Consider the following 72,089-nt stretch of genomic DNA (forward strand, 5'->3'; position numbering starts at 1 on the left):
ATGTGATTACTTCAGAGCTAAAATCTCTTTAAATAGCACAGACAAACAAAACTCAAAGCAACAAGGTAAAGGACAATACAAGATCATGTAAATGAAGTGAAATAATCAGTGGAAATTGCTTACAAATATAAAAAATGAAATGATAGCTTTCCTAGTGGTAATTTTATTAGGTACATCTGTCTTCCCTGTTAATTAATCAGAAGTCATTTCATATGTATTGAAAGTGTTATTTAAAACAGATGGTGAATATTGGGTCGTGTATGTGCTACATGGAGCAAAAGATTTAGGAGGCTTTGGAAACAGCACAGAATGGTAGTCTTAAGATACTTGCTTTATGACCACTGATGCCTGTTACAAAGATAGCCACTATGTGCTGTCTCAATGACTACACCCTGCCGCCATGACCTCTGTTAAAATGTAAGCATTATAGCCAAGACCCAGAGGCGAGTTCCTGTCTAACCTGTACACGTTTGCCCACAGGGAAAACAGATCAGTGGAATTCATAAAGACCCTGAGAGCTTTGTTATACTGTTTAAATTCCAGAATCACCTGGCACATATGTCCAGCTCCTCTTTATTGACTGAAGTTTTCCTTTTAACACAGTTCTCCTTTTCATGCTTTTTGACAAAACTTACCTCTAATAGTTGGAAAATATGACTGTAATGACTCTCACCCTGATTATGAGTACCTCACCAATGAAGTGATCGCCTGTGGAAAATCAGAGTCTCAGAAACGTTCCTCTTATTTATTTTAAACAATAGGAAAAGTAAGGAAAGGAGTTTAAGAAATCTTACAGTCATAGTCTTTCAGCAAGTCAAAACCAAAAAAATCAGTTGTCAAAACCAAAACATGAATTGAAAATCATGATCAAAAGAAGTTTAGCAAAAATCTTAACACTAACTTGAATAACTGACCCCTTACTCGCAATATTTAGTGCTTGTTCCTTTGTCTTTGATGCAATACTTAGATAACAAACGTCTAGATGCTACCATCTTAAATAGGTAGAGAGCGAGGACATAACATATCACATGACTTTCGTATCACATGACCGGCAATAGCAACCTTAAACAGCATGGACATTGCTATGCAGTGAACGACACAAAATGAAGGTGACCATACCAAAGAAAATGGATTCACCTGAATAATGCTAAAATGAATAAACATAAATAATTTGCAGAAATTACAATAATGGCACAAATCAAACCAGGGAAGTCCAAAATGGGGATTCATAGCAATCAATATTTTATTCAATGTAAACAAATGAAGGCATTTCACCTGTGAATTCTATAAAACATATCACTTGAATGCGACTTGTATCAGATTAAGATGAGTCTGCATAGAGTAAGGTAACCAAACTAAACAGAAACGAGCAGCCTGAATAGTCTGACTCCATGCAAAGAAAAAGAAATTAAATTAAGATAAGAATAATAATGAATCAATAGTATACAAAAGATAAATGCACTTAAATAAGAAATATATATAATTAAGAGAATTAGAGTCCATAAATACAGAATTGTTATTTTTTTTATAAGTTGCTAAATGGCAGTTCGATGAAAAGGTCAGATAGCCAAGGTGGACAGAAAAAAAACTCTGATAGAAATGAAGAAAAAAAAAACAGAATGCTGCAGGAGTTCCAGGCCAAGAGACCATCAAACCCACACTGGACATTCTGCACAACATAAAAGTTCTTACAGAGTTCTTTATTAGTTCTTGTAAGCCTCATCTTTAAGGATTGGATGCAGCAGGTCTTCCAGAAGCACCTATATCCAGCTCCTCTTTACTGAGAAAAGTTTTCCTTTCATGAGAAGTTGGAGTATTCGCTTTCATTCAAACATCACAGGAGGCTGCCCAGAACATTGATCAGACATACTACATACATACATACTGTGGTAAATAAACGAGCCTTGATATGACAAACAAAGTTTGGGACAGCCTCTTGTATACTTGGAAGTTGGCTGCAGATGCAAAAGTTGAGGAAATAAGTCTTTACAAACAAGAGTCCAATACAAAACCCAATATAGAACAGGCAAGGTGGTTTTAAAGTCAGAGGGAGGAAATGATGTCAATCGGGGGAACCGGAAGTGACATCATGGGAACCAGGAGGAATTTTCCGCATTTGGTCTGCGGGGAGATAAGAGAGAGGATTAGTGCACTCTGCCATCCCCGTCTAACCAGAAATTACCTTCATTTGAGCCCTTTAGCTGCCTCCCATCCACACATTTGTGACAATACATACATACATAGTGCATACTACAGAAGAACTGAAAAAGAAAACACTCAGACACATCCATTATGGTCAAGAATGTTCACCAGGGGCAGTTATTTCTGAGACAGTTCAAAATGCTTCAAGTATCCCTGGAAGCAGTGACCCCTGTGCTATTTAAAGTGTTTTGCCCTTCTCCATCACCGTGTGGTATGCCAGGAATTAGAATTCTCTAGAAAGACTGATGTGCACTGCTTCTAAAATCATTAGAAGCCATATCCATCTGTGGATCTGTTCTGGTCTTATATACTAAAACATAAGGTCATCAAAATAAAATCTGGTCTGTCACAGCCTGCCTTGTTATGTCTTGGGTTTCATAAAATTTTAAAAAGAGCAATAGTATTCCAGACACAAGGAGGTTTCTTTTTATTCTATAAAGATTCAGTGCTTGCCTTTGTTATTAGCTGGGGTTTGACAATGATATGCCCCTCTAGTGGGCATTTGAAAGTTCTTTTGAAACTTATTGTGGCTTTGTACTTTGAAACTTCAAGTTTATGACAGTGGGTGGAGTCCCAAGAGGCAGGGCCATCTGTACCTTCCCTTTGACTAGATAAATAGACCAGAGGAAAGGATTCAGCAGCGGTTTATTGAATTTCCTTGAAGTCAGTGTTGTTTTTTCTTGTGGATTTTCTTTTTTTCTGATTATTTGCGGTTCTAGTTTCTGGTTTCTGATTATGGATTTTGTTTTGGGACTTGTTCTTTGTGGCTCACTTTTCATCTTCTTCTTTTTGATCGCCAGTTCCTCCACTTTACTCCATTGAATTGCTTTAAGGCATGTTCCTTTTATCACCTATTTGAGCATTTTTTTGTTATTTTTTATTTTATGAATAAAACCCTTCATTTAAAAAGACTCATTCTTTTGCTTTGCCTTTACAAGCCAGAGTTTTTGTGGTTTCTCCCTCTTGTGAGATACTTTTAATATTTTGAACATTTTAAATTATAAAAGACAGGCTGAAACCTACAGATAGTGGTTAGGGAGGAACCTGGCCAGGAATAAGCCTCTTCTTGGCTAGCTAGTGAATGTGCTGGCCTGTTATTGGTGCTATTTTAGGAGGCTTCAACCTTCTTTTCACCCATGTCTGAGATTCGAGATTACAATGAACAGCTCACCATCCTAAAAATATCGAGTCAGCAGTGAACATTTTGGCTTTAGTTAGACCGTTACTGAAGGGGATCTAGGGGATCTCGTAATGCTATATGTGGATCTAGTAAATGAGGAAAGCAGGCTATTCAGCCCATCATAGCTAGTAAATCTCTATTCAACCAATGCGTTTTACATAACTCCTGTAAAACAACATGAAGTGTAGGTATAAAGGTTCCCAGTGTACTCTCATTATAACATGAAGCCTCATCCTAGTATAAAAGCCAATTCACATAACAGTGCGCTACTTGGAAAAAGCCACTCACCTGATCAGCTTCAATCAGCTTCAAACTGGCTGATGTTTGCCCTACCCACCTGGATGTAGTGTTTAAATTCCCAGCCTACTACAAGCTCACATTCTTTTAGGTAGGAGGAACGGCAATTGGTCAGGGCATCACTTGCAATACTCCACTTAGCATTTGACACAACTAGTTATGTGTCCTGATATACCCATATAAAATAAAACTTCTGTGAACAAGGCTTGGCTGGCATCTGATAATAACAATAGTATAGTAATTTGACAATGCTGCCTCACAGCTCCACAGTTTTGGTTTTGAAACCTACCGTAGGTACAGTTTTTGTGGAGTGTGTACTTGCTCTCCATGCCCTCCTTTTATATAATTTTTTTGTTGTCTTGTACATATTATATTGTAAATTGTGCTTGTGCTTTCGTTCATTTAACTGTGTTTACTTTTCTATGAGTATTGTGTCATTGATTTAATATGTTTTATAGTTCTATTTCAAGTTTTGTGTCTTATGTTGCTTGTGTTTAATGAACTGAACCTCAGGGGACGGATTGCAGCCTATATTTTGGACTAAGAGGATAGTCACTCTTGCTTTGGCATTGTGGTGAAAAAAACTTGTCATTTGGCTCTGTTTTGGATTTTGCTAATCTATGTTTGTTTTTCTTATTATTGTTAAAAACTTTGATTTAATTGATGACTAAGATTTTTGGATTCTAGATTGGCTTTGTTTTCCTAGGGTTTACCTTTTAGTTACCTTTTTGATTCCTTTTTGCTTTTCTTTTTTTTAAATGTTGAGATAAATTCTTTCATAATACTAAAGAATTTTGTTTTTATCAATTCAGCCTTGCCCTCTAAGATTTTTTTTTTCCTTTTTGTAACTCTGACTCTCATTTTTTGGTCCTGTTTAGTCTGAAAACCTGTTTCTTGATTTTTGGGCCAGGCCAATTTTCATGGCAAGAATCATAACAAATTGGTCCTTCCTTTGGGATTCCTACCATATCCTCAAAACAGCAGTTGATCGGCAATTTTAAGTTTGCTTTATTTAAGGCAATATGGTTCTGAACACGAGTGTGCTCTTCCCTTAAATGGCACCCCACTCCAGGATAAGTAGAAAGCTTGCGTGCTGAGTTTTGTTATCTTTCGGTATGGCTTTGGATTTCCTTCTTCTCAAAAAAAGTAGATGATATCAGTTGAAGGTCAGTTTGGTTTCGTTTACACTTGTATTTTTGCCTTTAGTAGTTCTTGACCTTTTCATATTTTTGGCCTTATTTATAGTTTGGCCTTTTCCTCATTATTGTATTTTTGGCCTTTTTATTGCTTTGATTTTTTTCCGTATTTTTGTATTTTTCAATGTTTTGGCCTTTATATAGCCCCGGCTTTTCCTAATTATTATATGTTGATACTTTGAAGTTTATATTGCTTGGCCTTTGCTTCATTATTATATTTTTTGGTATTGTTAGCGTTTGTATTATTTGGCCTTTTCTTCATTGTATTTTGAATTTTGCCTTTTTGTATTTTTTGACATTAGCCAGAAGTATATTATTGCTTTAGAATTTTTTGATTGACGTTTAATGAAATTATTTACTCAATTTGAACTGAAATTAAAGTGTTATCATTTCATTTTCAATCATCAAAAAGTGTTTGGAAATTTTTTATATTTTTACTTTTTCATATATTACCCTGTTTCAAATTTATCAACACACCGACAGCAATAACCTTCTTGTTCTGAGAATGCAAAAATGAATGACACTCACATAAGAAATTCTCAGCTTATTCCAGCAAGGAGGTTTCTATCATTTGGCTAAAGTTAAAAAATAATGTACATTGAATTAAGGAGCTCCTACGGCTATTTGGATCACATGCATTATGTTCTAGCAATTGATTACAACTACTGATGTTGATGAAGTAGCAAAAACAGCTCCCACATTAGGCAGCAATAAAACAAGCTCAAACCCTAGCTGTTGCACATTATTTGTGTAGACCTCAACCTGTATATTGGTTGCTTTAATCTGCATTGTTGCTGTGTTCAGGGGGATACAATCAGAAACCTAGTTATCAAAGGTTTAGCAAGTAGCAGAAATGCAAATCTTCCTTACGGAAATAGCAAAAGAGTTGTCAGAGTCACTAGCAGGTTCATTACACTGAGAATATTCCTTAATGTTTCAACACATTAAAGAGCATAACTAAATTCTTTAGACAACTGAAACAATACACAATCTCATCTTGCCTTTACTATTAATGTGTGTATTTTAGTTTTGATTTGAGTTTTTTGCTTCTTGACCATGTTGTCTGTAGTGAAGAGAATCCTTTCGTTTGTTCATCACTGTAGATGGTACTGTCATCTATAACGAACAACAACAACATTTATTTATATAGCACATTTTCATACAAACAGTAGCTCAAAGTGCTTTACATAATAAAGAATAGAAAAATAAAAGACACAATAAGAAAAAAAAATAAATCAACAATAATTAACATCGAATAAGAGTAAGGTTCAATGGCCAGGGGGGACAGAAAAAACAAAAAAACTCCAGACGGCTGGAGAAAAAATAAAAATAAAATCTGTAGGGATTCCAGACCATTAGACCGCCCAGTCCCCTCTGCGCATTCTACCTAACATAAATGAAACAGTTCTCTTTGGATTTAGGATTCTCACGGAAGGGCTTGATGATGATGATGGTCACGTAGACTTCTGCCTTTTAATCCATCCATCATTGTTGGAGCATCATGAAGCTTTGAGTAGGTGGGGTGGCGCAGGCCACCACCACAAAGAAACCGGAAAAAAAGAGTAGGGGTCAGTACGGATTTTAGAGCCACCATGGGTAATTATTATGAGGAAATTGAACATACAGAGTATCAGGATTAAGTTAAAGTGAAGTTATAAAAAGGCCATATTAAAGGTAAAGTATTTATAGGATAGTGGTGTTGGTGTTCCATGTCACACTTGTGTGCACCATGTTACCAAATAACAAACCATGCTCAAGACCACAAAATGGTGTTGCAGAGAATGGCGACAATTAAAACGGAAACCCAGACACAAAGCAATAACAGAAAACAAAACAAACAAGAGATACAAATTAAAGCAAAACATTTTTGAACAGTTTTGAATTGAACCGGTTGATCTTTGGATCATTCATTTTAAAAAATGAATTCCTGACAGATATGTGGCAACATCCATCCATTTTCCAACCCACTGAATCCAAACACAGGGGTCTGCTGGAGCCAATCCCAGCCAACACAGGGCACAAGGCAGGAACCAATCCCAGGCAGGGTGCCAACCCACCGCAGGACACACACAAACACAAATTTAGGATCGCCAAAGCACCTAACCTGCATGTCTTTGGATTGTGGGAGGAAACCCACGCAGACACGGGGAGAACATGCAAACTCCACACAGGGAGGACCCAGGAAGCAAACCCAGGTATCCTAACTGCGAGGCAGCAGCTCTACCACTGCGCCACCATGGCAATATGCATTCATTCAATGAAAATTCTTTTTTTATGTATTAATGTAATCTGTCACTTATTTACATTTACATTTACTTATAATATTTTAACATGTCAATAGATTTCATCCTCTAATGTAGCCATCCGTCCATCCATTTTCTAAACTTGCTTTATCCTGAGCAGGTGTCACGCAGTGACATGCACCCAATGCTTGACCCCCCCCCCAAGGTAATCACATTTCTTTTAAACCACAAGAAGCATTATAAAATAACATATGCTTTATATAATATATTTAAGGTCTAGGAAGATCTTTTTGAGCTTCTGTCAAGCATTCTTCACAGTAAAAATGTTCTTTATAAAGCAATCAAAAGTACAGTACAAAGCAACCCAAGAGAAACAGCAACACTCATCACACACATGTTCTCACATCAAGTCACAAAATAGTGAAATGATCTGTTTGTCCCAATTACATGATAGAAATAAATAACGAAACATGAGCAAAATGAATACACTGTAGAAGGAAACAGATGATGAGCTTGAACTTTCCAAGAAATTAAAACCACACCTTCATTACTTTTCATCTTCCTTCTTCTTCTTCTTCTAATTATTATTATTTTTATGAAGTACAAGTAAGTGAAGATTTCAGCAGTCACGACTGCCAAAGAATTTGTAGATGATAGGAAAACATTACTAATCATTCATTATAAATATGGCTGATGAAAAACAGAACTGAAATTACTCATCTGAAAATGGTCATATTTACAAACACCTTGCAATGTAGGACAGTACCAGTCTCTCTGCCCCATAGGAGAGTTAGATCTAACATGCACAAAGTACCTGCCTGTCATACACTATGTGAATATTTCAGATCCGTCCACACACAATCAAGGCACATCAGTGTAGGGAGCAATGCATTCTGGTTATTAATATAAGGGGAATTCACAGCCTTATCCCCACATCCTGCACATTCAGACACTGACTTGTCTGCTCATAGGACATCAAGTTTTAAAAAATGATGCAACAGTTTTTTCCTTTCCCAGAATCTGAAACCACAGCATTGGGTCAGTCTTCAAAGCAGACTTCTTAAAGGCCCTGGTTGCAACAACTGCAACTTCAGCTATTTATTCTCTAACCACGTACATTTAAAATGATGCAGAAAACATGTTTCTTTCTTTTTTTTTCTTCAATTCACTGCCTATTGCATGTTCATATAGTTGTATCACATGATTTTTCTAATAGTTTGTAAAGGGGGAATATTAAAGGAATTATAAAAAGTATGTTTGGTGTCATGATTTTGAAGAGGAGGCGATACATCAGTACAGTGAGCCATGCGGCCATCTGTAAGTGAGTCTGAAAGATTCCTGAAAGATTCCCTTTGTGTTGTTTTTGCTTTCCCTCCACCTGCTTATACCAGTTTCCTTGGTGGACTACAATTTACTCTCTTAATACAAGGATATACTGTCACAATGCATAGTTTATAGGTCATAAGGCAGCCCAGTGCAGAACCATGTCAATTTTATCACCTTAGAATATAAAGGAGTTAGTGTAGGATGGTGTTGGCATACATCTGCAGAGGAAAAAAAACATGCACATCTTATGAAGAGTATACAGCCAAAATGTTCAGCATTAGATCATAAAGGCTTGATAAGCTCAGCTTCTTGTAAGCTCACCAATCCACAACTTCTTTAAATGTATTTTATAAGCACGCCCTACTTACAAAAGATATATAAGAGCATGGAGCAGATAAGAGATTATGAAAGCAGTGGAGTTCAAAAGGCTCAAACAAACCGGCGCGATACACATGCAGAGAAAGGTACAGAATATGAAAGCAGTAAAATTCAAAAGTATTGTAGCATCCCAGCCAGGTTGAGGCCTTTTTGGTTTTAAGTGGCTGTTCGGTCTGATTGAGGGAAGGCGGAGTACAGCACGGAAGACTCATAGAGGGGTATTGATTGATGTGGTAAAGGGGGGGGCGAGATGCGGGGGAGGAGGGGTTGGAGAGGGTGCTAGAAAGTTGTGTTTGGGGTTACGAACTCAGCGATTGTTCAAGTAAAACTTTTGTGACACTTTATCATGTCAGTCGGTGCAGTATCAAAGAAAAATAATGTAGAAAAGATCGCATTACCGAAAAACAAAAGGTGATTAATCATCAGAACCAGGTGTAATTGAAAAAAGAGCAGGACAAATTGAGGTCAGAAATAAAAGGCAAAGAGTAGACAACAAAGTCATTTCGCATTCGCATCATTCAATGAACAAAACGTGGATTTACACAATAATAAACCATACGCTAGGGAATCTGTGGTCCCGGAACAGTTAAAGCAACGATAAGTTGAATTTCAAAGAATACACAATTCGGTGAGGTGTATATTTATGATCATGGAGAAGTGATGCAAATTTTAACAGGCAAAAAGAAAGGTAATGTATATATTCCGAGGATATCATTGCACATCAAAGGAGATTGTGATATGCCATTCGTATTAAAATGTTTACAGTTTACTGTGAGAATAGCTTTTGCTATGACAATAAATCACAGGGACAAACATTAGAAAAAGTCAGATTATTTATTAGAGAAACAGAAACAATATTCACTGACTGGCAGTTATACGTTGCATTGTCACAATGTGTCTCCAAAAAATATTGCTATTAATGAAGCTTTTAAGTAAAAGTGCAAATAATGAAATTGAAACAATTCCAAAGAAAAAAAAATGTAAAATTATATATCCGATTAACCAAACACAGGGTTTGGCGAGCGAAGCAAACAGGGGGTGAAGCCCTCTAGTAGACAAAAAAACAAACAAACAAGTACATAACATAACAATCAAAACCACCTTTCCCGTTTTAGGAGCAAGATGTTCATGATTAGGAGAAACCAGTTTGTCATAATAGGTTTACTGTCCTTACTGTTTATGGCAAAGAGAAAGCCTACCGGAATACGCCGGCTGTCAAGCCGAAAGCAAAAAGTTCAATCCTATCGGTCCAAAGAATCTTCAGTAAAACCAAAGAAAAAAGAGTCCGTCTTCAGAGACGTGTCTCCCTTGTGTCGCTGAGTGAACAAAAAAAAACTTTTTCCACCACAAGATGTCTGTCCCTCTCCCCTTCTTTTCCGGTTTTAAAGTCGTGACCGTGTTATGACCTCCACCTTAAAGGTGTATTTACAGTGTCCACTTTCCCTGCAATGCACCCTAAGGAGCAGCAAACTGCCAACGGAACAATAGCACATGTGGCACCCGCTACAAGGTGACAGTTTTATGGTGCAGAAGGAAAATCTGAGATAAAAAACAACAAAGTAAAATAGATTATGAAACAATCAATGTTGTATAATCTTGTTTTTTTACACATGCTAAAATCATATTGCTTCATTTATGAAATTATTGCACATGCATTTATCTTTTTTTTTGTTTATTCTGGCGATGACATTTTGTTTTTGCTGTAATATGCTTGCTGCCTTGTTAATATTTGTCTTTTATATATTGCTCACAGTTTCTTACATACCTCGCAGATTATGTCATGAAGAACTTATATGATAAACAAATGGGTTTGGTGGCCTGAATGGTCTTCTCTATTTTGTCAAATTTCTTATGTTCTTCTGTTTTTATGTTCTTATGATAGATCACCCCATTCTGACTATAAAAGATGGCGGCACATATGTTAAGGTTATCTGAATATTGGTTCAATTACTAAAACGAAAACACAAACTACAATTTCTCTAGATTTCAATGGGGGAGAATTCCGTGTTAGAATTTGCAACGCTTATTTTTGACAACAATTTCTAGTTATCATTTTGATATTGGTGCACACTTAAAAACAATATATTTGGTCCTGACCTCAGCGAGTATTCAAAATGTAATTCTGTCTCTTCCTCTATAGTTTTTAGTACAAATATTATTTATGGAGCTCAAGATCAAGTGCTTCCTGGAACATCTATGTATGTCCATTACACTTGGGGTGGGCATGCCTAAAGTCTTGCATGTAGTTTTTATCTAATATATCTCCCTGATATGATGGCCACATATTCTGGTGCTGCCTGGCCCTTTGCTACTTGAAGAGCAAGACTCCAGAAACATGGGTACACTTGGTGGTTCTGTCAGGATGACCAGATGAGTTCCCTAGCTTTTTCTGACCTCCAGTAGTGGTCCCCTGAAAGCAGTTCCAGAAAGGGTTAGTTGAGATCTAGCAGTAGCAAGAATACAACTGGCAGGTGGAAAAGAGGCCTGTGAAGAAAAGGACAAAGGTAGGAGGAATGAGCAGAAAGAGAGAAATAAAGGTACAGCATACAAGGTACCCTATCTCATAGACAGGGAATGACCATGGTAAGCTCAGAGAGCCATACAGCTTATTATTATGTTCATATTTTGATATCCTTATCCGCTTACCTCTCTACCCTTTTATTTACTACATTTTCCCCTATAATAAATCAATTTAATTTACATATATTTACATATATTTATATTTACCTATATATCCTTAGCTTTAGCTTATCGTCTCAACCTGCTTTGAGAAATACAAGCTCATTGAGAATTGGTCCCCATTCTAGCCATAGTTAAGGCTACAAGACACACACACTTACGCATGTCCAAATTCAAACAGTTTAGACTCACTGACCAACCTGACAACCAGAATCCCCAGAACATGTGGAGAACATTCAAATGGAGTCCTGGTCTAAGCACCACATTGTCCATTAATCTTCATTTACTCAACCTGTTTGTCAGATCTTAGGGTTAGGAGGAGCCAAGCTCATTTTTTATGCAAAATTCCGAAATAGCATAGAGGGGTAAATTATAGCAAATTTCAGTGCTGAGCTTGACTCATGGCATCAGAGGGAGGGCAAGCTGTTGTGTTTCTCTTCACAGACAGCTCTGTTTTTTGTATTTAATTTTGTTATTTATGTTGTTTCTGTAGTCAGTTACAATGATCATTATGTATGATTGATAAACTCTTTTAAACCTCATAGCAAGCATTAAGAACTCAACTTTCAGCCTAATAAATACATACTGTAGCTGCTACCAGGAGCCATTCTCATGGAAGACAACTGGCATGGCTTATGTGAGAGAATCATTTTGGAGATAGCAATAGTTAATTAATTTGATTTGCAGTGCACATTAAAATATATAAGCATTTGTTTTAGAAAAGTCATGAAGAGAACTACTGAAATGGTAGTGAATAAAGACAAGAATGCACTAGGAGAATGGCTGATGTAATACACAAAATGTACAAGGAGATGATTAAGAGATCAGTAATGTCCAGTAAAAAACAAGACTGGATAGTTGTCACATACACAAAGATTTCAATATTAATAGCAGAACCTAAAAGATATATATGAAGAACAAGAGTGAAACAGAATAGACTTTTATTTAGATAAGTAATTTGTGGTGTAAATCAACAAACTAATCAGACTGAATGTATGCATTAATCAGCACTGTTGTGTAAATTCAGTTGTTTATAAAATAGACCTCTGCCCTTATTTTTCTGATCATTCTGTAACTGACTGCTGTGATGAATACTTCCTCTTCAGCATTTGCTGAGGAGATAATTAAAGATGCTTTGAACCCATTTCGTCCTGTATGGTTTCTGACTCAAAGACATTTTATCAAACTTGCCCTAGTAGAGGAAAAGTTTCTTTCCTTAATTAACTAGGGGGCTTTGCCCACCCCTCCTCTTAAATAGTGATACAATGGGAGACAAATTTTTTTTTACCTCCTCTTTGCTCGATCAGCTGCTGGCTTGCCGTGCCACGTGATCTGCATCTCGCAATGCGCACTTCTGTCATATCACCTATGTCCATATATTCGATCTCTTTTCGCTTTTACCTTTTCATCAGTATCACATTGAATTTTGATTCCGTCTTTGGAATTACATCATGACAATGCAACATATAACTGCCCATGAGTGATTATCATTTCTTTCTCTCTACAAGAAATGTGTCTGACAATAGCATTCACACAAATGAGAAATGATTGAACCGTGTGCGCGTTTGAAATTTTCTCTTGCAGGATTTCACTTTCACCAAACAACAAATCTTTTCATTCTCGCGGATAAGCCTCCTCATTGGGAAGAAACAGTACTTTTTTTTTCCCTCATGGCAACATGAATTAGACAACCTTAAAGTTTAAATCCGAACAATATGTTCAACCTCTTTTTGCTGTTCCATTATTTCACCGAGTAATAATTTCCATTTGTTTGTGCTAATGTGATCTTTACTATCCTTTTTTTAGAGACTTTCGAATTTTCGTTATCTCTAACCTGCACTGCATGTGGATTGCACCAGCGGTTTTGAATTCTTTACAGCGTTCTACTTTGTCATCTACTCTTTTTTTTATTTCCAGCCCTGGGTATGGTTAAATCTCTTGGCACAAAGACTCATCTCGTTAGACGTGAAAGTGTCTCTCTGAGAAAATCACATCTCGTCTCCTTCCAACCTTCCAAGATTTTTTTTTTATAATAGAGAGATATATTGATTTCTTCCACAATCAACTAAATAAAGCTAAGAAAAGGGAAAGCATCCATATGAAAGCAAAACACTGTGTCCAACAATTTACTCTGCTGAGTGGTTGCAGGACAACATGTTGGTGAATGTGCAGTCGCTGTATAATTAGCAAGATGACATGCAGACTATACAGAGAGGCTTAAGAAAAGGTTGTATTTTGTGTTTCTTGGAAACATGACTAACTGCCAAGAAACCAGTTATTGCAGTACATCTAAATAGCTTTGATGTCTTTCATGGGGAATTAACTTAACTGTCAGGGAAAAGAACATAATAATTTGACAAATGAAACGAGACCATTCAGTCCCTCAAGACCATTTGTTTAGCTAATAGCTAACTGTCCCAAAATGTCCTCCAGATTTTTCTTAAAGGTTTTCAAAGTTTCTACTTCAACTACATATTTTCATAAAGAACTGCTTCCTGGCTCCAGTTTTAAATGTACTTCCCTTTAATTTCCTTTGACGTCCTTGAGTACGTGATTCACTCATAAGCGGAAAGAATGTTGCTGGATCTGCTTTATCAATGCCTTTGAGGATTTTAAATACTTGGATTAAGTCCCCACACAGTTTTCTCTGCTCAAGACTAAACAGATCTCGAGTAGGACATGTCCTTAAGTCCTGGAATGTACCTGGTTGCTCTCCTCTGCACAGCTTCAAGTGTTGCTTGATAGAAGCAATGGAGCATGTGTGTGTGTTATTATAATGAACAATGTGTATTGTGTGAATATTAAAGTTGTCTACGTAAATTGCTCACCTAATGTGGAATAATATCTAGTGTTGTTTTTTTAAACTTTTGAGGTAATTATCCAGTGTTTTTCTGGTTGATGTCTATATTCCTCTGCAAACCAACATGAACAATGCACTGAATGATCTGCACAACATTAATAAAGAATATGATTGTTTAAATTCCAATGGGATTATTTATTGTTGGGGACTTTAACAGCAAATCTAAGGAATGTTTACGCTAAATATCACTATTATATTATCTGTCCCACGAGTGGTGATTACACTCCTCAAAAAAATATGCTCACTGCCTGCTACTGTGCCCCGCACCTTGTATAGTCTGATTTATTGTCAGTACTCCTTCTGCCAGTTTATAAACAGAGACTAAAATGTTAGAAGCCAACAACAAATGTGTTACAGTGGTAGACTAGAGAAACACAGGATAAACTCTAGGACGGCTTTGATTGGATAAACTGAGACATGTTTAGCCACCGACCATCAGATTGGAATGAGTGTGCAAGCAACAGAATGGGATTCACCAACAAATGTACAAATGACTGTGTGCGTTCAAAAACAATCCACATGTGGGTCACCATTGGCATCAGAAATTTACTGAAGGAATGCAGCAATTCATTTCGAAACAGTGGCATGGAAATATACAGGAAATACGGTTACAAACGCATAAAAACAATCAAATTAGGTAAACATCAGTACAGGAGTAAACTAGAGATGGAATTTAGAATCAAAACAATTTGTGCAAAATTTGCCAGGGATTTGTATGGACTACAAAGTGAAACCTAATCCAATATAATCTCATTTTCCCTTACTTTAATGTTTTTTATCCACATTTTGATTGTAACAACAGGCAGCCTGCCGTTTGATCGCCTGGACCACCACACAATTCAATTATCCTTGTTTCTGTATTTAATGTAAGGAAGATTTTTAAACGAGTTAATGTCCACAAGGCATCAGGTCCATATGGATTTTCAGTGTATGTTTTAAAATCCTGTAGCAACCAATTAGCTGAAGCATTCTATTACATTTTTAATATTTCACTGAGAGAATTTGTTGTCCCTGGCTGATTTAAAGGGGCAACAATTATTCTTGTGCCTAAGAAAACAAAGGTGTACCATCTTACCATCTGAATGTCTACAGACTGGTGGCACCTACTCCAGTCATGTTCAAGTTTTTGAAAAATGAATGCTGAGATGCATTAAACAGAAAATTCCAGATATTCATGATCAATTCCAGTTGACATATCACAAGTATCAGGTCACAGAGTATGCCATATCCTTTTCACTTAAAATCATCCTGGCACATCTGGATAATACAGACTGCTATGTCAGGGTCCTGTTGATAGACTACAGTTTAGCATTTATTATAGTTGAACCATCAAAGCTGATGACCAAATTTCTCATTTCAGGACTTAGCATCGTCCATCCCTTGCAACTGGATTTTGGATTTCTCAACCAAAAGACCTCATGTATGGATTGGCAGTATCAAATCTTCCATGCTGACCCTCAACACAGGTACTACACAGAGTATTGTGCTGAGTCCACCTCTGTGGTCCTTGTTCACAGTGTGACTCATTAAACTCATTAAATTATTATTATTAAATCACCTATGAGTGTGACTCATTAAACCCATTAAATTATTATTATCATTATTAAATTAATTCACCTATGAGTGTGACTCATTATATTAAAGTATTATTATTATTATTATTATTAAATTAATTCACCTATGAGTGTGACTCATTAAACTCCATCATTAAATGTAATGATAACTTCATCATCAAAAGGCCTCACCACCTACAATAATCAGATAGCTTACTGAAAACCTTGCTGACTCAGGTGTCATCCTTAACATGAGCAAAACTAAGGAGTTGGTCATAGGCTTTAAGAAGCAGAATGCAGACTTCATTTCTGTTTACATTGGAGGGAATGATATTGTAAGAGTGAGCAGCTTTAAAACTGATAAACTGAAATGGGCACCACATATATGTCAAAGAGGATTACCAACGCCTCTATTTCCGCAGATGACTGAGAACAGCTCAGATTTCCTCTCACTGACTGCATCATATCCTGTTACAGCACCTGCTTGGCTCAAGATTGTAAAGCACTGTAGAAAGTGGTGAAGGTGGCACAGAGTATTACCAGCAATCAGCTGCTTTCAGAACATATACAACATTCACTGCCCTAGAAAGGCAAACAGATTAATTAAAGTCCTCAGCCACCCTGCATAGCCACGTTTCTCACTCCTTCTTTCTAGAGAATGATACAGGACCATTGGCACCCACACCAGTAAATTCAGGAGCAGGGTCTATCCCCCAGTTGAAAAGTTCCTGACCAGCCAAATGCTATAAAATAACAAATAGTATGTATAGATATTTAATATGTAAAAATACAAAAAAACATATTATATGTTGTGACCCCCACCATCCTCCCATACCCCACAACAGTCGACGACAAAACCCTAACTATACTATGCACTGAAACTCTGTTAAAACAGGCAGCAGTGGTTGTCCACTGCCGGTTCAACTGCAAGTTCGCAGGCTCACCACATGAATGTGTCTGTCACCCAATGGTTGATGCGAAGAACATTTTAGACCAGCCACTGGCCTGGCCTTGCTCTCTTTCAGTCTTCTCCCCTCCAAAATGAGCTTGCTCCAGGCACTGAACCTACCTGACAAGGAAGGCTATCTGTTCTTTTAATGGTCAAAGCTTGCTTTTTGTGTTTTTGTGTGCTGAAATGACAGCTCCCATTTGAATAAATGCTGAGACTATTACTGTTTTCTCTAGAATAAAGAAACCTCGACTCACTTCCTTCTCTCTTGTGCGAGTCAGTGACTCACATGTCACAATGTATTGCATATAATCATATATGCCTCTACAGTACATATTGCATGACGAGTATAATTTTTATTTATTTTTTTTTTTATTTTTTTTGTACAAATTTCATTAATAAACTTGACTCAATTTTACAATAACATTATGACACACAGTTCCAATAAAATACACAACAACATGAAACATTCTGATGCAATCCACAGTTAAACATATTACAACTGACAGGTTATAAATGGTTTAACTATAGTGCCTTAAGTGAAGTTTTTGCTGTTGAAACTGGACTTGTAGAAGTACCCTTAGATTACATTACTTAGTGTCATTGAAAATTAAATGTTTCTATTTTCATTGGAAAAGCTACAAACCGGATTCCAAAAAAGTTGGGACACTAAACAAATTGTGAATAAAAACTGAATGCAATGATGTGGAGATGGCAAATGTCAATATTTTATTTGTAATAGAACGTAGATGACAGATCAAACGTTTAATCCGAGTAAATGTATTATTTTAAAGGAAAAATATGTTGATTCAAAATTTCACGGTGTCAACAAATCCCAAAAAAGTTGGGACAAGTAGCAATAAGAGCAATAAGAGCTGGAAGACCAATTAACACTAATTAGGTCAATTGGCAACATGATTGGGTATAAAAAGAGCTTCTCAGAGTGGCAGTGTCTCTCAAAAGCCAAGATGGGTAGAGGATCACCAATTCCCACAATGTTGCAGAAAGATAGTGGAGCAATATCAGAAAGGTGTTACCCAGCGAAAAATTGCAAAGACTTTGCATCTATCATCATCAACTGTGCATAACATCATCCGAAGATTCAGAGAATCTGGAACAATCTCTGTGCGTAAGGGTCAAGGCCGTAAAACCATACTGGATGCCGGTGATTCGGGCCCTTAAACGACATTGCACCACAAACAGGAATGCTACTGTAAAGGAAATCACAGAATGGGCTCAGGAATACTTCCAGAAACCATTGTCAGTGAACACAATCCACCGTGCCATCCGCCGTTGCCAGCTGAAACTCTACAGTGCAAAGAAGAAGCCATTTCTAAGCAAGATCCACAAGCTCAGGCGTTGTCACTGGGCCAGGGATCATTTAAAATGGAGTGTGGCAAAATGGAAGACTGTTCTGTGGTCAGGCGAGTCACGATTCAAGTTCTTTTTGGAAATCTGGGACGCCATGTCATCCGGACCAAAGAGGACAAGGACAACCCAAGTTGTTATCAACGCTCAGTTCAGAAGCCTGCATCTCTGATGGTATGGGGTTGCATGAGTGCGTGTGGCATGGGCAGCTTGCATGTCTGGAAAGGCACCATCAATGCAGAAAAATATATTCAGGTTCTAGAACAACATATGCTCCCATCCAGACGTCATCTCTTTCAGGAAGACCCTGCATTTTTCAACAAGATAATGCCAGACCACATTCTGCATCAATCACAACATCATGGCTGCGTAGGAGAAGGATCCGGGTACTGAAATGGCCAGTCTGCAGTCCAGATCTTTCACCTATAGAGAACATTTGGCGCATCATAAAGAGGAAGGTGCGACAAAGAAGGCCCAAGACGATTGAACAGTTAGAGGCCTGTATTAGACAAGAATGGGAGAGCATTCCTATTTCTAAACTTGAGAAACTGGTCTCCTCGGTCCCCAGACGTCTGTTGAGTGTTGTAAGAAGAAGGGGAGATGCCACACAGTGGTGAAAATGGCCTTGTCCCAACTTTTTTGGGATTTGTTGACACCATGAAATTCTGAATCAACATATTTTTCCCTTAAAATGATACATTTTCTCATTTTAAACTTTTGTTCCGTGATTTATGTTCTATTCTGAATAAAATATTAGAAGTTGGCACCTCCACATCATTGCATTCAGTTTTTATTCACGATTTGTATAGTGTCCCAACTTTTTTGGAATCCGGTTTGTATAATGAAATTTCATAATTATGAACATGCTATTCAATTCAACTAGAAAGACATGCCTTTTAAATTGTATTATTTGTACATTCATCTGGAACTAAAATATATAAATAACTGCTGTTTCACACTTTGGGTCAACCCAAGAAGTAATTGTGTATAAGAACATCATACATTTCTTACATCTGGCCCCACTGTATTTAACATTTGGCCTTCATATTTATTAGAGTCATTGCAAAGCATAACAGTGTGACTAAGGCACTGGACTACACTATAAAATAGAACTGCCAATAGCCAGGCTAACTAGCAATTGTATCTGCCTTATCAGATACGGGGTGCTTGAGTTTCCTGAGTTCACATAAAATTGGAACAGTATAAGAGATTTTTGGGATTACAGATTTTCTCTAGACAACCTCATTTTAATTTTGTTCCTGATAATTGTTATTGCAGCAACAAGCTAACCTTGTGTGACCACACTTTCCTACCCCCAGAAAGTAATTCCAGTTTTGCCTCAGGAATACTAAGACACTCCCAAGATAGAGAGAAGATCCAATATCTTCAGTGTGCCTTGCGTCTGCCCTTGGTCATCTTCTTCTCAAGCAGGGGTGGGCAATGTCGGTCCTGGAGAGCCACAGTGGCTGCAGATTTTCATTCCAACCCAACTGCTTAATTAGAAACCAATCCTTGCTTATTTAATTTTATGGCTTGTTAGTCTGCAATGTAAAATTCTTATATCGTAGATTTTTTTACTGTCCAAGGATATCATCCAAATGATTTGAATCCTAAAACAGATAATTTTCAGTCTGTCACATTTTCTATTACATGTTTTCTTAAATCAAACAGTGCATGATGAACACACACAGATGTAAATGAAAACAAACTGGATGGAAAACTGCTGGCTGCTTTGTCATTTACATTGTATTGCTAATAAGGAGCCATTAAAATAGTGAATGCTGCTCTTTAAGACTGAAATAAGCAATCGAGGGTAGGGAACCTTAACAAGCGAGAACACTAAAATGAAGCATCAAAATGTCTCTTAAGCAGTAAGTGTTTCATCAGCAATAATTGTTTTCTCATTTAGAAACTGGGCTGGAACAAAAACCTGCACCAACTGCAGCTCTCCAGGACTATACAATTAAATATAATACAATTTATTTTTTGTATAGCCCAAAATCACACAAGAAGTGCCGCAATGGGCTTTAACAGGCCCTGCCTCTTGACAGCCCCCCAGCCTTGACTCTCTAAGAGGACAAGAAAAAACTCCCAAAAAACACTTGTAGGGAAAAAATAGAAGAAACCTTGGGAAAGTTCAAAAAGAGACCCCTTTCCGGGTAGGTTGGGCATGCAGCGGGTGTCAAAAAGAAGGGGGTCAATACAATACATAGAACAAAACAAATCCTCAATACTGTATAACAATAAAAATTAGAAGTACGGAGTAGAATTTAACAGTAGATGATATCACATAATATGATTTGGATTTGTTTAGAGTCCTGGAGACCTCATTCATCAAGCTGCCTCCCCCATTTGGCCATTCTACCCAGGAAATAGCGCTAATCCGATGAAAGGACCCCTCTTTCCCACGATTCCTGTGATCCTCCATCAGGGATGATTTTACCTTAGGCCGGCAAAACAACTTGGCAGGTGGGCCGTGGCACTGAGTGCCACATTTGAGTAGTGAGAAGAGAAACAGAATAGGTGAGGGTTAGTGTCAAATTATAACTATCATGTTACTTATGTTTTAGTGCTAATGACTACCGCTGTTCTAGAGTAATGTGTCGTTGTCTCTTATGGGGATGGGGAGGGTTCTAAATACAACTGGATTGCTTCAAAATTCCTCCAGATTTTCCTGTACTGCCATTCTCTTTGGTCAGAAATCATAATGTCTCCCAATTTCAGTGTCCTTATTGTTTCACCTGCAGATGTTGATCAGTACTTTGCAAAAACACCCAAATAGTAACACTGTCTTTCTTGATTAGAACAGTAGAACAATATGGATGAGAAAAGGCAATTTGGTCCAACTCGACCAGACCTATCCACTTAATTTTTACAAAATAACATCAAGTCTAGCTTTGATGGACCCTAAAGTCCTACTGTCTACCACACTACTTGGTAGCTTATTCCATGTGTCTATGGTTCTCTGTATGAAGAAAAACACAGTACTCCAGATGAAGCCTCACCAGTGCGTTATAAAGCTTGAGCATAACCTCTTTGGACTAGTACTCCACACATTGTGCTTTATAACCTGACATTCTGTTTGCCTTTTTAATGACTTCTGAACACTATTGGGAACTCGATAGCTTAGAGTCGACTATGACTCTTAAATCTCTTTTCTAAGGTTTGTTTTCAATTTTCAGACCCCTCATTGTGCATTCAAGTCTAACATTTTTACTTCATATGTGTAATACTTTACTTTTACTGACATTAAATTTCATCTTCCACAAATCTGCCCAAACCTGTATGCTGTCAAAGTCCCTCTGTAATGATTCTACAGATTCTAGATTATCTTCCAATCCATAGATTTCCTGATTGTGCAATTCCATTCAAATAAACAGCTCATTAAACATTGCTTACCCCCATTAGAGTTGCTGTTTCAGCAATGTATAGTGTCCACACACTTTTTAGCCTGATAACACTGCAGGTGCATGTGATGTTTATACATAGGGGCAATGCTCCAAATAATTTATGTCTGCTTGAATTAGAAACTAGCTACAATACTGAAGAGCAATGACAATAATACTATCTACTGAGGAATAGTGCACAGAATGACTGTCACATATATATAGCATTACTTCTGTGACATCATTGGCATAATAATCACATTATTGTGATACCTCCAAACAGTCTAGCGGAAAATACAAAATAAACATTGTTAAATCAAGTTAAAAGTACAAAATAAATCACAGAAACAGAAGTCGAGTCAAGTCAAGTCAAGTAGGGGAGCATGCACTAGTACAGCACGTTGCTGCAGCCACTACACGACGAAACAACTCGGGATCCCGGTTTGCAACCACCCAGGCAGATACACGGTCCAGCCCCACCCTCTGGAAATGACCCTCTATCTGCCGCAGCCAGGCGTTACGTGGGTGACCTCTTGGCCTGCTCCAGCCACTCGGGTCCCCAACAATGAGGATCTTATGAGCTGGATCACCGTTGAGGAAACGCGCCACATGGCCGTAGTGCCGTAACTGATGCTCCCTCACAATGCAAGTAATGTGCCTCATTCGGGACTCCATGAGCAACCGCTCATTCGACACAAAGTCAAACCAATGGTACCCAAGGATTTTCCAGAGACACACAGTACCAAAGGAGTCCAGTCTTCATCTCAGATCACTGGATAGCGTCCATGTCTCGCAACCATACAGCAAGACAGGAAGCACCAGGACTCTAAAGACTTGGACCTTCGTCCTTTTGCATAGATATTGGGAGTGCCACACACCCTTTCCAGTGACCTCATGACCCCCCATGCTCTCCCAATCCATCTACTGACTTCATAGGAAGAGTCACCAGAGACATGAATGTCACTGCCAAGGTAAATAAACCTCTCGACAAGGTCGACACTCTCTCCGCAAACAGACACACTGATGCCCAAGAGATCATTAATGACAGAAACAGAATCCTTTTTAAAACATTAATTGCATAAAAATACACATAATAACTTTTATACTTATATATAAATATAATATTTTGGACAGTAAGCAAGACTGCTAAACAAAAAGAGTCCTAATGTATGATGTTATTGTTTAGAAAAGCCTCCTTCTGACATACCCAATAACACCTTATGTAACTGCATGGAACATTTAGTTGCAGAGCAAATACACAATATTTGTGGATTTGATTTACTACACTGGTAGATATTTTTAGAAAAGGAAATATCTAAAAGGCAGTATAAGGAAGAAGCCAAGTTGCTTGAGCCAGATGAGTAATAATCAGAGTAGGATGATGGACCTTAGTGTATAAAATGACACCACTGTGCTTGGTAAGTAGTCTTGTGTGTCATGTATTCATATTTGAGAATACAGTAGCTTTGAATGTGATGCTCAAGTGATATTGTAATACAGTAAATAGGGAATACAACTCAGTTTTTCTCAGATGACACAACTATTCCTTCCACATGAGTTCTATGTGATCTAGCAGCCTGACCAATAAGCCTTTATGTGTTTGTTTGTACATAACTGAATTTAGAGATTCTGTATTTGCATTAAGAAATTCTAAAATAAAGCGAGTTATATGTTGTGTGGTTCTCACACTTTTTTAAAAGACTGTTTAATTTGAATCTACACTATAATGAATTGTGGAAAATCAGGGATCACAATGCTTTCCTAATAGTCACTGAGGACAAACATGTACACAATTTAAATATTATTGGATTATAAAATTCTATCTAGTCTATGGTTTAATACATGTGGCAAAAAGTAAAAAAAAATGAAAAATTGCAAGTATACATAGAATCAAATTAGATACATGAAAATTTGAGTCTTCAGCTTAAAGACTCCTTTTAATGATGAGTTATTTTGAGAAGAAAAGTTTTACGTAAAGTGTGGTGAATATACTACAGTGTTTCACTGTAACATGTTTGTGAGCCATCTGCAACGCCAGAAGACTTGAGACCCAATGACGAAGTTTTCTGTTGTGGTGCCGCTTTCATTTCACATACTGCTAAGAGGATGGACTGGAGGTGGAGCTGAAATGCATGCTGGTGAAGAATATGGAAACCATGTTAGTGATTGTTCCACTTTCCCACTATTACCCCAGGGCACCCATGAAACAGTCCCTGTAAAAGATTCACAATGCTCCTTTATCTTACACAAGATACTGTATGCCTAAAATAAAATGTTTGTTAAAGTTACATTGACTTGAAGTGCAGAATCATCTGAGAATTTCTGCAAGTGACTTGACCTGATGTTCTGTTTGTAGTTGGAAGTGTACAGAGTAAGGAGAAAAGGAGACAGGACTAAGGCTGATCTAAGGCTGTTAGTCTGAAAGAAGACTGAATTTAGAATATAACACATTTTACAAAGGAGAGGAAACCGTGCAGTCTATTAAGCTCAATTGGTGGTGAAAATTTAGCAATATGGGAATTCTCTGGGCTGCCGCGGAAAGATGGAAATTGGCAGACTGGAAGGTGAAGATTACCTGGAGATGAAGAGAAAAAAATACATAAACCTTAAGCTCATGTCACATTAGAGGACTTTAGCAGTGAGTTTCTGTCCTAGCTTTCATTTATACAATCTTAGTGAGTCTGAGACAGTCAGTACCATACTCCTGTCAAGCCATTCATGTAATGTGACATGCCAGCAAGATTATGAGATCTCACAACCAATGAATGTCTTTCTAAAAGTACATTACATTTAATGCAGCCACAAGGAATATGCAATGCAGATATTTTGAACCTCACTAACAGAAGAAAAGCTTGTCTGTCTGATGTCTCATGTTGTATATACCATGACAGAATGGAAAAAGGAAAAAAAAGGCCAAGATTGCAGCTGAATTAATCTATACCTGCTAACCCTTTGCACAGGACCAGCTCCTTCAGGCATCATGCTATTGGTTGCCAGAAAAAGGGACAACAGACTGGAAAGTCTTTAGTCATTTGGTAAATGTGACTTGACCAGTGATTTTTAGTCATGTAAATTGACATGCTTGAATGATGAGCTCAGCAAATGCAGCCAGCAAGCCTGACATACCCTGTGACTAGAAGTCACGTAATATGACATTGACTTTTGCCAGAAAAATGTTCAAGGCCAGAAAGTTCAAAAGAAAACAGTAATGTTTTTGTCCAATACCTAAAAACAATCTAAAGTCTAAAAAGCATGTGAGGCATCTTGATTACCAAGAAGACTTTCAGAAACTAACTACTGCCAGCAATTAGAGCTCGTATCCACAAACTTAGACAAAGCAGCTTTAGCACCACTATCTTGAAATAGGGAGGTAGAGAAATTTTAGCTATGAGAAGTTATTATCACCAACAACATACATGCATATACATTAGATGAGACTTCACAACTAAGGTAATTTCTGTAAATGAGAATTAGCTTTATTTTGAATCTTTATAGTCAAAGCTTACTCCATTGGTCTACTCTTCCTTTCATAATACATATTTATTTAACAATATAAGAACCCTGAATTAAAATTACTTTAGTTGAAATGGTAAGAAATCAAGCATGAAGACTACACAGTAGAGCCAATTATCTTTAATTGTTGGTGTGCATTGTGGCTTTCTTAATATTTAGTCTTTGATACTGTCATATATCTAAACACTGAAGAATAATGTAATCTGTAGAAGATTGCTCATGCTTGAAAAATTTCAAGAAAGGTTGCATTGACATTTTTAACAGTTTTAATAAATGGTAATGAACAAAATGAGTTTCAGCTCATGCTGTATTTACATAAGTCTATGAAGCATATGAATTGGCTTCTAGACTTGATTCTATTGAGCCTGTTGAGAAGGGAAATTACTACACCACATTCATTAAAAGATATTAGCTAGATAAATAGTACATCATTTACCCCAAGGGACAAAGTTAGTTTTTTTTCTTTTTGAAAGAAATTTCCTCCAGACCAAAAAAGTAAATGACCATCCAGATTGCAACCAGCTACTACTCCAGAAACCTGCATTTGTAATGCCATGGGGTTGTGTCAGTGCCCTGGGCAAGGATAACTTGCACTTTTATGAATGTACCATCTATGCTGAAAAATACATAAAGATTTTGGAGGAACACATGCTGCCTTGAAAATGCAATCTCTTCAATGGATGCCCATGCATATTTCAGCAAGACAATATAAAACCACATTCAGGGGGCATTACAAAAGCATGGCTGCATAGGAAGAGGGTTTGTGTGCTCCGCTAACCTGCCTGCAGTCCTGAGCTGTCCTGAGAATGTATGGTGCATTTAGAAGTACAAAATGCGACAAATGACGTCCTCATACTGTTACACATCATAAGATTTGTTTGAAGAAAGAATGTACTAAAATTACACCTGGAACACTCAACAAACTGATGTCTTCAGTACCAAGTGTTGTGAGAAGACAAGGCAATGTTACAAAGTAGTAAATTCTTTACTATTCAGATTTTTAGAATATGTTGCAAGCATCACAATCCATGTATTTATTTTTAAAAACAAAACAATACAATTCATTAGTTGTAACATCAAATAATGGTATGTTATTCTGTTTTCAGGTCAAAGATCATTTACTATCATTTGTTAATCTCTGCTTTCTGTTTTTATTTGCATTTTCTGTGCCATCCCAACTTTTTCTGACCTACAGTTGTAACCAGCAACAACAACAAAAACAGTCCCCTTCAAATGGACATCAGAACTGCAAAAAAGAAAACTTTCTTAGGTATTAATGAGCGCCAGTACTGCTACCTGGCAAGCTTCTTCTGAATGATTCCTTAGCTAAAAGTCAGTGTTAGTGTGTCAGAGAGAGGATGTGCAGCATTATTCTTAATGGCACTCAAGTTTGTTTTACAGTTTTTCTCGATTGGTTTGGCTCATTTCCTGAAACCGAGATGACATTCTCAAAATAACATGGACAAATCTCCAAACCACCTTGCAATTGTTCACAACAGAATGTCATTTTTCATTGGTTTAATCAAATTGCAAATGCTTTAGTACATGTCTCAATTGACTCTGTGCTTCTTTTCAAATGATTATGTACAAGTAGCTACAGTTAGCACAATGAGCCCACATTTAGCACATTTTCCAAATAAATAGATCTTGCCGATCTAAACTGATTAGTTGATTTTTCAGTGAAATGGTCACTCACTCCAAAACATATCAGCATGGTTTCATTGTGTAAGTCATCATATGCACAATTGTCTGTTCAACTGTCAAAATTAGTCAAAGATATAATACCATGAAAGAATATCTTGGAACATTTGATAAAGTTATGACAGTACTTGACAATCAATCAGGTGAAATTAGAACTAACGAAGGAGCAGTTTCCCACATCTCAGATGACCAATCAAACAGGTTGTTCAGATACCTGACAGGTGTTGTCTATGATTATGACTGCTGCCAAAAGTATATAGACAGAGCTTGGCGGGGCCAGTTTCATTTGCAGTGTGAACATGGAAGCACCTCGCCAAGTACAACAGCAACTTCCTGCTCGAGGAAGAGGAGGAAGAAGAAGAGGAAGAGGAGGAGTGAGAATGCGTGGAGGAATAGGGGGAAGAGGCCGAGGAGCACGGAGGCACCATGATGTCCCAGATGAAATCCGGGCCACCCTTATTGACCACGTCATAAACCATCGCCTCACAATGGCAGAGGCAGGTCGCCGAGTGCAGCCTAATGTGCCTCGGTCTACAGTCTCCTCCATCATCCAAACCTTTCGCAGTCAAAACAGGTACAGAACTATGCTATTGAACTATTCAGTGTTGGTGTGTGTGTAGGCCTAGAGTACTGTAATATCGTCATGTGATGTTATATGATACTATAAAAATGACAAAGACAAAAATGGAGAAAATACTGTGAATAGTATTCCAGTCACTGTGCAGTGCATCACACTTCTAGTACCATAAGACAGCAGTACAATTACATTGGTAACTCATTTTGTAACAAATTTACAGTGTTGACCTTTGACTTGTATGTCTAGGATTGGACGACAGCCTCAAGTGGGTGGCAGAAGAAAACTTCTAAATGAACAACAAGAACAAGAAATATGCAACATGGTCATTGCAAATAATGCCATCACACTGAGACAGATTCGTAATGCAATCCTGCTAGACAATGTAATGTTCCAAAATATAAACTCTATCAGCATCTCCACAATAGACCAGGTATTGAAGAAACATCAGATGACCATGAAACAGATTTACAGGGTACCATTTGAGAGAAACTCTGACAGAGTGAAAGGGCTGCGGTACCAGTATGTGCATGTAAGTCAACTACTGGTTGTCTATCATTGTAACACTATTACAGTAAGACATGGTTACCACTGTTTTTGTTTTGCGTTATCCTTTTCACCTTCAGAATCCAGCTTTGTGTGACTAGAGCATTTTTCCTAGAAATTGTCTTCAGTTTCCCACTCCCTGTTTGTACAGTACTTTAGATCCTCCCTGCAGTATCTGTCTCTACTTGACTGATTAGATTTATTTCTATTCTATTGTAGAGAATTATGGCATTAGAAGGCAACAAACCCCTCACATCCTAGTGTTCGTTGATGAAGCTGGCTTCAACCTGGCCAAAGGTCGAAGGCGTGGCCGTAACATCATTGGCCACCGAGCCACTGTGGATGTCCCAGGCCAGCGAGGAGCAAATATAACAATGTGTGCCGCTATATCAGAAAGAGGTGTGGCCACACACATTCCCAGTTTAGGGCCCTACAATACACAAAAGCTCCTCAATTTTTTGGACCACCTTTATACTGATCTGATCCCAGAAAATGAGAGAGGTGTAGAAGGACCTCAGCTACCACATTATGTCATTGTGTGGGATAATGTGAACTTCCACCTGCCCACGCATCAGAACCTGGTTCACCACCCATCCCGGATGCTAATGGAGTTTCTTCCACCTTACTCTCCTTTCCTGAATCCAATTGAGGAGTTTTTCAGCTTGGAGGTGGAGGGTGTATGAGCATCAGGCTCAAGACCAGAGGGCCCTGCTGCATGCAATGGATGCTGCATGTGAGGACATCACAGGGGATCAATGTAGGGGATGGTTGAGACATTCACGCCGTTTCTTCCTCGCTGCATCACGAGAAAATATCCGTTGCGATGTGGATGAGAATTTATGGCCTGACAGAGAGCAGCGCGTCGATGGCCAGGAGGATGAGGATGGTGGCCAGGAAAGAGAGGGTGACAATGGCGACCACTGAAAATATTACTGTACTATAGTTCTGAGACTTTATTTACAGTATGGTGGGCTAGAGTTTTTTTGTTTTTTTTTGTGTTTATAACTGTTCACATTTACAGAATCCTGTATATGTTTTCTTTTCACAGTATGTTCTCTAATGTTAACATTTCTTTGTATGAATAAAAATGTTTACAGTTTCCTTGAGTATGAGTGGTTTATTGGAGGCTGATTTTACTGTAAAATCTTTTGGTTTTATTCATAGTGGTATTCTGTTGCTAGACCTGTGCCTCAGTGACAAAACGTCTAAGCATTTTGACTTGCAGTGCTTAAACAATGCCAAAGGTATAATGCATTTTGGGGGCATTGACTATTTATATGGGAAGGATATTTAGTTTTGACACATGGATAAACTCTTTTGGGAGAGATATGAGCTTTTGCAGGGGATCCATGGTGTTGTGCTAAACCATCCGGGGTATTCTGACAAAAGCACTAAATGAATGCACATGTGCCAAGGCAATTGAGAAGGATCTGTGCTATTCTGACTGTACTGACCTTTTATATGGGAAAGGAATCTGCTTTTGAAGCATGGACGAAGAGTTTGGGGTAAGATATTTGTTTTGCTAGTGAGCTATAATGTTGGGCAGCACTGTAAGACTGTTTGGCCAAATGACCTTATGGTTTTGAGAATGTCATCTCGGTTTCAAGAAATGAGCCAAACCAATCGAGAAAAACTGTAATTCTCTTCTTCATCATTACCTCCAGGGGTCCAAACTGCGACCCATAACTGAGCCTGTCCTTTAAATTACTTTGATGATTTGGTAGGCCTTGCTTGAAGTGATGTTACTAGCCCAGTAGAAGTAGACTATAACAGAGTTATAGAACATGTTAAGGATGTTCCTACCTACATTAAAGGAAAACACTCTCCTGAGAAAAAAAGAGTCAGCTCTGCCCTTTCTTATATAGTTTCTATGTGTTACCAGACCAGTCCAGCTTTACGTTGATGTGTGTGATAGGCAGACTGCAGTGGATCCTAATGATCCTTCACAAGAGAACTCATATACTGTAGTCTAGGACCAGCCTCTTAAAGGTCTTCATAATGTGGGACATAAAGGACACTGGTCCTGTAGATAGATAGATAGATAGATAGATAGATAGATAGATAGATAGATAGATAGATAGATAGATAGATAGATAGATAGATAGATAGATAGATAGATAGATAGATAGATAGATAGATAGATAGATAGATAGATAGATAGATAGATAGATAGATAGATAGATAGATAGATAGATAGATAGATAGACACTTTATTAATCCCAAGGGGAAATTCACATAATCCAGCAGCAGTATACTGATACAAAAAAATAATTAAATTAATGAGTAATAAAAATGCATGTAAAAACAGACAATAACTTTGAATAATGTTAGCATTTACAGGTTAAAAAGTACTTGCCTTCTTTGGAACAGAAACAATGCAAGACATTTCCCATATTAGTGGCTCTTTTTAAAACATTGTTGACAGACTGAACACAGAGAGGATACCATCAATTATGGTGAAGTTAAGATCGCTTATAACAAAGTATTATGGCCAAAGATTAGAGAAATGACAGTCCAAAACTGTAAACAGTTAATTAGAACCTGGACACTAAGAGCCAAATGTTTTTTTAACAGAGAACAGTCAAGGAAATTGACATGTGTTGTGCACTACTATTTTATATACTTTCACTGTATATAAAAAGTATAACATGAGAAGAATGACATCATAAATCATTTCTGTGTTTAGTTATTTGCTCAGCAACCAAACATTGGTACTAAGCTGAAAATGTTGGAGATCATGAAATCATCAGCAAACAAACTGCATTGCAATGACATAAAAAAAAATCGGGAGTGGTCTCCGCTACACTTTCTTGTATATTCATATATGGGGATGGATATTTGAGGAGTAAACTGCAAGACAATGATTATATTTTTATATTATGTACATTAAAGAACTATTAACAACAAATCAAATCAAATGAATAATACATTGAATAATTACTATAAAAGTAAAGTTGAATAAATCGGACTCTGTTGCTGCTTGAATTAAAGGTAAAGTACCACTTCCGGTTAATGCAAATAGCCCAAACTCTGATAGAAATCTACGTTTTGTACCTAATACATGAATGCAAAATTTGGTTGACCAAAGTGAAAGTGTACTCAAGTTATCATGTTTACATAAACACACACACAGACAGACATCATTTTTACAAAAGGATATTTTCGGAATTGGTGAGTTCTAAAACGTTGAAGTTCATCAAAATCTCAAAATGGAATTTCAGTATTCCAATACTTTCCCTATACTTCATAAAAGAGAAGGTCAGGAACGTCTAAAATGTTGCGATTCATCAAAATCTCAACATTGAATCTTTGGACGATTACAATACTTTCCCTATACTTCATATATAAAATGTAAAAACAAAGTTTAAGTCATATAAAACAATAGCTATGTTTTTAAAAATTCCTGAAATGATATCCTTAATGGCCAGAAAGAGTTTCTGACACGGAGTATGTAGTAAACTGATAGAAATGGGGCCCTGTTTAAGGAGATAACAGACTCCTTATATTAATATGTACTAAGGTAAAGAAAACATCTGACAATCCTGGAAAAGACAAAAAACTTCTATTTGCTAAGAAAAAAGCTAAAATCTATCTGAAAGAGGCTAACTAGTCATGTAGCCTCTTCTTTTGCATTTTACAATATACTAAAACACATAGAAGTGTCTTGGGCAGTGATAAAATCAGACAATGGTGATATGTTCACCAAAAGAAAAAAATATACTCAGTATAATGGATGACAAATTGGACTGGACTGCCAATACTGATGCTCTATGTAAGAAAGCTCAGAGCAGACTATACTTTCTGAGAAGGTTGGCATCCTTCAACATCTGCAGTAAGATGCTGCAGATGTTCTACCAGACAGTTGTGGCGAGTGCCCTCTTCTACGCGGTGGTGTGCTGGGGTGGCAGCATAAAGATGAAAGACGCCTCACGTCTGGACAAACTTGTTAAGAAGGCAGGCTCCATTGTAGGATTAAAGTTGGACAATTTAACATCTGTGGCAGAGCGACAGGCATTAAGCAAACTCCTGTCAATCATGAAGAATCCACTGCATCCACTTAACAGTGTCATCTCCAGGCAGAGGAGTAGCTTCAGTGACAGACTTTTGTCACTGTCCTGCTCCACTGACAGACTGAGGAGATCGTTCCTCCCCCACACTATGCGACTCTTCAATTCCACCCGGGGGAGTAAATGCGAACATTAATTTTTTTTTAATTCTTTTCATTTTTATTACTATTTAATTTAATATTGTTTCTTTGTATCAGTATACTGCTGCTGGATTATGTGAATTTCCCCTTGGGATTAATAAAGTATCTATCTATCTATCTATCTATCTATCTATCTATCTATCTATCTATCTATCTATCTATCTATCTATCTATCTATCTATCTAATCAAGGTAGCATGGCATCTTTGACTGTTTTGTAAGAAGAACTAGATAGATAGATAGATAGATAGATAGATAGATAGATAGATAGATAGATAGATAGATAGATAGATAACACTTTAACAGCAATGATGATTGACTGAGTTGTGAACTTGGGGATCATCAGCAAGTAGAGTTCCAGAAAAGCTCAAAATGCCCACTAGAGGGGGCAAAACATTCAAACTCCAACTAGTAGCAAAAGCACAAACACAGGATCTTTATAAATAAAAAATTTATTTTGACAAAAAATGCTTATATTAGCAAAAAGCCCCACCAAGCTAAAAAAAAAAGAATAGCAGGAATTGCTCAAAATAGGAAATTCTGTAGCAAACAATGTCCCGATACACAAATCCAAAAGAACAGAGAAAATGGATAAAATTCAGAATAATACATCATAAGAAAAGCCTTCTAAACGAATCACAAATGGACAATAAGGACTTTGAACATTAGCCAGGTGTGGAACCCTAGCTGAAATGTAAGAATACCAAAAGTATTGAAATAAAGTTACAGACATTATTAAAATACGAAAAATCGCAATCAAAGCTCTAGCAAGGGTTTACACTGAGTCTTCAGCCTTGATTTCAATGTTAAGTCTGATGGGAACATTCCTTAGTCTAGCAGAGTCTTCCAAAAGTTCTACTTATCCCTGGAATTGTAAAAAAAAAGTCTGCATTTTGGAATTGTAGTATATTCTTTGCAGCACATAAAACAATGAGTTTTGAAAGGAAAAATGATACACAGCTTTAGAAACAACTTATCTCTAAAATGAAGATTACTATTACACTATAAAGGTGTTGCTACTTTGTATAAACTGTACTGTATATTATGTCTGAGAATGAGAGAGTGAGAGACAGATGCTGACAGTGAGTGCAACACCAAAAATCCTTTTTATTTTTTTGATCCACAATCCTCAGACTAAAGCAATCAAATTTGACTTACAAATGCAGACCTACAGCACATGGCTGCCTAATTGAATTCTGTAATTCGATTATGACACAGTGCACATATATAAGACAGTAGAAGTAAAGATATTAGAGTTTATGGGCCTCTACAAGGTACATTTGCATAGAATTGAGATTTACTAAAGTGTATCCAAGTTTTTACTCCTTATGACAACATACTGCATTCAAATAAAATAATACTGATCTAAGTAGTGGACCCTGAGAGCGACCATGCTGTACCACACTTCAGATAGCAATACACAATACAGAATGACTTGATGCATAGGATGTAAATGGAAAAATGTTATCTGATAAATCAAAATAATGATCAGGACTTTGTAAGAAATGTCAGTAGTCAGTTGTTATAAAAGTTGCATTTAACCACAAATGCTTATACTGTAAATTCAATCTTTTTCTCCATGAGATAACACTAGAATAACACTAACAACATGCTTATGTTATTTTGTCACTGTGACAATGGTGAAAACCAGACTGACAGTTTTTTAAATACAAAGGTTCTTTGGAGATACAGTGGTGTAGAATTTTTGTAAATGTTCAGGTTATTTTCTTTCATGCATGGCTTCTTTGAAGGAATAATGAATAATACCAGTCAATTAAATTATGTTAAGTATGAACATACTGTGGGTTTTCAACAATTAGTTTGGAATTACATCTAAAGAAGAGCTTCTTGACTTTCCCATCAATCGGAAGTAGAATTTCCTGCTCTGTGACTAACGTACTGTTGCTAAGCCAGTATGCACAATGAGTTGCATTTGTTGACTAACAGTAGCTCTACACTGTTTGGACACTTGACTTTGTACATCTGCCCTTCCCACATAATTGTCTTTTCAGTGACTGAAAGAATGAAATGTGCTGACAATGCTATTTATGGCAGGTATGCAGATGCCAGCAGATTGCGTAAGCAGGAGTGTAATTCATAATTTTGGAAAGACTGAAAAGGCAAGCATCTTTGAATTCTGCAGAGGGAACCAAATGCACTTACACGAGTGGGCTATTAACCCTTCTGGATTTTTTGTGTACATCATAACCACTGGTGTCAAGAATACACTATTTTGTCTATAATTTCCAAATAACAAGTACATTATTAATAGTACCCTAAACTACTGGGAAGTTATTGACTTTTTCATCAAATCATTTTCTATTTCAGTTTCTTTTGTAAGAGAAAAATGAATGAGAAAGCAGAGATGTCAAAGGGTTGTGGTCTGCCAACATTAGCCTTGTAAGGCTACTGACAGCTGCAACACAAAATCAGTTGCTGAGAACGTGCGAGGATCTCTGCCCTCTCCGATTATGGTCTAACAATTGGCAGTGTCTTTCTGATGACATGGGACTTTAAGATAGAGTGACCAGCAGGAAAGGTCTATGACTTGGGATACTGTTCTTCAGCTAGGTTGTCTTCTACTCAGAGGACAACAAGGGAGATGGGTAAGGCAGTGTCCTTTACCTAAACCCTTCATCAGTGTACCATCAAAATCATTCCATGTAAGGAGTATTCATCTATTCTTTTACGTTTTCTATAGTATTGCTTTCTAACTTCCTTTTAACATTTCTTTATAACTTTACTGTTCTAGTGTCCCATAAACTCTGCATTCTGGATGCAATTGTCTTGTTCATGTTATGCAACTACTTTTTCTTTAGTAGTTTCTTTCATCTTTTCTGTGCTGTTTACAAAAAATGCATTTAGTTCCGTTATGCAAAATGAAAATATTATTGGACAAAAATTAGGTTCTATCTACTGTATATTATAGGTATTACAGTAATACAGTATTGAATACTGCCCATCCATCCATCCATCCATTTTAAACCTATTTATTCCACATACAAGTCACAAGAGGGGCTCATAAAGATACTGCATTAATGAGTGATTAATGAGTGCATCTAATTATTTTGTCATTTAAGCCACTGAAACTAAAAATCATACAAAAATGTTTTCTATCCTTGCCAACTTGTATTCACAGTATTCCCAAATCCTTGACCCAAATACCTTAAACTCTTCTCAGTCATTAGCAACAATTTCCTGTCTTCATGATATTTCATTTTAAATGAGCCTTACTTACATTTAACCGTCACTGCCATTTTATAAAGCAAAAGAGTTTTTCAGCACTGCCACCTGGTGGCCTCTCGCTTTCATAATTCACATAACACTTCATAGATATTCAGTTTGTCCATTAAATGGTTGCTCTTTGCAAACTGGCTAATATCCACTGCTACATTTTAAGTTTCTTTGTTAAAGACTGTGATTTAGTCACATTTATTATAGTATATACAGAAAAGTTCAATACTATAACAATATAGTGTCAGTATAATACGAGTATCTTGTATAAACTATGTACATACCTTTATTTAATAAAGTCCCAGTGTAGATTTGTTTTCATTTCCTGGTCTGAGGTTTTCGGAATGTTTGCCCTGTGTATGATCTCCTGGTACTCTTATTTTACAAAGATATGAATAAATTAGCCTGAAATTAATGTGTTTGGGGGCAGCACGGTGGCGCAGTTAGGAGACCCAGGTTTGCTTCCCGGGTCCTCCCTGCGTGGAGTTTGCATGTTCTCCCCGTGTCTGTGTGGGTTTCCTCCGGGTACTTTGGTTTCCTCCCACGGTCCAAAGACATGCAGGTTAGGTGCATTGGTGATTCTAAATTGTCCCTAGTGTGTGCTTGGTGTATGTGTGTGTGTGTGTGTGTGTGCCCTGCGGTGGGCTGGCACTCTACCCGGGGTTTGTTTCCCACCTTGTGCCTTGTGTTGGCTGTGATTGGCCCCAGCAGACCCCCGTGACCATGTAGTTAGGATATAGCAGGTTGGATAATGGATGGATGGATGAATGTGTTTGTGGGTGTGAGTGTGAGTGTGAGTGTGATGGGCTGGCACCCTGCTAATGGGTTCTAATGTCTTCATTATATCTCAGTTGGCTTACTGCAGTTTTCAATGTCTTTTTCTGCAACAGCAATCACAGCACATCTCAAACTGCATGACTGCACCAGTCACAATCTCATGGGTCAGCCACACCTAAGAGGAGCATTGTCTGCTGTTCACATAGTGGTGGTTTTTTTCAGATTAATGTGTCTTTGGCACCATTCTATAAGCTAACCCCACCTCTCCCCACCCGAAGTACTTTTCACTGAATCTGTTATGATTCTGCTCGGCTCATTAAACTCAAAATAAAGGTGTTACCCAAAAACTAGGCATCAAAGCCCAAAATGAGATCCAGAAACGTAAAGTAAGGCCCTGCCCTGGAATGCCTAACAGGCTTACAGCCTGCTCTCCAAAATGGCAAGATTACAAAAAAATCAAAAAGGAAATAAATGTTTCTTTATCCATCTATTTACTAACCCGCTGAATCCGAATACAGGGTCACGGGGGTCTGGTGGAGCCAATCCCAGCCAACACAGGAACCAATCCTGGGCAGGGTGCCAACCCACCACAGGACACACACAAACACACACTAGGGCCAATTTAGAATCGCCAATCCACCTAACCAGCATGTCTTTGGAATGTGGGAGGAAACCAGAGCGCCCGGAGGAAACCCACACAGACAGAACATGCAAACTCCACGCAGGGAGGACCCGGGAAGCAAACCCGGGTCTCCTAACTGCGAGGCAGCAGCACTACCACTGCGCCACAGTGCCACCCTATGTTTCTTTATATTTTTTGAAAATTCAATTACAGCGATTCAAATATAAAAACCAAAGCAGAAGCAAAAACTGACAAAACATAGAAGAACAAAGAGATCAAGAGCTCAAAAATCAGAATAATCAAACAAAAAATACCTACAAAGGTCGAAATACTCATACTCCCGGACACCATGCAGACAGTAGCCTTTTACAGAAGGTCTATGTTGTCTCTTTATTTTTCTTTGTATTTATTAGTTTTTGATTAACTTTTACTTTTAACAATAAATGTTAAGATTAGATGTGATCTGTCATCTGGTATGTAACTATTTACAGTCAGGTCCATAAGTATTTAGACAGTGACATATATTTCTTAATTTTACCTCTGTACACCACCACAATGGATTTGAAGCAAAGCTAACAAGATGTTTTTGAAGTGTAAATTTTCAGCTTTATTTCAAGGGTTTTAACGAAAATATTGTATGGGCTGTTTAGAAAAGACAGATATTTTTATACATGGTCCCCCTATTTTCAGGGGCTCAGAAGTATTTCAACAAATTAACATAATCATAAACATAATGATCATTTTCAATATTTGGTTGGAAACCCTTTACAGTCAGTGACTGCCTGAAGTATGGAACCTATGATCAGCTCCAAGTGTTGGGTTTCCACCCTAGTAATACTTTGCCAGGTCTTTACTGCAGCTGTCTTAAGCAGTTGCTTGTTTGTTCAACTTTCTGCCATCAATTTTGTCTTTAATAAGAGCAATGCATGTCCAGTTGGGTTGAGGTGTGTTGATTGACTTGGCCATTGAAGAATCATCCACTACTTTGCGTCAAAAAGCATTTGGTTTGCTTTCACAGTATGTTTTGGCTGAATCAGAGCAGATACTATAGTCCTAGCTTCTCATTCCTCTTTCGGCTGCTCCCATTAGGGGTTGCCACAGCGGATCATCTTCTACCATATCTTTCTGTCCTCTGCATCTTGTTCTGTTAAGATAGTATAGCCCTATAAACTTCAGAATTCATCATGCTATTTCTACCAGCAGTTATGTCATCAATAAACACTAGCGACTGACTTCCATTGGCAATCAGGCATGCCCATGCCATAAAACTGCCTACACCACATCGGATCATGAGCCATTTCTTCTCTTCTCTATACTCTTCTCTTTCCAACATTCTGGTAAAAATTGATCTTAGTTTCCTTTGTATAAAGAAAATTGTTCTAAAACTAGACAGGCTTTTGAAAAATGTTTTCTGGCAAAGTCTAATCTGTCTTTCCTGTGCTTGAGATTTACCAGTGGTTTGCATCTTGTGGTAAACCCTCTGTCTTTACTTTCATGAAGTCTTCTCTTAACTGTAGACTTTGGCAATGATAGGTCTACCTCCCAGAGAATGTCCTTGGTTTGGCTAAATATTGGGAAGGGGTTCTTCTTTACCAAGGATAGAATTCTGGAAGAATCCAGCACAGTTGACTTCTGTGGTTTTCCAGACTTTCTGGTGTTGCTGAGTTCACCAATGTGTTCCATCCTTTTAAGGAAGAACCAAATGGTTGATTTGACCACTCCTATATTTTGTGCTATCTCTCTAAAGGGTTTGTTTTGTTTTCTCAGCCTAATGATGTCCTGTTTTTACTTGTTTGGACAACTCTTTGGATCTTATATTGAGAGTTCAAAGTAACAGCTTCCAGATGCAAATTCCACACTTGGAATCAATTTCAGACATTTTACCTGCTTAATAGTTAATGAAATAATGAGGGAATTGCTTCCACTTGGCCATGGAACAGCTTGTCAGTCAAATGATGCACTGCACTGCAATCACTAGTGGCCAAGGAGCTTTATTACACCTTATTGGACGTGCAGCTCATCCAAAGATGAAAAGGGCAGAAAAACAGCATTTGAGCACCTGGAAATGGGGTGGGCTATGCATAAAAATGGCTGTTCCTAAACAGCTCGTACAACATTTTTGGTAAACTCCTTATATTAAAGTTAAAAGTCTACACTTCAATTGCATAATGATTGCTTCATTTCAAATCTAATGTGGTGGTGTACAGAGTCAATTATATGAAAATTGTGTTAACTGTCCAAAAACATATGGACCTGACTGTATTAATAAAATTGAATTGCAAATTAATGAAATGCTGCCATCATCACAAAAACACATGTCTGTTCATCTCTAGTGTTTTTCACACAAACTGTGATCTTGGAGTAAGTCACAGGGAGAGTGGAAAGGATCTGAAAGCTACTTTATATCTGCAACATCTGAGAAAGTAAGAGACTGAAAAATGTGAAATGGTGTATATTAAAGTTTCCTGTAGTCATCTGGTAGCACTGCAATCACTAGTGGCCAAGGAGCTTTGTCACACCTTATCGGACGTGCAGCTCTTCCAAACATGAAAAGAGCAAAAAACCAATGAGGTAAATTGAAAAGATTTCAAAACTGACCTGTCCTCGATATAAGTTTGCATAAGTAGGATGAATGTCATATCTGATGATGAAGTCATGGAGCATTCAGATACTGCACCACTTTGTGTATTGCAGTGGACCATTTTAATATTCTTAGTCCAAGCGCTAATTTAATGCCAGATGGATTTCATCTGATATGATCTAGCAAGCACATTACAATTTAAAAACAAAATATCTAATCCTGGCATTGAAATACAGACTGACTGAATTTGTCCACTTTACTTGCCCAGACAGATAAGTTACATCATCCTGATTAATGTTTAAATTCCTCCCTCTGCAAATACGGACTCAGCAACAGAAATGATTCACTCTGTTATCAAAACTCTTATGATGAATCATTCCAATCCTAGAATGGTGGTGACTTCAAACGTGTATGTTGGAAAAAAGGAAACTCTAAAAGAAACAATGGCAAATTTCCATCAGTATGTCTCATGTTCCTGTTGTAGACTCAGAGAGCTGGATCTGCTTTATTTAAATGTTTAATGTCTTTAAATGTAAACCTGTGACACAGCCGGGCAGATCTGACCATAATCGGACTCACCTAAAATCATGTTATTAAACAACAACCGCTCTTTGACATATTTCTGTGATATTATTCATTTCATACTGTTTTAAATATTTGTGAAATGGAAATGGGAAAGGTGCCAAGTAAATAAATTGCATTACTATTGTCATACATGTGTGATTAGAGGGTAATTTCAGGGCTTGCACAGTACTTGTAATACCACCCTGGGCCAAGGAGAGGTACTGTCAAACTCATTCCTTTCCCTTTCCTATGCTCAGGACAAAAGACCTCCAGAAACAAGACCCGTGATGTCACTTCCACTTCTGCAACTAACCCCGCCTGTTTTACTCCAATGCCTCATAAAGTCCAGCAACACTCTGGACCAGTTAGTCTGAAAGACAACTCACATCTGAATAGATGTTGTTTGACAACAGCTGTCAGGTGACTGCTTGTATTTTACTCTTCTACTTTTGTAAATCTTTGTCATTTTTTTCCACCATACACGTTTGGGATCATTCATGTGCCTTAAACCTTTATCTTTGTTTTTGCATTTTATTATTATTATCATTATTATTATTATTATTATTACTACTATGGTATTATCATAAGGCAGATGATTTAAAATGTTAATCATAGACTAATTTTATCTTTTAATTTTGTTCCACTCATCATCAAAATGCATTTTTTCCCTCTTTCTGTTAAGATTTTGCCAATAATTCAGGTTTCCTGAAAATGTTACAAAAGAACTTATCCATTGAACAAGCCGTGACAAATCAGACTTTGTAAAGACACTGGGTAATTTTTTATTGTTATGTTTTATTTGATTTTTTTGTTCATATTCTTCTGTTTCAAATCATCCACTGGATCAGGTGTTTCCATCTTTGCTATATTTTCATTTTTTTCCTTTGTGGAAATTGTATACTTTAATTCTAATTTGCTGAGCTTTGTAACCTATCCTTGGAAGATCAAATGTGAGACAAAACTAACAATGGATGGGGTGCTGGTAAATCACAAGACACAATATAAAACATACACACACATGCTGGGCTAATTTAGAATTGGCAGTCAACTTAATCATCATAATTTGGGATATGGAAGAAAACTGGAAGACCTTCATCGGATTTGCATCAATTAATCTGAATAGTTAAAAAAAACAAAAACAGATATCAGTTGTCTGTACATGGCATTAGTAGCCTGCATGAATGTATGGACACAAATGAACCCAATATGGAGATTTCAACTTAATGTTACCATTGTGACTCTTCTCTAGTGTTGCTCTAGGTTTGAAGTGGCAATTGACAAAGGTTCATCTATCTGGTTGATCTCAATAAGACTTAAAATATACCTGTGACAACATTATAGAATAGGGGTGATCTACAGTGTCACTATTACTCACTTACTGCTTCTTAACAGGATCTGACTGTGGTAGTTAGAAATAAGTGAATAAATGATGCACTATATAAAACCCTTGTAAAATATGATGGGATGTCTGTGTGTTGTCTATATATATATAAAACTGAATTTATGTCTGTCTGTTAGAGCATTCATTTAAAACCAACACACCTATTCCTACAAAAACTTGCTGTTTTTTCTGGTATAATCTATATATATAACTCAGAATATAGGCTAATACCATTTTAGATCTGCTATGTATAAATATCTTAAAAAATGAAGATGGAGACAACCTAATAAAAAGTTTCCATTATGAGCCAAAATAGTACTAAATAAATAGCACTACATTTCCATTAGATGACGGCAGCTGGTCAATAGTGTGTCATGAAATTGTTAGGAAAGAATGACACTTTGTTTATTTAGAATCTGTCTATCTTATCTTATATCTTCTTTTTATTTTTATTCTTATGTATGTATAAAGCTCACCTTCTGTCTGCATCACACGAAAACCACAGCACCTATTTGCAGTTATTTCTAGTATAGAGTAAGTTAGAATATAGGCTAATAAAATTTAAGTTTTTCTAGAAAATATAAAAACTGAGACAACTTCATTAAAATTTGCTATTGTCACTGGACTTTTGCACCTTTTAACCTCAATATCTCAGGAACACTTAATATCAATGTGATGTTTACTTCTAAATGATTAGAAATGATTACATAACAAAACAGCACCAATTTCAATTGTCTATGTTGACCGCAATAATTAAGAATTTTAAATATTTAAGCATGTTCAAAAAGAGATTCCCTCTTTTCTGAATGCTTATTTTATAACAAGCATAAATCATTTCCAGTTTTTGTCTAAGGGCAAACAATAAGCAAGCAAATGACACTTTGTGATGAGATCTATGCTTGAGCTGGAGTAACAAAAGTTTTCTGAGAAAGCGGAAGTTAGAGGGGGCTGACACTTCATGGAAATCCCTGCTGCTCAGGGAGGAAATGGGTGCTTGTGCTGCTCAGCCTTCATTTGTCTCTCAGCGATCGAGTTGTGCCGTTTGACTGTGGTGCATTCTACACACTCTATAACTTTTCAAAATTATTAGTAGACTGTTCAGATGATTATGATTACTGTTCTACAAATTGTTTTTTGCTGCAAACTTTAGACGAGTATAGAAAATTAAGAGAGTGTCAGGAAAGGTATCCGGTCGTAAAAATCACACCAGAATCTATAAAACATTGACCTCACACAGAAGTGTAAAAATATGAAGGGGAGGAAGAAGAACAGAATGTTAATTAATGCAGCATATTTTTATTTGCATTATATGAACAGATATTTCAATGCCTGTAGTATTTTGATGGTCCTATAAACTCATAATGCACATACAGTTTCACAGGAGTGCCACATTGATACTGCGTATGCATGTTGTATTTACAAACTTGCACCTCATTAATACCTGAAGACAAAACTGAAGCAAGCATTTGTGACTATCATTTATTACTGGAGATTACTAAAAAATTAATTCTCAAGAAACTTTGTGATCAGCCATGGTTGTGGACATGGAGTGTTCTGAGCCTGTTATATAAACTTACTGGTTAATCGTGTTGTGGTCCAAGATGGCATTTTGGAGAGTACAACCCAAAAGGTGAAACTACATACTAGGTTACAAAGTTATTGACAATTCTAAAGTGAGTGAGGTGGTGGGTATATAAATATGCTCTATGATGGGCTCACATCCTGTCCAGAGCTGTCTTCTTAGAACTATAAAATGGAAAGATTGAAAAATAAACACGAATAGAGGAAAGTTTGAAGGTAACAGCTATCAGATCTCAATAACAATGTTCCCTTATTTTTGAATGGATCATTAATTTACATTCCACTGACCTACCTAAATATCTGAAAAATGTATTCTTGCATCTTATGTGTCATCTTTTCTGTGATTTATTAGGATACAATTCCACATACCACAGCACAATATATTACCATAGCATCTAGCTATCTCTTTTCTATATCTTCTGCTCCTGGTCAGGGCTACAAGCAGTAATATGAATAGTGGTTAATGAATACCAATGCATAATTAAAAGTGAAGAGCTAGATTTAGAAATAATACAGACAGCAATGGCTAACCTTTGAATGCATTTAATTCATCCCTGTATGTTGTAAGGTGATATGTGCAGTATATTTTGTTTACAGTCGGTGTATCCTTTTATTCACTCCATTACTTGAAACCTTTTCCTTATTGGAAGTGGTAAATTACACTCTGTGGAAGATATGGGTGTCAATGAATCCCAGACCCTTTACATAGCACTGTAAAAACAGGGACAGAAACTCCTTCCTCTTTGTTCCTCATCCTGACTCCTCTTCTTCCACACAAGTGTTGGTCGCTGCTTCCAGACTCCAACCTCCCGAGGTGCTTCAGAAGGCTCCTTTTAAGCCAGACCCCAGGAGTATTTCCAGTGTTTTGGATAAGTCCAGAGAAGGTACTTCCAGGTCAGGCAGAAGTGTCATAATGTAGAGATGGTCCATCCCTGCAGTTTAACCTGGCAGCATTCATGACAACCAGCAGAGTTGTCCCACGGGACTATGATTCTCAGCCTGCCCCATGGTCTGGAAAATGGGAGAAGCGACACAAGGATGCTGCCCTCCAGTGTGTCTGGGGAGTATATACACTCTGAACAAGCTAACTCCCCTAATCCTTCCATTATTCTGACCTCCCTTCCAGGCAAGGGATCAATTCATAAGCTGGTCAGGACCCCAGTCAATTGATGTCCTTCTACTCTGGCTTCAATTCTTGTCAAGGGGGCCACCTGTCTTCATGGATGTGATGCTGGACAATTGTATATGGCACTTAGACACTGCTATTATTTTTATGACTGTAAATATTTATGCTGTTAACAAAGATGATTATACTGTACTCGTTTATTTCCAAACTTTCCAAAGTTACACTGGTAGATTTTCTTTAAGCTATAGATATGTTTTATTTATGGTAAATACAGTTTATTTATGAATGTTTAACTATGAGTGGCAAAGTAAAAATATTTTTATTGCTTATGTTTTTTATTCTCATTGGACTTACTGTGTTTTCTTAAGGAAAAAGATATACAATATCTATGTTTTTATACAAAAAGCACATAGAGCATTTTAAAGTGTATACTAAGGTTTTGAAATTTTGTTGGCCTCTCACTTGAAATTCATATTTTTCTGATTGTAATCTGTTATGTCATCATACTTCCTGAGCAGAGTAGTAACCAAGATTTTAATGTAATTTTTTTCATTCTTCTTCTTAAGATATTCGAGATTAACATACACAAGTACAAAAAAGGATAACTACTGTAGTTTTGTATGGATATGAATATTTAGTGCTAGGCATGTCCACCCCTGCTGATGCATTTTCCCAAGCCCTCCTACATTTGCCTAAATCCTTATACATTGCCATCATAAAACTGCACAGTAGGTTTTCATTCCTCACTATTTCCCAAGCCAGTCTCATAATATGTTGCATGTTTAAGGTAAAGATGGTTTTATGGATCTCTGTAATATTTTAATCTATTCAATTGCCTAACCCTCTAACTGTTGGTTAGCTGGTTTTGCAGTCCATTCTTGCATAAATCAAAACTAACATTGGGTGGTTCATCTTTCAATAACATAGCACAGCAATGCATCAACCAGACAGCCAGTTTAAAGATGGGGATCAGCCTAAGTTACATGTTGGTAAAGCACTTTGAGCTTCATCATTTGTATGAAATGTGCTTTATAAATAAATGTTGTTGTTGTTGTTTCTGGATATGGAAGAAAAGTGAAACACCAGGAGAAACTTAGTCATACACATGCAAACTTTAAAGCACAATAGCTATGATTAGAACACAGGGTTCCAGGGCTATTAGGCAGTAGTTCTAACCACTTTTCACTGATTACTATATTGTTATTTTACCATAAATCCACTTATTCCATTTCAAGAATTGTGAGGAGCCAGCATTTATCCTGACAGCACTGGGAGCAAGGCAGAAATCAACCCCTGCATAAAATGCCAAGGGACATACCATCATATTGTATATTTAAGTTTCATTCAGCTAAAATAAAAATATTAAATTGCATAGGAAGCCTTATAAATAGGGTGAGAAGGGCAGAGATTCAGGAGGGACTCTTCTGCATCACAAGGAGACAGTTGAGGTGATTCAGGCTTATGATTAGGATGTCTCCTGGATGCCTCCATGGGGAGGTGTTTCAGGCATGTTGAACTGGGAGGAAACCTCAGGGCAGACCCAGGACACAATGAAGTGATAATATCTCTTAGCTGTTCTGGTAACACCTTGGTATCCTCCTGGAGGAGTTGGTGGAGGTGACAGAGAAAGGGGCATCTTTACTTTGTCTGCTGCCCCTGCGACAAAAAATGGATGGATGAAGCAACTACCGGTATTCTTATTGTGTGGTTAATTTGTCAAGTCACAAAATGAGGGAAAGTTTTCACTTACTGTATGTCACACACATTGAAACAATTTTAGTGCTCTGGTGATGGTAATTTCCTGACGAACCAGGGGCTGGCACTGTTGTCTGATGCCTTCTCTCTTCCTCCCTCTTCAGAGTGGAAGATTGACAGCCATTCTACCTCTGATGTCACATCTGTTGTCCATCCTCCTGAACCCTGCACTTTATGCCTGGAACTCATATGAGCAGAACTCAGCGATCTTTTTACCAGTTCTCTATTGGATTTACATCTGAAAAGACATCTCTACAATCTTTGCTGAAAAATTATCATTTCATTTTAGCCTTACACTAGCTAAATACCCGTGCTTCGCAGCGGAGAAGTAGTGTGTTAAAGAAGTAAAGAAAAAGAAAAGGAAACATTTTGAAAATAACGTAACATGATTGTCAAAGTAATTGTTTTGTGTATTTGGCCGCAGCGTCACGAAGTTGTTTTCGGTAGCTGCATCAGAAAATGTACCGTCTGACACGCCTCCTTTTTAGTGTTTTCTCACAGCTTGGATTGCTGCTGTTATAATCGGTTTCAGTCTACATATATACTGTACTGTAGCGGAAGTGCCGGTTGCGCACCCGGAAGCTGTCTGGGTGTCCCCTGTTCTCTTCCCCCCAGCACTTCCTGGTGTGGCGGAAGTGCTGGGCTCCAGGGTTCCTCAGGCACCTGGGCGCCGCCTGGCGGTGGCCACGGGCCCCTACAGGGTTGGGCTTCCAAGCCCTCTACCCGTGGCCCCCAATACAACCAGGGTGATCGCCCCCTTGCGGTCTGAAAGAGGCACAAGCCCTCCTCTGGTCCTCCTGGGCGTACATACATATATACACTGTGAACCATGACCTGGACACAGACAGACGGACATCGTTTGTCGCACCCAACACACGTTTATTATATACACAATATTTACAATCCAATTAGTGTACGTCCCAGTGCCTCCAGCACCGATCCCCCAAAGTCCAGGCCTCACAGTCCGAATGCCTTTCTGGCCGCCTCCAGTCCTCTCTCCAGCTCTGACCTTCTTCCATCCGACTTCCGCTACTGAATGAAGGGAGGCGGCCCCTTATATAGGAACCCGGATGGGGTCCAGCTGCTTCCCGGCATTCCTCCGCAGACACACCCCAGTGTGGCTGAAGTGCCTGCTGCACACCCGGAAGCCCTCCGGGTGTCCCCTGTCTTCATCCCCCCAGAACTTCCTGGTGTGGCGGAAGTGCTGGGCTCCAGGTTTCTTCTGGCACCGGGGCGCCGCCTGGCAGTGGCTCCCAATACAACCAGGGCGGTCACCCCCTTGCGGTCTGGAGGAGGGCTTGTACTCCTGGGCGTCCCGGCTGGCTCCACCCCCAGCCGCCTGCGACAACACACATACATATCTTCATAGATATATACATATATATATATACACATATATATATACATACCTATCTACATCATTTATACACACACATTCATACATACATACACACACAAATTATATATATATGTGTGTGTGTGTATGTATGTAAGTATGTATGTGTGTGCATATATAATGTAGATAGGTGTGTGTGTGTGTATATATATAATATATATATATATATATATATATATATATATATATATACACTGTATGTATGTATGTATGTATGTGATATATAACTGATCACCCATTGGCCTCGCTCACTGAGTGCAAGGGAAAAAATAAAATGTAGTCTATAAGTTATTAAACAGTAAAACATTAACGTTTTAAGAAGTAAAGATACATTGAGCACTACTGGAGTGGTTTCGGGTAAACTACATTTTAAAGACGGTGTAACAGAACAGGTAAGTAGTACTAACAGCAGCTAAAATGTATATGGATCATCTCTTGGTAGCTGATCCCTTTTGAAAGGCGCTACACGACAGTTGTGGTATAGAAATTACATTTTCTATGTGAACGTCCAAATTTCTGCCTGTGGTAATGTGCCTTACCGGCATTAGCAGCAATTAAAAGAAAATTATTTTTGTGTCCTCTGCAGTGTTAAGAGAGAAAGGGTTTGGTTGGGGATAAAAGGAAAAAAGGTGTAAAGAAAGGAAACTTGCCTTTTTCTTTAATATAGTGTAGAGAGAGGTCTTCGGGATGGCACTGTCGGTCCTCCACTCCTGTGCGTGTCTTCATAATCTGACCTGACGACCTCATAATCGTATACGTGTAAAAGAAAGTGCGAAGCGCCTTAATATTAGTTTGCCGCAGTCTAGAAATGGGATCCCGTGTTTACAGTTGTCTGGGCTATAGCTCATTGGAAGGGGGAAAAAATTAAAAGTGTTTACTTTCACTTAAGGCAGAAGCGCAGTCAGCATCTCAAAGGCCGGCACAGCTACGCGCCAGCTGCCCAACTTTTGTAGTATTTTTCAGTGCAGGAAACAGCACTTTTTGCAGACACGTTCACGTGAGCAAAACTCTCCGCGCTCTTTAGAGGTCTTGCTTTCTCTGCGTACTGTGTTCATAGTCAGTTCACGTGAGCCACTCGGAGTACATGCATCGAAGCTTCTGAGCTGTGCCTCTGCTATCTCGTGCGATCTTGCAATGTCCACGCCGTTATTGTGTATGTACTATGTACTGCGGTCATAGTCAGTTCACGTGATTACGTGTGAGGCATGATGATGTCACATGCAGCTCTGCCCCCCACGGCCATCGAGCTAACGTCCATTACAGTATATGGAGAAAAATAGGTTCCAGTTATGACCATTACACGTAGAATTTCGAAATGAAACCTGCCCAACATTTGTAAGTAAGCTGTAAGGAATGAGCCTGCCAAATTTCAGCCTTCTACCTACACGGGAAGTTGGAGAATTAGTGATGAGTCAGTGAGTGAGTGAGTGAGTGAGTGAGTCAGTGAGGGCTTTGCCTTTTATTAGTATTGATTATACAGGGTTGCAGACTAGCCCCAAACCTTTTTCTATGTCGGTTCTCTTCTCTTACACTAGCTACTTTTGAGGGCAAGAACAGTTTGCCTACAACTATAAACAGGGGACTAGAAGCAACCTGCAGGCACTTCATTGATGACAAAAGCTTCTTACCCTCTTAATGTAGTGTGGAACGGAACCCGGACACAGACAGGCGGACAACAGTTTCTCACCAAACACACTCACTTATTCCCGCAACTATATACAATATTTACAAATTAGTGCACGTCCCAGTGCCTCCAGCACCGATCCTCCAAAAGTCTAGGCCTCACAGTCCTTTGTGCCTCTTCTTCTGGCTGCCACCAGTCCTCTCTCCAGCTCCGTCCTTCTTCCACCTGACTTCCGCTCTCGAATGCAGGGAGGCGGCCCCTTTTATTCCACCCCGGATGGGCTCCAGGTGTTTCCTGGCACTCCTCCTTGGACACGCCCCTGTGTGGAGGAAGTGTCGGCTGCGCACCCAGAAGCCCTCCGGGTGTCTCCTGTCTTCTTCCCCCCAGCACGTCCTGGTGTGGCGGAAGTGCTGGGCTCCAGGGTTCTTCAGGCACCGGGGCGCCGCCTGGCGGTGGCTACGGGGCACCCCAGGGTTGGGCTTCCAAGCCCCCTACCCGAGGCCACCAACAAAACCAAGGCGGTCGCCCCCTCGTGGTCGGGAGGAGGCACCAGCCCTCCTCCGGTCCCCTTCGGGCGTCCCCAGCTGGGCTCCACCCCCAGCCGCCTGTGACAGTAGTTAAACATGACAAGAAAGGACTTATAATTTGTATAAAGTGTTCTGGTGTACAACAAATTATTTTTCTTATAATTGATCCTGTGAGTCAGTATTTTCAGCTGTTATGTTTCTGTTGCTGTATGCATTTAAACTTCCCCTTGGGATTAATAAAATGTGTATAATCTAAATAGGGATATGTAAAAATATTTGAAATTTCCATTCCTAGTTTTTTGCACTGACAACTTCTCCACAGGATGCACTGTTAATTTCACTTGTGTCTACTTATTAGTAAATCACTGCCATTTTGAAATAGCTGTTTGTTCTGTTTTAAAAGATGTGCACGCTCCAAACCTGCTTCCCTCTAGCTATTTATTTATTCATATTATTTAACAAATCCAACAAGAAATGCAGGGAGGTGGGCATCTTCTGTATCCATGGCCATACCTGCGTAAAACACATGTCAACTTAAACACTAAAATCAAACTTCACAGGTCTGATCGGTTTCAACTGTAAAACATGCATCTTTTCAAATGGAGCACAACTTGTGTATCTGGCCCAACCATGTTTATTTTGTTTGATATTTATATATTCATGGGGTGTTCCCCCTAGTCAAAATCTACTGTAATTTTCCACTACAACAATATATACTTGATTATTTAGATTTGTTTCTTAGTTTTATCAAAATGGTAGTGAATTACCAAAAGCAGACACAAGTGAAACTGACAGTTCCAGTGCTGTGTCATTGGCACCTGTTTTTAACATCGTCAAGTGAAGGTCTCTTCACAGAATGAACAGTGATATCTTAATGTACAATATCTGAAGAGATACTCTTCTTCTTCGTAAAAGACAAACACACTTCTAGGATAAAAGATATATTTAAGGTGGTTGGTGTTTCTGCTCACATCCTAAGACTAAAAAACAAACTGTCTAGTTTCAAAGGGAAATTATTTAAAGTTAGGAATTGATTTTGATTGGGTAATTGGTTGGATGGGGAAAACAGCATCCATAGACCTATTTAAGAATCACTCAAATACGAAACTATTTTAACTGCTATCAACTCCTGCAATTAGTATTAACCAGGCGTATTTGAACCTGCTAATTTGGGGCTGTTGATACGCACAGTAGGTCCAGAGCCCAAGTTCAAGTCACATCACTCTCAGTGTGGAGCCTGCTTATCCTCCCCATATTTGCATAGGGTGTTTCTCCTTGTATTCCAGTTTTCTTTTCGCATCCCAAAGATGTGTAAGTTGTTAGCTGATGACTCTGCATAAATGACTATGTGTGTCAGTTTTGTGGTGTGAAATTGTCCAGGAAAGGCACTTTAACCTCTGAGGTTAATACTGCAAATGCCTAAACTGTTGAATCACATATATGTCCTGCAAAACTTACCTATTCAACATTCACTTAGCACAGATAAGCTCAAATATAAAGCAAGAATATCTCAATTCTGGCTGAGGCTAGTTAACTCAACTTCAATACTTTATCAGGGGTTAGAAGCAGCTCTGCACACGGGGTGTCCCAGCTGGGATTTACATATGTGTCAATCTGTCTTCAGATTGCTTTCTCTGAAAGGGCTACATTTTAGAATACCCTAGCAAAAGCCAGGAACCAATACTTCTGTGCATCTTTTGTATCCTGATGGCTAAATTTGAAAGGGCTACAAAATCCAACAGAAGCCAAGGGCTAATCACTACCCGTGATTGTACATAACCTAAATGGACACAGTTTGTTTCATTAACACTCATCAGTCATTGCTAAATGTCAGTAAACAACAGGACAATTTCAGCAAAGAAATACTCTTTGACTGTTTCAATCATTGCTCATGATTATTTGAAGGAGAAACCAAGTGTAAATGTTAGATTTGAAATCATGCAACCTGAATTCAGGTTTCACACAGCACAGAGCTTTGGTTGCTGCAGTCTTTGTTTTTTAAACATGATATGACACTTATGGCACTTTTCCACTGCATAGTACAGCACAGCACGGTTCAGTACAGCTCACCTTGGTTCGGCTCAGTTCGGCTCGGTTTGCGTTTCGACTGCAGTTTAGTACCGCTTTAGAGTTGGCGGGTATATTCACTTGTTGTTATAGTTGCGCCGCCTCTACTGCCGTGACATCATCGTAAACGTGCCACAAACAAACACACTTATACTCCTGTAGTCGCTCTTCATTTTTTTTAACTTGTCCCTACACTGTTTGTAAGTCCGATGGTAGCCGTGTGCGCCCAAGAGCTTAGCGACCTCCTGAAAAAGTTTTCATTCCGTGTCGCCCCATCCAGCTCTCGCTGAATCCGCTCCTCGGCAACCAACGAGAGGAACGTCTGTACTTCCTCAATAGACCACGAAACAGCCATTTTTGGTTAAAACAAAATGGTGCGTCCGAACCTTCGCTGGCTGTGCTAAAAATCTAGCGGGTCTGTTGTGTCTCGTGTCGCAAGTTCAGTGACGCAGTAATGACGATTTTCTCCGGCCAATCAGTGACCAGCAGAGTTTACACGTCACGTTTGGTAACGGTTCGGCGCGCTTGGAAACTCGGCTGAGGTGGTACTAAAAAAAGGACCAGGTACCAGGTACTGTTCCCAGTGGAAAACCCCCCAAAAGTGAGCTGAACTGAACCGTGTCGTGCCGCACTATGCAGTGGAAAAGCGCCATTAGCAGAGAAGGGACAGACTGTAGGTGGAAAATTCTGACCAAGTTATCTTTTCTTCAGGAGTTGTTTCTCCTTCACTCCTTCTCCTTCTTATTTTAAACTCCTTTAAACGTATCCTTGCTAACTGCTGTTTGTAAGATGTTGAATCAATAATACACCCCAGAATTTTATCTAATCCCAAATTTGACAATCTTTGAAAACTACCTCTTTATGAGGTCATTTGTGTCTGTTATTTCAGTAATAGAATATTTTGATTACAGAATGTCAGTTTATGAGATCTAAGATATGGTTATAGTATATGGGTTATGCTTGTTTATATCTGCAGAATTGTGGATTGTTGCGATCCGAACCCCCATCAGTAGCTACTCTGAATGATTGCACCACTATTATCAGACTGGCAGCTTTTATGAAAGTGAATTAGAAATTTCAATTTTCTCTATACTTAATCTTCCCACTTTAAAATGCAAAACATCCCAGTGCGCCAGTCCTGAGGATCAACTTTAACCAGTGCTTCTGGCTCTGTTTCTTAGGAGGAGGTCAAAACCATCATGTTTAAAATTTCTTGAGAGTGGTACATTTGAAATGTTTTGATCATTTAGAGGCCAGAGTTGCATTTCTCAAAAGCATCATAAAATCCATCTTAAGCTCAATCACTAATTACGGGTGTTTCTCAAACCTAAGCTAAAGCAGCTCATTAAATTCTTCATAGCACTATAAATACTTTAGTACACCAGCTACTGCCTATGGATACAGCTGGCACATCAGAAAGTCCATTTAAGAATTACTTAGCTACCTTGTCGAACCTCGGTTCACGAACGTCTCGGTACACGTACAACTCGGTTCACGACCAAAAAGTTCGCCAAACTTTTGCCTCGGTTCACGACCACACACTCGATATATACGAACAAGCCAGTTTCCCTTACTGTTTGTGCGCGCCGATGATTTCCACACGTGTCCCATTGTTCTCGTTCAGACGTGCCTGCCTGCTGCTGAGAGCGAGAGGGGGAGGGGAAGGGTGGGTGCTGCTGAGAGAGAGAGAGAGAGAGCCTGCACGTGTGTGCCTGCCTGGCTGGTTCATATGCACCGATTACTGTATTTAAGCAGAGCCGCTCCCTGTTGATTGTTCTCAGTCAGACGTGCGTGCTTTACCTGCACTCTCTTTGTGCTCTACAGTATTTCATGTGCTTTTGCAGTTAACCATGGCTTCTAAGCAAGTGAAGAGTGGTGAGAAGAAAGTTTTGAGGAAAATTGAAATCGAAGTAAAGAAAGAAATTATTGAAACGTTTGAGTGTGGCGTTCGTGTTACTGATTTTGCCGCCGAGTACAAGAAGAAAATCTACGATTTTGACTATTCTAAAGCAGAAATAATCTATTAAAGTAGGAGTTACAGTGTTAACCAGGAAGAGGCTTCAAGTGCTGGAAGAGGTGGAAAAACTGTTTACCAGTTTACTCATTTACCAATTTAAGAACCCTCGTGCTTTCAAGCAGCTCAATGTAAACAAAGCCAGACTGCCAGTAATGTGGAGGGCAAACACGAAGGGTTGGGTCACAAAGACTTTGTTTTTGGAATGGCTGCATGAGGCTTTCGCTCCCACCAGCTAAACAGCTAAAAACACCAGAAACCCGAGAAAACACCTGAAGGAAAATCCTCCTCTCCACCCAGTTCCTCCTCACTTCATGCCAGAACTCGACTCAGGCAAGGTTAGTTTTCTTGGTGGTTTTTGTATTACGGATTTTTCAAAAGTTAATTTTTCAGTTAGTAGCGTGAATTGTTGCAATGTTACTTTTCTCTTTTTTCAAATACAGTAATCCCTCCTCGATCACAGGGGTTGCATTCCAGAACCCCCCGCGATAGACGAAAATCCGTGAAGTAGAAACCATATGTTTGTGTAGTTATTTTTATATATTTTAAGCCCTTATAAACTCTCCCACACTGTTAACATTATTAGAGCCCTCTAGACATGAAATAACACCCTTTAGTCAAAAGTTTAAACTGTCCTCCATGACAAGACAGAGATGACAGTTCTTTCTCACAATTAAAAGAATGCAAATAGATCTTCTTCTCTTTAGGAGCAGAGTATTTCAGAGGGAGAGAGAGAGAGAGCGCTCACAAAGAAAAGCAAACAATCAAAAAATCAATACTTGTGCTTTTAAGTTTGCCGCAGCATTTTTGGAGGAGCGTCAGGATCTTCTAAGCAAACAGCCTCTGTGCAAACAGCCCCTCTACTCACATCTCCTCCATCAGGCACAGAGAACGTCAGAGCGAGAGAGCGAGATTAAAGCAACAATCAAAAAATCAATACGTGTGCTTTTGTGCTTTTAAATATGCCGAGCACCGCAATAAAGCGGCATTTTTAGAGGAGCGTCAGTATCTTTTAAGCAAACAGCACCTCTGCTCACAGCCCCTCCGTCAGGCGCAGAGAATGTCAGAGAGGGTGAGAGAGAGGCAGAGACAAGCAAACAATCAAGCTCCGCGCGGGATGCATATCTTATAGCATTGAGGAGTTTTAGTTAATATGTAATACATGCTCTGATTGGGTAGCTTCTAAGCCATCCGCCAATAGCGTCCCTTGTATGAAATCAACTGGGCAAACAAACTGAGGAAGCATGTAGCATAAATTAAAAGACCCATTGTCCGCAGAAATCCGCGAACCAGCGAAAAATCTGTGATATATATTTAGATGAGCTTACATTTAAAATCCACGATAGAGTGAAACCGAAAGTCAAAGCGCGATATAGCGAGGGATTACTGTATTCGCTTTTTTTCCCTGTGCTTAAAACTCATTAAAGTGTTTACATGGAGTTTTTCATAGCGTGATTTGTTGCAATGTTACTTTTCTCTTTTTTCAAATGTTCCTTTTTTCCGCTGTGCTTAAAACTAATTTTTTAAAAAAGTGTTTACAGCGATCGGGCTGTAAAACTATTAGCATGAACTCCTGCAATATTACTTTTTTGGTTGCTTGTGGTTGGTTTTTAAATAAATTTGGATTTGTTCTAATGTTCCTTTTTTTCCGCTATACTTAAAACTCAATTTAAAAAAAGTGTTTACAGCGATCGGGCTGTAAGGCTATTAGCATGAACTCCTGCAATGTCACTTTTTTGGTTGCTTGTGGTTGGTTTTTAAATTAAAGTTCAGATTTGTTCAAAAGTTCCCCTCTGTTCAGAGAGAGAGAGAGAGAGCGTGAGCGAGCGCGTGCTGCTGAAAAAGGGGAGGGTGTGTGCTACAGAGAGAGAGAGAGCGCGAGCAGGCGTAGTTGAGCAGGGAGCCTGGGTGTTTTGTGTCAGTGTTATTCAATGTTTTTACATTAGTTTACTATTACACTGTGCATTCTATGGTGTAATTAACTATATTTGTGCTTAATCTTTACATATATTTACATATTTACATACAGTTCATACGGTCTGGAACGGATTAATTGTATTTACATACAATCCTATGGGGGAAACTGCTTCGGTTCACGACCAACTCGGTTTACGTCCAGAGTTTTGGAACAAATTATGGTCGTGAACCGAGGTTCCACTGTATTAATGATTGCGTTATGGAGAGCATAGAATCTGAAGGAGTTAACGTGCTACTTTGTTTAGGATGAAGTTTGAGAAACATTCGGAAATTAGTGATTGAATGTAAGATGGATTTTACGATGTTCTTAGTGTTGCGGTGCTTTTGAGAAAGGCAGCCTTCTTTTCATGTGTGTCTTCCATTGATTGGCCAAGTTGATGGGCTGTGCCCTGTTTCAGATATTGTCATAATTGATATGTGATGGAAATTTGATTTGTAGGTATTATTTAGTAAAATGTTACTGAATACTTTATGGGCACCATCTGCGAACATGTTTTATTTTTTCACCAGCAGAGTACTTAATACTGGAGAAACATAAAAAATAATGATGGCATACTTTTAAAACGTACACCTTTGATATTGGTAACAATGTTAATCTGAGTCTGGTTAAAATGAAATAAACCAAATTAAATTTCCAAATCATTAACTCATATGAATAGTATTTCCTAATGTAATTTACAGAAACATCAGTGTAAGAAAAATGTGTCCTTTGGTTTTGGTTTTTCATTATAACCAAATACATATTTATTTGCAACCTCCTGCTGAATTCCAGCTGTTGCATTAAAATCTTCAATCAGCTTTAATTTTTTATTTTTTTCTGTAAATCATTTCTACATGTATCACAATCGTAGGTGGCTCCAGATTATCTAGTCTAATTTATAATTGTTTAATTATCTAATTAAAATGGCTCATATGTTTTTTAGAAAAGCAAAACACTAACAGTGATTGTGGCGGAAAGCAACTGCCGTAACTGATGCAAACTGTCGTTCAGGAAAGATTAAAGTTTCCAAGTTATCTTTTGACATATGACTTTTAAACAGCTTAGGCCCTACTTACTTCACATACCTTAACAATACATACTGGGGTGTACATTGTCAACTTAAGATGGAGGTCTTTTGTTCAAGGATAAATGAAATAACAATGGAAGGTCATGTCTTTAGCTGCAGGGCTGCCTCAATGCTTTGAAATTGCCTGTTTGCTGCTGTAACACATAACTCTTTGCTCTCAGCACTTAAATCCAGGCTGGATTTTAGCATACCTGATTAGAGCTTTAGCTTTTCATATTTCAACAGTTTACTTTTAGATATTTTCACGAAAACACATGACAATTATTTTGAACTACTACTCACTTTTCTCTATTTTGTTTCCCTTCTTGGTATCCTGCAGTGTTCCTTTCTGCTAGTCTCATGGGACCATATGTGATTCTCAAACAAGAAATGGGGACAATCCGTTAAAAAGTGTGCAGTGCATAACAGTGAAATCCTGCACTGCAAAAGCTACACCCAGAATGGCTTCTTCCCAGAACCCCCACCACCCAATTTCTCCAGTCTATGCATTTTAAACCACTGCCAGGGTTTCACGGAGACAGCAAAAGATACTGAACAAAAGACTTGACGCTGAGAAAAAAAATTAAAATTGCTGATATCCAATCAGGAGCTCAGTGGCACAAAGTAACTGAAGATTAATAATTAATTTGCACTTTGTTATGAGTGCTGCGACAGAGGCGACAGACACACACACAAACATAGACCACCATGGCTACTGGTCTCTTCACATTTCAGAAGTGCCTCTTTCTGCTATGACATCTTTCTGTCTTTTTAGCTATTGCATGACTATATGACATAACAACAGCAAACAAAGTTTAACTAAGCATTGTGGTCTATAGATATACAACATTTTAAAATGCTGCGGCTATTTTGTCTTGCCATGTTTACATTTCCAATTAGTCAATAATGTTAAATTTCATTTGAACGTGCATTCAGAAGGAGGATGTTATGCAGCCTCATCTGAACTTCTACTGGAATTCTTAGGTACATTTGTTGATTCAGTTGTTTTGAGTACTGAACTCTGCATCTCCTGTTGCTCTTTGTTATCAGAGCTGTTAATGGAAGTCCTTTTGATGGATTGTGACACATCGTTTACTTTGAATTCATATTTTGTAGTTCATGTTTTCACGAATATAGCTGCCACTTCTTTCAAGCTTACATCAACTCCTACACTATAGTCGTAAAGTTGAACAACAGAGAGCATATTGATGCTGTTGAATGTCAGTGTATAATCTGATGCTACAGAAAAGTATTTCCCTTGCATCTGGTTATGTTTATTTTTAAAACAGGTTATGTTTATCTTTACAATGTGCAATGTGCTCTCTGTACATGTAATGCACATTTATATACAGTATACAGTATAATAGGATTTTTTAAAAAGAATTGTTAGCTGTAGACAGTTCATCATAAACAGAAACTTGCTCACTGTCGGACCAGGTTAACAAGAGCACTTCTGATCTTTGTCGTTTGAAATCACTGCCCTTACTTTGAGTGCTGGCTTCATGAAGTGTTGGACTAGTGTAGAAATGTGAGCCATCTATTTGTTCCCATCGAGCTTTAAGCAAAATTCACTCACAGTTAACCTCCAGACGTATATCTTGTACATCTGGCCCTCACGACACTACATACTGCTGCTGCTACTACTACTACTCCTGATGGTGGAAACTGGCACTAGAGATTTTAGAAGCTTTCTGATTCCACAGAATTCAAAATGCTTCTTGTTATATTTATTTTTACACTTGAGTATTTTAGTTTGTACTGTACTAATAACTTAGAATGTCCAGGAGTGTAGCCAAATGGCCTAGAACAGGAGTGAGCAATGTCGGTCCTGGAGAGCCGCAGTGGTTGCAGGTTTTCATTCCAACCCAAATGCTTAATTATAAACCAATTCTTTCCAATCTCAGACTTTATTTAATTTTATAGCTTCTTAGTCTGCAATGTAAGGTTCTTACTGTATATCGTAGATTTTCTCCTTTCCAAGGATATCATTGAAATGATTTGAAGCCTGTCACATTTTCTATTAAGTGTTTTAATAAATCAAAAATGCATGATGAACGCACAGAGTTGTGAATCGAAACAAGCTAGATGGTGAACTGCTGACTGCTTTGTCATTTAAATCTTATTGCTAATAAGAAACCATTAAAACAGTGAATGCAGCTCTTTAAGATTGAAATAAGCAATTAAGGTTGGTGAACCTTAGCAAGTGAGACCACTAAAATAAAACATCAAAATGTCACTTAAACAATTAGTGCTTCATCAGCAATACTTCTCATAAAGAAACTAGGTTGGAACAAAAACTTGCAGCAACTGTGGCTCTCCAGGACCGATATTGCCCACCCCTGGCTTAGATCATCAGAATTGTGATTCACTCTGACTTTGATAAAACCAACTTTTGGATGCCCCAAAGGTTGATTTTCCCCTGTAATGCTTTTAAGTACAATTTTTTTTGTTCCTCTCCTCCTTTGTCATCTGGTTATATCTTATTTATTGTGCAAAAAAGGCTTTACATTTCAAGATTTGTTTATGTTAGTCATTAGGATTTAGTTCTGTTTAATTGTGTATTAAATATAGTTTGTATGCATGTAAATGCTGAAATTGTTTAGTAACTCTACCATTATCATTACTTTTATCATATTATAGTTGCAAATATGTGCAAGTGTTCCAATCTTGTATTTTGTGAACACCTTCTGCATTAAGGGCCAGTGGGGCACAGCCCTGTCAGATGTCGTGCAAAGTAAGTTATAAGCTTCCCCCTAGTAAGTTAATTTACCCTTAAAAGTATATAAGAACCTTAAGCTTTGTCTTCTTAATTTTCTTTTCAGTTTTACTATCATATACTTATGTAAATATATATCTAGAAAAAAGCTGTTGTCTGTAGTATATGAAATTATCTTTGTGCTTTGTTCTGTAAGCCTGTTTGCAGCTGAAGGTTTGAACCAATTGGCCCTGCAGTGTTCTCTTTGGGTGTGAGTGTGCAACCTGAAGTTTCTAAGAGGTTTGAAGGTCATCACCTATAGTAAAATAGGACTAAGCATTGCACTTCTGGTTTGAGGTTTTTCCCAGTTCAGCTTCATGCAGCAATCAGATATAAAAAGCCACTAAGGAGGACCACACGAAAACTTGAAAAAGACTACAAGGAAGCTTTCTTCACTTTATGGAAAAAAAGTAGACAGTATGATGCTCCTGTTTCAAAGTATTGCAAAATCACAGTATGGAAAGAACTGATATGTATATAGGATATTGTTTTATTTTATACATTTTATGAGCTGCGCTCCTGCCATATATTAAACACTGCAGGATAATTAGCACAGCTACTGGACATGCGGTGTGCAGTTTGAGTTGTGCAGTTTGTGAACTGTGTATATTCTTTTCACAATATTGTGGTTTATGATTTTCACCTCAAAGCCTTTCAGTTCTAAACTTAAGGTATTTCTGACTCAATTTAAGTAATTCATTGTCAATATATTTTCCTAAATAGTGGGTGGCTGCAAGGCTCTCACTTTAATTAGCATTAAAATCTTTATGACTGTGTTTTGTCAGAAGAAGGCAATTTCAGAGGGTATCACACTGATCTAATTGTGATTATGTGTTATGACACGAAGGGTGTGTGAACTTGAATGTTTTGTTAGTCATTACCAAAATAGGAACAGGCATTATTAATTAGGTTAGTTCATTAGAGAAGTCTGCACACAAAAGAAAATTCTCGCATGATCCCACTAGACGTTGCAAGAAAAAAATGCCACTGGTGAACACCGCTATTCTAAACTAAACATAATTGAATTGGCTAATGCAAATGAAAATGATCAAGGCCACTCAATGGTGTGATTCTAAAACTTAATAACCATATTTAGCTCATATTAACATTGATATTTCTAGTGTTGCTGCCTCATGGATCCAGTGTCCAGGATTCAGATTCCAGAGATTTTCAGAGTCTTTCTTAGGGATTTTTTCGCAAGGATTCAGGTAATGAGCACCTAATTGAACATGAGTAATACATATATCAGGTAGGCCAATTTCTTTTATCTGTTACATGAAATAAAATTCTGCATTTATTCCTTTGCAACCATTGCACCGTAGCTGGTCAAACATGCAGGTAAGAATTTCACTATACTCTCTACACATGACAATACTACTACTACAACTAAAATTAACATGATTTCAGCATCTCAACAACCACCTACTTCTATCTTTCCAGCCATGATTTTGACCTAATTGCAGCTCAGGGACAACTATTGTACACACTACGAATGGTTGCCTCCTAACTTCAGAAGCAAGATCTCCCTCTAAGCCATTTTTCTTGATCACACTGCTGCCTTTATTACTATTGACCATAACACTACATTATAGCACCTGAGGAATTACACTGGGCTTGGTGGAATGGATACCTGCAGGATATGCTCCAAACTTTCTGGAAACATGCTGACTATTGTGTTTGGTGATGAAACAAGCTCTCTGCAGCCTCCTTTTTATGATATGCCTCAAAGTTTGGTGCTTGGTCCATTTTTTTTCTAGCCTTGTTTCTCATAACCCTTGACCTATTATGTAAAATCTGCGAGTTACAATCTTAGATCCCTCCAGCACGATATTAGCCCATTGCAGATTTCTCAGTGTGAGGAGATGTCCACCAGCAGGCACAGACAACCCTTTAATCCAGCTCCTCACCCGGGGCTCACTTTTCCCATCCACTTTCCCATTCCCCTCTTACATCACAGCCGCCTCTTTACATGTAGTGACTGATGGCACCGCACTTTTGTTCTCTGGGGAGCTGAGTTATCTAAAGAGCCATATAAGTTTACCTGTAGAGGATCAACTGTCCTCAATAACAAACAAGTGATGTATGACTTTAAAGCCAGCTCACATACCCACTATTTTTTTCTTTGTCCTGTGCTGATTTTCTCCTGCCTGCATTCAAATGAATGCTTCTGAGTAGAATGTCTTTAAGTTCTTTTAATCTGAACAAACCGCAGACGGAGGAAAGCAACTAAGTTGAGAAGTCTGCAGTGTGTTTGAATAACATTCCAATACTGAATAAAGCTAAAATACTGATCCATCAAGTGCCAGATTAAAAGTCTCTTTACCCTGTTCTCTTTCCAGTTTGTGCAACTGGGAGGACCAAACGTGACAGTATAAATTAGCATCTGTGGACTTTAAAGGTGGACTCCTGATCATTTAAGAAGCCTCCAAACTATACTACTGCCATTTATTTAAACTTCAAGCACTAAGGAAACAACCCCAAATAAGATGCTGCAGATGTTCTATCAGTCGGTTGTGGCGAGTGCCCTCTTCTACGCAGTGGTGTGCTGGGGAGGCAGCATAAAGAAGAGGGACACCTCACGCCTGGACAAACTGGTGAGGAAAGCAGGCTCTATTGTAGGCACAGAGCTGGACAGTTTGACATCCATGGCAGAGCGACGGGCGCTGAGCAAGCTCATGTCAGTCATGGAGAATCCACTGCATCCACTGAACAGGATCATCTCCAGATAGAGGAGCAGCTTCAGCGACAGACTGCTGTCACTGTCCCGCTCACCTGACAGACAGAGGAGATCGTTCCTCCTCCACACTATGCGACTCTTCAATTACACCCGAGGGGACAAAGTTATTGTCTGTTATACCTGCATTTTTATCACTCTTGAATTTAATATTGTTTTTTATCAGTATGCTGCTGCTGGAGTATGTGAATTTCCCCTAGGGATTAATAAAGTATCTATCTATCTATCTATCTATCTATCTATCTATCTATCTATCTATCTATCTATCTATCTATCTAAAAGTAAAAATATTCAGTTCATTATGTGGGATGCTTAAATAATGACATAAACAACTAAAAATTGTAAACATATAATCATGATAATAAAACAGTATATACTCAAATTTCACACAATTCCTACTGATTACCTGTTTCAATTCAAAAGAATACAGTTACCTTTAAAATTGTGTTTTGCAATGACCATCAACAAAAGCCAAGTCACTAAGAATAATAGTAATTTATCTAATGCAGTAAAATTTTACTCATGTACAATTATACAGTATATGGCATGCTTAAGAGTAAGCAGCTCCATTGACCTGATAATATTATTATTACTTATTTGGCTGGAGTAGCTATCTAAAGCAAATTCTAACATTTGAGATACAATTAGTCACATTTCATTGGTTGAATCATAGGCAGGTGAAATGACTTGTTCATGATCACACTGTGTCTGTAATGGGATTTGAACCCATAGTATCAGGGTCTGAACACAACCTGCAAATAACATTAGCCTCTGGTAAAATAACTACAAATAGTACTTTTGATTAACTGATGGCACCACAACTAAGGCCCATAGCCTTATGAAATTTAGCTAGCATGAATATATTTTTCTCTTGTAATAGTCGTTGTAATGTAAAACATATCTAAGCTGATTTTCAACCACTAAATATATTATTTAGCAGAGTTTTACAGATCAGGCAAGCAAAGATCAAGTGCAAAAGTTGCGAGAGTTGTGTTGGCTAAGAACTGCAAGCAAGATTTCCTTTATACTGAAGAATATCTCCACCTTGTGGCTGAAAAGTGCATGTACAGTCGCTCTTCATATTAAAAGTATACTTTATGCTAACTTGCACCAAAAGATCATAAAAAAGGGCTATGTATGCAGGAATCTACAAAAAAAAAATCTAAATATTTGAAGATTAAAATCTATTTAATTTTCATAGAAATACTGATCCCACTTCATCCATTTTCTGAACATTCTTTTGGTATAAGGTCCTTCCTTCCATGCCTAAGGGCTGGAAATTCTGGGCTTGTGAATGTAATGTGGTGTTGTCTTATGTGACTTAGTCCAAATCAATATCTTTTCTGAGCACAGCTGTAGTTACAGGGAAGAAACCGATTCATCCCAGGGAAGTAATCCACAGACACAACAATAGGGGGACCTTAAGTTTAGCATTCAGAAAACAAGGCAGATTATTTATACAATCAACTACAAAGCAGTATGATCAAAACACATAATAATACTAATTAAATAATTATAGAATACAAAAAGAAAGAAACATATATATATTTGATAACATAAAACATCAACAAATTAACAAAAGCAACAAAAACACATAAAAAGAAAAGATTCTAAAACCAGGTGCTTTTTATGAATGCTTTTTATGAATTTTCCTTAGGATTATCAATTTTTCTATGCAAACCACTGCACTACAAGGATACAAAAATATTCTTGCTTTCATAATAAAACTTTGCTTTTTTGTTTTAAAATTTTACAGCAATGTCATTTTGTTTTTAATGGGAGTTGCCACCTATAGTAATTATTGCCATGATGCAACAGTGGGTTGCTAGGACATGTATCTCTGGAAGTTGTGTCATATTATGTCATCTGCTTGACTCTATTTAAGGGGCTGTTATAACAACACAAGGACATAAGAAATTTAACAAACAAGAGGAGACCATTCTGTCCATAAAGCTTATCTGTTTAGCTAAATGCTGATGTTCCAATATCACATACCTTACATAAGTTCTTCTTCTCAAGACATGTTCATACTCAAACCTTCCCATTTACAGTAAGTCCTCTGCAGACATCACCCATATGGATGTAATCTGCTACTGTGAAATGCCCTCTCTCCTCAAATGCCCTGTCTAGCAAATGGTGTGACTCAGGAACCTGCCCAGTACAGTACCACACCAAAGTGCATCTCTTGTGGTTTCTTCTCTCATACTCTCTTGGCCCTGGCCTCTTTTCTTCCTGAAACTAAAGCCTTCCTCACTAACACTCCTCTGAACCCCAAACTCAATAAGTCCCTGCCAGTGAGGTAACTTCATACCCAACATTTATTTTAGGGACAGGAGGTGTACAGGGGATATTTTAAACTTTTTTAAAGGATGCTGAATGGTAGACCTTTATCCTGAAATGAAGTGCATGCTTGGGAAGTTGGAGCTTTGACTCTTAGAGAAAATAACCTTGAGCTGGGTGTGGAAAAAGTTTTTAGTTTTTTAATTATGTTTTGCTTTTTTGTGATAATGATGTCTGTAACATTTTCTAGTTTCTTTTCTGTAAACACCCTTAATGTGTTTATCTGTAAAATGTCAACACTTTTTTGCTGGCAGGGATGAAAAATTGAACTAAGTTGTGTGGGTGAGAAGGAGGTGGGGGAATGTTTAATTGAAATATTTATGAAAATTGACACTAGATAGATAGATAGATAGATAGATAGATAGATAGATAGATAGATAGATAGATAGATAGATAGATAGATAGATAGATAGATAGATAGATAGATAGATAGATAGATAGATAGATAGATAGGGGGAAATTAAAACTTTACACATTCTCTGTAACTAAAGAACTGGGCCACCTGGATGTTCACCAGCATTTTGCTGTTGCTAATGTTCCTGCATGAAGGCTTTACTCACCCAAGTTGTATAATTCCAAGTATCACTTTGTACTTGTTGTTAATGGTCTTAATGCAAAGAATCTACCAATAGTTTTTGAGTAAAAGCTTAACACCAGTGTTTTAAGCTCTAAAATGGCAAATATGATGTACAGACATTACTTTAGATCCTTTTCAAGAGGACCGATACTGTGTATCTAGTCCAAAGGATTTTTTTGTTATTTCATCAGTTAATATTGGCTACCTGTTGTTACTTCTCATTTAATTGGCCAACAGGTCAGGAATATTTCATGCAGAAGTTATCACCCCATTGGTCTGTATGCTCCAGACATCTGTCACTATCAGTGTGGCCCTCTATCAATTTGTCTAGGAGTTTTCTATGAAATTCAATGAAACACAATCACAAACATCTGTGACACCAATTGTCTCAAACATTATGGTTCCTGGAAATGAGGGGCCATGTATAAAAAGTTTTGTCATTTCTACATGGTATGACCGAATTGTATGCAAATACCCTTAAATTAAAGTCTGCAATGTGCACTTTAATCATGTATGAATTGTTTGATATGGAATTTTAAATTGTGGAGAAGAGGGGTAAATGAAGGAAAGATGTGTTTTTGTCCCAAACATTATGGAGGACACTGTATATTTAATGTTATATTTTGCAAAACTATTTTGATTAACATCTTTTAAAGCCCTTTTATTTCATGATTAGTTAACAAACTCTCTTCTCCTACATGTGGACTAATCCCTATTTCATACTTTTTTTTTATAATGAGCAACCTAAAGTAAACAAAACTTTTCCATATTCTTATGTTTTGCTTTTGTTTTGTTTTTGGTTTTTTTTTGTTTTTTTTTTTTTATTTTCTGTTAGATATGAATTTTTATACTATTTAAAAATGCCATTTAATTCTTAAGTCATTTGAACATTTTTTACATTTTTTATTTTGTTTTACCATTGTGGTGGTTATATATATACTAGCTATGTAAGCCCGTGCTGTAAAAACCCCAGTGTCCTAGAAACTATTGAAATCGTCAGAGAAAAAATTGAAATGTAGAGATGTCAGGTAATTGAAAGGAACTACTCTGGGCATCTCTCTGCTAGGATGATTAGTTTTGCTGACATGCTTGCATCGCTTGTGTATTAGCGGCGGGAGGAAAAGTAAAAGGGATACAGTTTTGCTGATGTTAACGACTAACAAATTTTGTCTTTCTTCTGAGGTTTCTTATTGCAGATTTGCTCGTCTCCTTTGTGTATTAGCAGTGAGAGGAAAAGTAAAATGGATACTGTTTTGTCAATGTTAGTGACTAACCGACTTTGTCTTTCTTCTGAAGTTTTGTTTTGCTAATGTGCTGGCCTCACTTGTGTTATTAGCGGCTAAGCGAGTTTTCTGGTTCCTTGGATGAGGAGCCCCTACTCCAACTCCACCTCTCACTTGCGGGCCAGACAGACACACATTTCAACGTGTAGACATTTATATATACTGTACGATATGTTTAATTTAAGTAGGTTGAGCACAGCTCACATTGACTACTCTGGATTAGGTAAGTAACGGAAGTCTGTGGATTTTAAGGCTGTCATTTAGGCTGGTATTAGGGCCACTATGTGTTGTATTCTTGGTATCTTCCTGTTGTTATACACATGCCTTTGTCACATAAATGCCTCCTGAATTCCCCTACATATTTTACATTCTGTTATAAAGGACACCAAGCATAGAAAGGTAAAACCTTGAAAAGCTCTGGCCACAACAAATCAAATAATAATAATGATTGTCTTAATAAAGAATGATAAAGGACTGATGATACTCAAACAAAATACAACATTTTCAAAAGTCATAAGTAAAAATAAAAGAATATTACATACAAAAAAGAGTAAATAATCTACAAGAAACAAGCTAAAAATCAGAATCCAAAGAGCTAAAATTCCAAAAGCACAAAGCAATAGATAAAACAAAACCAAAATATTCCAATACAACCAAGTCAAGCAATTCCAAAAATACTAGTTCAGCACTTCAGTCTGTTAGTTTATACAACAAAGCCCATGTAATTCCTCCTGTGTACATGCTTCTGTCTTAAAAATGATAAAATTCAGTTGCAAGTTCCAAATCTTTCATCAGTATATCAGTGGCAGATAAAAAAAAAAAACTGGACTAATGCCACCCTAGTGAAAGAGAAGCTAAAGGTTCCTTAAACAGTCCCCAGGTATTTAAGGCAAGGATAAACTAGAGCATCAGTGGCCTGTAATCCATTTATCGCCTAACTCTAACACCAAGCATGAATAGACAATTAGTATGATTAACAGACCAAAAAATGGACCAACAAGATTAATAAAATATATAATCTAAAATAAAACAAAACAATTCAAGAATACAAAAAAATCAAAACCCAGGCCAGGACAAAATCCATAACCGAAACTTAACACCCACTTTGTTTCACAGCTTCACATATTTCTTGCTTTGTCTTTTTTCCATCCTCATTTCTTCCATCTTTACCTGTTTTTCAGGCTTTTTAAGATATGTATTGTTATAACATCTGCCATAACCATTTTGATCTTTTAATATGACGGGTCCATTTCTCAAAAGCACTGTAATGCTAAGATTGATTCTTAAGTTATGAGTGTTTCTCAACTAAATCGTAACTAAAAAATGTTGTTACATCCTTTGTAATGTAATTGTTTCCTGACCCACTTGTCAATTGGCAAGCACTACACTCTGTGGTGACAGACACTGAAAATATTAAATGCACATCATACCAGTTCTCTGAACACTTGGAATACTAAGATTTATACTTAAAATGTTATTCATTTTAATGAAGTTATGCATTAGTGCCTTTGGAGGATTATACTTTACTGATAACTAGCCACGGTACCTGTTGAAAACAGGAAATAGAATAATTGGAAAATATTTGCTATCTCTACATATGCCACGTGTACTTTCAGCACCTCTCCTTGGTATCCGCATGAGTCTGAATGTCTGTCTCTTCACTGGTGCTGCCTTTCTCAAGTGTATTCCTGTAAAGCCTGCTTCTCAGGCTGTCTGTATTTTCGATGTGCCTTTCTCCGATTACAAGTAAGGAGACTCTTGAAATGTTACAGCAAGCATATGGTGATGAAACAATTAACTGTGCTGCTGTATTTTGGTGGTGGAAGTAGTTTAAGGTTTGCAACACACAACTGAATGCTCAAGTATGTTTGAGGAGGCCATCCACCATGGTTATGGATGTCAATGTTGAAAAGGCTATCAATCTGTTGCAAGAATACTATTCAAATTTTGGAGAGGAAACGATTCCTAATTTCTTAACCTCAATTCTCACATATGAGCCTTCTGTCTTCTTGGAAATAGAGGACACAGTGGTTGCATTTGCTGTACCGAAAGCCTGCAAAACAGGTTTATTTCAATTAACAGCACTTTTTATTTTTGCTTTCTCATACACAAAGTATAGGGAAAGTATTGTAATCGTCCAAAGATTCGATGTTGAGATTTTGAGGAATCACAATGTTTTCAACCTCCCTGACTTTCTTGTATATGAAGTTTAGGGAAAGTATTGGAATACTGCAAAAATTCCATTTCAAGATTTTGATGAATCTCAACGTTTTAGACCTCCCCGACTCCGAAAATACCATTTTTGGAATTATGTCTGTGTGTGTATGTAAACATGATAACTTGAGTACACTTTCACTTTGGTCAACCAAATTTTGCATTCAAGTATTAGGTACAAAACATAGATTTCTATCAACTTTTGGGCTATTTCCACTTACCGCAAGTGGTACTTTACGTTTTATTCATGCAGCTGCAGAGTTCAATTTACTCAACTTTACTTTTATAATAATTGTTCAATGTATTATTAATTTGATTTGATTTTTTGTTGATGGTTCTTTAATGTACATAATATAAAAATATAATCATTGTCTTGTGGTTTGCTCCTCAAATATTCATCCCCATATCTGAGTATACAACAAAGTCTATGGAGACCACTCCTGATTATTTAAATACTACGATGCAGACTCACATTGAGATACAGCTTGTTATAGTGGATGTTAACTGCTACAGTAAGTTACTTTTTTTCTGTTCCGTTGATCTGAATTACAGTGTCATTGTAGGCAATGGCTGACATGTTTCCTCACATTATATAAAGAGCAATTTATATGGGTTTTGTGTTACTGCTAATACACTGGACATTCATTCAATTTCCTTCAGAGTGAAAGTGATTGTAAGAATTGGCTCAAATATACGAAACAAAAGGTTGCGGTGAGGGGAACGTTTTCAGAATTAGCTGATGTTAAAAGTGGTGTTCCCCAGCTGCTCTTTTCAATATACATATTGCAAATGATCTGGACAAGAATATAATCAATAAGCTAGTTTATTTTGCAGTTAATAGTAAACTAGGTGGAAAAGCAGATAAACTGCATTTTTTGCTGAGGGACCTGAGCAGTATACTGGCTTCAGCAGATGGAACTTAATGTAAATAAGTTTAAAGTAATACACATGGGAAGTAAAAATGTTACATATAAATACATAAAGGGAGGTTTGAAAATTAAAAGTACATCTTATGAAAGAAATCTCAGAGTCATAGTGGACTCATGCCTCTCTGCATCAAGACATTGCGCATGTGGTAAGGTGAGGACCATGGGTTTTAATTGTTTAATCGATTTAATATTTTTTAAGTGATTTTAGTGCAGCCCAATGTTTTAGCTTGTGCTGTTGCAAAGCACACACAGATTTAGTTAGATTACTGGTCAAGCTGTGGAACATTAATTGGCAGGCACTGGCTATGGGATGGATCAAGTATAAAGGAAAGGAGTTAGTGCAAGACAAGGGAGTTGCTTTTTGAGAGAGTTTATTTATTCATTATTTATTTAATGAAAGGAGAGAAGTGCTAACTGGGTGAAAGGAGAAATACTGAAGGGAGAGAAGGAAATGGCAGAGTTAGTCAGGCTGACCAATTAAGGTTCCGTGGTATGACTTTACTCTCACCCGCTGATCTGTCAATCAGGTGAGAGGAGAGAAGGCCACCAGTGCATGCTGGAGGGGGAGATTCAAGACATAGTGGCATCCGTTGAATGGTAAGACACCCTGGGAGCTGTAGTAGCTGTCCTGGTGCTGCTTGGATACGTGTGGGAGATCTGGGTTGTGGTGGGTTGCATCAAGGGAATAGCTTGACACAGCAGCATTAACTACATGGCAAGGTGCCCTGGGAGCTGCTGGTGGTACAGTTAGAATCTACATGACGTATCAGGGATGGTGGTGGGCACACATCACTGTTTTCCTGCTGTGGATGGAGAGAGAGAATGGGAAATAACAAAAAGAGTTTTACTTCTCCATCTGTGGTTTATAGACCTCCTGTAATTAATGATACTTTCATTTCTGAATTCTCTGATCTCCTGGCTGATATCACCCTCTCCCATGACAAAGAATTTATTCTTGGTGATTTCAACATTCACGTTTGTTGTCAATCGAAACCTTTGGTCAAAGACTTTTTATCACTATTGGACTCATTTGATTTTATACAGCATATTAATACACCAACTCACTCTCTCAGTCACACCCTTGATCTCGTTCTTACTCGTGATATTTCAGTGAATAGTATTGATTTATGTGATGTTTCTTTCACTGATCACTTTTCTGTAATGATGGATCTGCATATTACTGTTGATCTCCCGACTAATAGCTGTCCACCACGCTGCTCGCGCTTTTTAAATTCTTCCATTATATCTGATTATAAAACCATTTTCTCTAGTCTTTATATGCATGACCAAAATAATGATATTGGGATTGGTTCCTGCCTTGTGCCCTGTGTTGGCTGGGATTGGCTCCAGCAGACCCCCGTGACCCTATATTCGGATTCAGCGGGTTAGAAAATGGATGGATGGATGGATGGATGATTCTGTCTTAAAATTTAATTCCTCCTGTAAAACGGTTTTAGATGCAATTGCTCCGCCCAAGATATGCAGTAATAAGGTAAGACCTGCTCCCTGGCTAAATGAAACTACGCAATCACTGCGCCGCACCTGTTGAACTGCTGAACGGCGTTGGAAAAAAGATGGACTGACTAACTCTAAACAGATTTTCAGGACTTCTCTTTTCAATTTCCAGGCTGAAGTTAAAAAATCGAAACATCACTTCTTTGCCGATTTAGTATCCTGCCATTCAAACAATCCTAGGGTTTTATTTAATTCAATTAATGCGGCCATTCACCCTCATTCTATGATGGGATTAAATAGCACTGTTCATTCATGTGAGCAGTTTCTATCATTCTTTGTCAGCAAAATCGATACTATCCGCCGTGGCATTTTTCAAACTGGCTATGAACTTCCTACTGTTAATCATGACATTGTTCTAGATTCCTTTGATCAAGTTTAACTTTCAATGCTAAAAAGAACTATTGACACCCTTAAACCAGCTTCCAGCCGCCTCGATATTGTACCACCACGTCTTAGTGGATGCCTTTGATGTGTTGGTACCATCTTTACTAACCATTATAAATGGATTCTATTAGTTCAGGGGTTGTGCCCTCGTTTTTTAAACATGCTGCAGTCTGTCTCCATCTAAAAAAGGCAGGATTAGATTCTGGAGTTTTAACCAACTCTTGTCCAATTTCCCAGCTCCCATTTCTGGCTATAATACTACAAAAAAATATTTATAATCAATTGGTCGATCACCTTAACTCCAATAATTTATTTGAGACCTACCAATCTGGTTTTAGGCATTATCATGGTGTTGAAACGGCACTCCTGAAAGTGTCTCTTATATCTCTCTTAAGTATCTCTTTTATTACTGATTCAGATGATGCTGCAGTCCTTCCTCACCTTGACCTGTCCGCTGCCTTTGACACCATTGACCATGAAATATTGCTGATGCGGCTCGATCATCTTGTTGGGATTAAAGGGGCTGCTCTTAACTGGTTCAGGTCATATTTAACTTGTAGACACTTTTCAGTGACTTTAAATTCTTCTTTTTCATCTACTGTTCCTCTTAAATATGGTGTTACTCAGGGATTCATTTTAGGTCCTATTTTATTCTCTATACACCTTCACCCTATTGGAGCGACTTTTAGGAAATTTAACATTTCTTTTCACTGCTATGCTGATGATACCCAGGTTTATATTCCCATCTGCAACTCTACAACAAATCAACTCCACAACTGTCTGTCTGAACTAAGATCCTGAATGGCCAATAATTTTCTTGATCTAAATCAAAATAAAACGGAGGTGCTTATAGTGGGTCCACCAGCTAAAGCCCAAATTGGTCTTGGACTTCTCGGCTCTTTCTCTGCCTTTTCCAAACCTCAAGTCCG

The sequence above is a fragment of the Polypterus senegalus genome, chromosome 8, assembly GCF_016835505.1.
Source record: "Polypterus senegalus isolate Bchr_013 chromosome 8, ASM1683550v1, whole genome shotgun sequence".
NCBI lineage: Eukaryota > Metazoa > Chordata > Cladistia > Polypteriformes > Polypteridae > Polypterus > Polypterus senegalus.